Raw genomic sequence first — 63,977 nt, forward strand, 5'->3', positions numbered from 1 at the left:
TGATGGAATCAATCAAATCTCTCCTCCACGGACAGTTATGAACTGTGCCTTGTTTGTCCAAAGGACAAATCAAACAAGAGCTGGGGCTTTGCAAGTGCTTCTGAGCTTTTCCATGCTCATGAAAAAGTCATCATGTTTATCTCTGCAGAAGAAAAAAAAAATCTCTCCTTAGGGGGGAAAAAAATTAAAAAAGAAGGAGGCTTGAAGGCAAGAGCCACGTGGCACACCAGAGGAGAGGGGGGAAAAGCACGAAGAGCACAAAGCCATCCCCAGCAGAACCTTAGCCAGAAACAGCCTCTGGAAATCCTTTCCCTTTATTACAGAGTGTTAAAAGGCAATGAAAACCAACAAGAAGCAGGGATGGTTTTATCAAGCCTCCACAAAAGTTGAACTGTTCCTGGGAGCCTCTTTTTTCCCCCCGCCCCATTCTGAGGAATTCAGCAGCGACAGAAAAATGATTTCTCCTGTGTACACCACCCATAATTCCACTGTTGGATTTGATGTTTCAAAAGAAAACTTCAATCCCCATGAGCAAAAGCAAGTGTTTGAAAGAGATTATTCACCTGCCGTGTCACCTAGACAGGAGGGAGCTGCAGGCTTACAGCAGGTCTGTGATAGGACAGACTTTACCCCTCCAAGTCTAGATCCAAGCAGAGACATCAGCAACGAATTTTCCTCAAGTGCTGATAGGAGAGAAGTTATCTGCAGCTCTTCCTTCTCTTTGTGCCCTCCTCACATCTGGAGCATTAACCACAGCCTGGTCTCTCCCTTTCTCCCCGGGCTGATACCGTTTTGCTTTTTCTGAAAGACCAAAAAAGATCTGACTTAAGAGGGAGCCTTCTTTTTACTTGTTCCAAAGGCAAAGCTCCATCTCATGGTTATTGGGCTCTCCTCCCACTTGTATCTGAGGCTGTTTGTTGCCTGCTCTGAGCTCCCCTCACGTTCTCCCTGCTGCTTGACTTTCCCCCAAATTACCTGTGCTACAGACCTTGGGAAGAGACAGCCAGTGATAACCTTGGAGATAACTCTAGGTTTTCCATCTGCTGGGAGGAGAGAAAATAGCTTCAAATAAAAATGTAAATTTAGAGTAGAAGGAGGACAAGAGGTGATAACAATAGCCAGGTCCTGCTGTCAAATAGCTCACTGTGGTGTTCACCCTTCATATAAAGCCACGAAATAGTCAAGGGCTTCTGTATCTTGAAAAGAGTCAGCAACGAATCCAGTTCAGTTCCTCTATTTTGCAGGTGCTCTCAGAAACATGATGGAAACAATCAATTAAAAGCACACTCCTGCCTTCCCAGCTTCCCTCCAAGCAGCCCTAAAGTAACTCTTTCCCTCCTGCTTTCCTCCTCTCTGGCCCAGCAGGTCTCTTTTATGTTCCCAGGGCTCATAAAAGCATCATCTGTCTTAAAACATGGAAAAAAGAAAGGAAGAGAGCAATTCCATCTTCCCAGGAGACAGCAGCCACCTCCATGCTCTAAAGGATACTGAGACACCTCAGCTGCCTCTCATGAAAAACTGAGGCAAATCCCAAAGACTTTTTTTAAAAAAATTCCCTCAAGAACTATTCCTTACAACACCCATGGAAGCTGGGAAAATGAAGCTGGTCCACCTTTACACTCTTCCTCAAGGTTTTTGGGTACAGCAAGTTGGACTGGTTCTAAAACTGGCCTCCACCAGGCAGCACTTCAAGCACCTGTGTGAAAAGGAAAGACAACTCTACCTCTTATTTAACCTTCCTCGGTCCAGACAGAAAAAAAATGTCACCTGGAGTAGCACAAATTTCAGTGTAGACAATAAAAAGTGTGTTTTACCATGAGTTCAGCTTGTTTTGCTTTAGGGAAGCATTAGGGAAAAGAGAAGATAGAAGAAGCAGAAATCAGTGAGAGAAGGAGACAAAGAAAAAAAAATAATAAAGAGGAAAGAGAGAAAAAAAATCTACACTAAAAAAATATAATCAGCAGAAATTCTGCCCTGACACAAATTAGTCCTGATCTTTTAGGCACCATCCCATGGAGGGATGAAGGGTCAGGGAACCCAATTTCCTACCCTTCCTCTATGGAACTTCTCAGTGCCACAGCAGCAGAGTATTCCCATCATCCCAGCCTGTGTTTAATGCCACAATACCCATATTTGCACGGCGGAGGAAATCTGGGCCAATCTTACGTAGAATTTGTTGTTCTGCTACCCAACAGTCCTTTAAGGGAGGAAGCAATGGATCCTTCTGGATCTGAAGTCAACATGAGCAGATGTGTGATGGTCCAGAATTCCAGCATTCCAGACCTGGATTTTTTCCATGAGAGTAATCTGTTTTGTTTTTTGTTTTCACTGGCAATTTGTGGGACAAATGACTTCACAGCAGGAATTCTGTCCTATTCCAGCCTCACTGTGGATGTGAACACCTTTCCACTCACAGGGAAATGTTTGTAACCTCTCATGAGGACTGATATTATACTGCAGAAATTTTTCAGCGATTCCCACCTCTGCCTGAATAGGTGAGACTCCAGAAGAAGCAGAGACCAGATCATCAGTAACCCCCAGAACCAGTTTGTTCCTTGTGCACAGAACGATTCCCAAAAAGAGCACAAATCCCAGGCTTTTCTTGAGGTCACCTGGCTCGGAAGTTTTATTCAGATCCCCAATAGGTCATCCCATATCACCTATTTTCCTATGGCATTCTAATTGCTTTTTTCTGGCTGGGAGAAGGATATAGGTTCTGCTTTTCCTTGGTATGACTGAAAAAAATAATAATTTGAAAATAATGAAAACTTGCAATTTTTCATCCAGAGGTGACTCATTCCCTGCAAACGTCCCTCATTCTTACAGCAGAAAAGACAACTGATCTCTATCTAATATCCATGGAAATTCCTCCCCGCAAAAAGAACCCACCAAAACCCAACAACAAAAATTGAACAATGCTAAAACTGGATTTCTCAGCAGAAAAGGGAAACAGAGGAATAATGTCTGTTAGGAGACTTGTCTCAGTTTCCAGATGATTTTTAATCCATTCAGACTTTATATCTTGCATTCACGTTCAGTGTTTTTTACCAAACACTTAACCACTCCATAACAACTCCTTTACCAAAACCTCCTATCCAGCAGCAAAAACTGAGATCTTCCACGCTCTCCCAGGATTTGACTTCATGGATAGATCAGATCCATCTGAGCTTGTCCAAACCACTTCCAAATTTCAGCAGCGAAGCCTGGACCCAGATCCCCTCTCTCCTCGCAGCCCCGGGTTGTGCACATCCATTATGCACATTTTCATTAGGAGCATTTTGCAAGTGATCTGTCGGTTCATTGTATTAGAATTGCAAACAAACGGCGTCGTTTTCCCCAGCACGAGCATCCTGGAGAATTCAGCTCTGATTTCCAGGCATTGTCGGGCTACTTGACTGACACTTCTGCTTGATTTGAACCCTTTGAGATTTCTCTCCCTGCAGCCACTTCTGCTCATCAGTTCTTCTGGAAGAGCTCAAGAGCTTGCAGGAGCTCAGGCACCTGTGTTGGTTGACACAGGCTCCACATTTCCCTATTCTGCAATGATTTATAACTGCCTTGCCTTGGAATCAGAATGTGACAGTGAAAAGTGGGGATTGACGGGGGAAAATTCCACATTTCATGTAATTCCACTGATTTCAATATTTGCTGTGTGCCAGATGGGCATGTGCATTTTTATCCCACCCAGACCTCCAATGCTCTAGGCAGTCAATGCACTATTTAATCTATCAAGTGCTGGGATTCTTTTCCTTTTTGTTATGTGGGGTTTTTTTTTTTCTTTTTTTAACAGACAAATGGCTGCTGTTAGATCTGAAACCACAGGAAAATATCTTCGAATTCACATTCTTTGCTTGCATAGAGAAACATAATAATGGGTCTCACACACCTTCACAAACATTCCTGGATCCTGGTGTGACAGACTTACATAGAGAGGTTTGGGATCTTGCAGAGGAAAATAGAGGGACAGCAGCAGGGAATTATTTGATCCCAGTTTTGCAAAGCTGGGTCTTTCTGGAAGATCGATGCCAACAGAACAACCCATGTAAAGGTGGCACTTTGAAAAGTCTTCTTTTCTCATCAGAGAAAAAACAAAATGCAAAAATTCCTTTTGGGATCTGTGCAGCTCCCAGGAAAATCAGCAGGAATTTTTGCACTGCTATCACTGGGAGCTGCATCCCGATGAAAGATTTTTAGGGTATTTCTGCATATTCTGCCTCAAAACAATGAGATTTGGGCACCTTCAGTAATTAAGTGTCTTCACACCCCCATGAATCACAGAATCCCAGAATGGTTTGGGTTGGAAGGGATCTTAAACATCACCCAGTTCAAACTCTATTTCCATGAGCAGAGACACCTTCCACTATCCCAGGCTGCTCCAAGCCCCAGCCAACCTGGCCTTGAACACTTCCAGGGTTCCAGGGACAGCCCCAGCTCTGGGCATCCTGTGCCAGGGCCTCCTCACCCTCACAGGGAAGAATTTCCTCCTAACAACTGATCTCAACCTCTCCTCTTAGTTTAAAACTCTTCCCCCTCACTCTCTGCCTGTGGATAAAGTAATTTTCTCCCTTTTTTCTAACCCATCTAAGAGCTGCGAGGCCACAATAAACCCAGACTGCAATGTCAGAGATCAGCTCTCCCTGCAAATGACCAATTAGGGATGCCAAGATCCAATCCATCTACTAATTTATGACTTTAAAACAAAGCACCAGGGCATCAAAGCCACCTGCATTCATTAGCAGTGCAGAATCCCCAGATCATGAGGCAAAGGGCCCTTTGGATGCCCAGGGTTCAGGATGTTAAGCACGAAGGACAGGGAAAGATCTTTGACTGCAGGAAACAATCGATTCAAGACAAGTGAAATTATTCGAGACCTTTAAAACCGAATTGTGCAGAGCCCTGGATAACACACTGGGTTGATGTTAACTACGAGGAGATAATTGACAAACCCTTCCAAACTTTGCTGACTGGATAACTGAGCCCTCATCCAGCTGGATTCAAAGTGATCCCGTGCAGAGACCTGAGGGCATCTCAGCGCAGGAATGAGCTCCTCTCTGCTCCTCTGCCTCCTGCACGGCTCGTGGAAAGCCTGGCCCAGTGCCATCAATAATGATATCTCCTGGGTGTGTTTCCCTTCCGACTGGCTGACTGATTTTATTACCGTGGCAGAGAATTGCAAAATATGAAGTGCTCAGCGTAGCAAAATGACATTTGTGTAAGTTATATTGTAAATAGTTACTGACACGCTGACGTTGTTGGTAATGTAAGGATGGTAAGAGGCTATTAATTACATTAGTGCTTAATCAGCACTGAGCACTGCTGCTCTCCTCTCCAGTCCAGCTGCTTGGCTGCTGAGGTGTCCTCCAGAGGGGAGACTGGGGATGCAGGAGAGTGCTGCTGATGCCAAAATGATGGTGCACGGCAGGGCAAGGCTCCTCTCAGCATCTGTGCACATCTGGAGCCAAGAGGGAATGGCTGCCGTTGTGAGCCCTAAATGGATGGGGTGTCTGGAAGATTTCAGTGGTGTCCCAGCCCTGAACTGAATCTATGAGGAGAAAGGGTCTTCAGCCTTTTCCAGGTTCCTGGTGTGAGCATAAAAAATCATTTTTCTTGCATTGTTTTTTTCCCAGCCTTCTCTTCCCTGTTTCTTCACATCCTTAGAAAACCCTGCTGCAAATCTGAGAAACAGTTTCAGTGTTGGAATAACTCAGGCTTCCCAAAAGCCCCCAAAAATAATGTATATCCAGGACAGAAAAGACCATTTCACTCCTTCATGGATACAATTCTCATGTTTATGAGAATGTCTAAATCCTGGGATTTATGAACTCCGATATCTTCATTGCTTTCTTGAGGAAATGGCCTCAAGTTGCACCAGGCAAAGTTGAGGTTGGATAGTTGAAAAAAAAATTCATGGAAAGAGTTGTCAAGCCTGGGAACAGGCTGGCCAGGGCAGGGGTGGAGGGATTTAATCCCTGGAGGGATTTAAAAGCTGTGTGGAGGTGGCACTTGAGGACACTGTGTAGTGGTAGCAGTGCTGAGGGAATGATTGGACTTGATGATCTTAGAGGGTTTTTTGCAACCTAAATGATTCCACGATCCTGTTTTATAAAATCTACTCTTTTGCTCCTTCTGCCAGAGTTCATTGCAGGTCAGATCCAGAATCTTTGAGACTCTAAGAAGCCAGAGCACGAGGGCAGAAAAAGACCTGTAAAGTCATCGAGTCTGACCCTCTCTTAGTGCAAGAAGAGGCTCCCTTGGGGAGACCAGGGCAAAAGGACACAGACAGACAGCTCTTGTACTGGGAGAACTATCAGCCAAACGAGTTGAAAAAGTGACAGACTGATAAGGAGTAGCCTGAGCATGAGGGATAACTTCCTGACAGCAAGAACCACCAGACTGCAGGGGAGAGGCCGGGGGAAATGTCAGGAAGAGCAGCATTCGAGCCACTTAGAACAAAATATATTTGGGAAGAAACCTGCAGTGACCAGGAGACTAAACTAAGCCCTGTATCTTGGCAATAAGTCTTTTCCATAGCTAATAATTCACGAGGAGATATCTGGAGACACAAACAATGTCCAGAGAGGAATGCAGTTGACTTATTCGACTTCGCTGAGCGAGCGAACAACTACTACAGTTCATGTGTCCCCTGGGAGCTGGTGCAGCTGATCTTGGCTGAGCAGAGAGATCTGCAAAAAGGCCAGAATGCAAATCCCTCCCCAGCACTGGCCAGGCAGCAGGAGCAATGCAAGATTCACCACTGCACGTGTCCTTACAGCAATGTGGCAGCACTTCAGGGCTTCCAGTCTCCAGGTGATCCCAGGGAAGGCTTTGAGCATCATCCAGCGGGGATTTGAAATCAAGGACAAGTCTTTTATCAGTAGAAAGGCATGCAGGAAAGCTTCTGCCGGATCGCTTCCCACAGCTTCTACCTTGGATATTGAGGGACAGCACAGAATAAGAATCACAGAATGGCTTGGGTTGGAAAGAACCTTAAAGATCATCCAGTTCCAATCCCTGCCATGAATAGAGACACCTCCCACTATCCCACATTTCTCCAAGCCCCATCCAACCTGGCCTTGACCACTTCCAGGGATGGGTACATCCACAGCTTCTCTGAGAAACCTGTCCCAGGGCCTCATTGCCCTCTGAGTAAAGAACTTCTTCCACCTAATCCAAAGCTGCCCTCTGCCACTATGAAACCACTCCCCTCTGCTCTATCACCATGTTCTATCTCTGTTCCATCATGTTCCCAGTCTGTTTTATCACCCTTCCATCTGCACATGGGGGGAAAAATCTCCTCTTTTTTCTGAGTCCCCTTTAAGTACTGAGAGGCCACTGGAGAAGATTTTCATCACCACAATGATCCCCAGGGAGTTCACCCACCAAGGACAACGTGCTCATCAACAGCTCCATGAAGCTCATGCTGATTCCAAAGAAAAATCAAAAAAATGGGAGGGATTATCCACTTCCAGGGTTGAAACATCCAGTTCCAGGGTTGAAATCCTGCTAACTGAGGTAGAAGATGCTGGGACATCAGATTTGGAAAGATTGAGTGCATCCAGCATTGGAGATCTGAGTGAGGGTTACTTGAGAACTTGCCACAGCCCCTGAATCAAAACTCGCCTTCATTCCCTGCCTCTGACTCACAGTCTGACCTTGAGAAAGTAATTTAATCTCTCTGTGCCTCAGGATCTGCATAAAAATAATTATTATGGCTGATGTTTTATGGGAAAACACTACTACTATATAAAACACCTTTCCAAAACGCCCTTTTCAAATCCTGCATCAGAAAAAAAATCTACAGGGGGTCAGAATTGTAGAATCTTATTAAGCCTTTCCCAGCACCTCAGTGTTTGACTTACTCTCAATACACACCATGCTACATTTAAATCAGAATTTGAGACTGTGAATTGTTCATAAAACCTTCCATCTTCCACCCGTGGCAGCTTTAAGTTCTGGTTATGAATTGTATCTAATTAGTTATTTTGTCATTTGCAAAGATAGCTGGATAATAAATCACTATTTCGAGCTAGAAAACTTAGACTTAGCATCTCCCCTCCTTCTTAATCAACTTTTGAGCCATTCATTAGGTTTTCATCCAGAAATCCTTTCTCAAACCATTGTCAAGACACCAACATTTTTCAGGTTAAAATGAAGCTGGAGATTGGGCAGCTATTTTCTTATTTTAGGGGGGAAAAAAATATCCCTGATTGCTGTCAGCCAAAACACCATAATACATTCAGCTTAAAGCTTATCTTCCGTAAAATAAACATTACTACCATTTTTCACCTCGTTCTCAGCTCTCCAGCCAGAGAGCCAAGGCAGGGGTTTGCTGACAGCAGTGTGGGCCAAAACAGCTTTTTATCATCTTCCCCAGGGAAGACAGTTGAAAAAGGGGGAAGTTTCTGAACCTTCTTCATGCCAGCATCATTCCTCAGCTGGAATGGTCCTTCCAAGAGGAGCAGTCCTCATCATCCCGAAGCAGAGAGCAGAAGAAGATGAATGAAGGGATTGATCCGTTCACAGGGCTCAGTTCTTTCCCTCCCACATCATTTCTCCTTCTCTCATGGCACAAATCAAGGAAGCAGATCTTTTATCTGCCACTCATCCCAAGTGCAGAGACAAAAGTGTTCTGAGTGGAGCCACCACAGCTCAATCAGTGTCACAATTACTCTTGTCACTCACAGATTGCATGATTCCTTCAGATTAAAGACCTCCTTGGAGCTGAGACTCTAAAACACCTTGGCATCACCTGCTTCTCACACAGCAGAAACAAAGGAAAGAAAGGTCTCTGTTCATTCAGGAGCTTTGGAAGCTGCAGTGGTGGTTGTTGCTGCTGTTTCATGGACAAAAGAGCGTCTGCAGGGCCCAGAAAAAAGATGTTTGGGTTTATTTTCTGGCATGAGTTATACCTCCAGTTATTTCAAGTCAAAATACTGATGTAACAGCTTCTCTGATCACAGCTTGGATTTTCTTCACGGGGTTTCCAGCCAGCAGGATCTTCCTTGCTGCAGCACTGGAGGGTTTCTAGAGCTCTTTCCTCACCTCCAAGCAAGGACCTGTGAGGGACAGCCAAGACCCAGGCATGGGGGACGGACCCTCCCTGTGCCCTAGGCTGCAGGGAAGGTCAGGATGAGCAGCCTGGTTAGAAACTCAGTGCCAGGAGCAGGACTGGGGGAAGTCTGGATGCACTCTCGCAGTGAACTGACCCTCACAGTGAACTCCATCAGCCCACGGCAGGAGGATGTTCCACCTTCAACTCAGCATCTGCCTAAAAAGGCCACAGGGAGTGTCAGAGGGAGCACAAAGTCCAGAGAGTGCTGATGAATCCTGACAGCCTGATAGGGAGGGGAAGTCATGGCCAGGACCATCCTCAGTGATTACAGGGGGTCCCAGGGCAGCCAGCCAGGAGGGAAATCCCACATGGAGGGCAGCAGCTTTGATGGACCATTGTGCTCTGCATGCTCAGCTGTGTCCCTGTGCTGATCCTGAGCTTTACCATGATAAAATCACAGAACCATTGAATCATTTAGGTCAGAAAAGATGTTTAAGATCAAGTCCAACCATTAAGATCACAGAATGGTTTGGTTCGGAAGAGACTTTAAGGATCATTTAAAATCCATGGGCAGAGACACCTTCCACTATCCCAGGCTGCTCCAAGCTCTGTCCAGCCTGGCCTTGGACACTTCCAGGGGTCCAGGGGCAAACACACCTTCTCTGGGAAACCTCTGCCAGGGCCTCACCACCCTTTCAACACTGATTTTTCCCCCATAATATCTAATCTAAACCTTCTCTCTCCCAGCTGCAAGCCATTCTCCCTTGTTCTGTCACTCCATGGCAGCAGGCAGAGGCAGCAAGATCACAGCAAGCCCTACCCTGTTTTCCCAAGCTCAAAAACGAGCCCTGGATTCATTCACATGTGCTTAAATCCTGGCATCTTTCACACGCCTGAAGGTTTTACCATCTTCTGAGATTTCCACTTGAATTACAGCAGCAGTGGGAAAAGACTGAATGAGTCACAACCTGGAAGTGTGCCCTCCTGCCATCCCCTGGAATCACACAGGCAGAGAACCCGAGGAGAGGCCGTGCCTCAGGAGCGCGAGGTGGCCACGGCCTGAAAAGCTCCCCATGCCCAGTGCCAACAGCTCAGCCCTCAGAGCTCTAGGAGGAGAGGTCATGCCCAGCTCAGGCACAAACCCAGCCCTGCTTCCTGCTCTCTTGGCTTCAGAGGACATGCCAAGCTTGCAGGACAAGGTGAGGGAGCTGCCCAATGGGTCCTCGACATGAAGGGCAGGGTTATGGGGTGGTGAAAGAACACGAGGAGTTTGGGATGGTCCTGAATCCCACTGACATCCCACTGATCCATGGGCTACCTCACACTCCTTCCACAGACACTATTACTCATCCTTCACAGCCCTTGGGGCATCAGCTGTTGAAAGGAAAAGTTCTGATACCAAGCTGGAGGCTTGCAAGGAACACAGGGATTTATCATGGAATCACAGAGTGGTTTGGGTTGGAAAGGACTTTCAAGTTCATCCAGTTCCACTCTCTGCCATGAGCAGGGACACCTTCCACTATCCCAGCGTGCTCAGGGCACCATCCAACCTGGCCTGGGACACTCCAGGGATGGGGCAGCCACAGCTTCAAGGCTTCGGCTTCAAACTTCACATTTCAATGCATTAGCAATCCTATAGGTCCACCCCTATAAAGGCAGGCAGGTGAAGGGGAAATATTCTTCGAATATCTTATTCAACCCTAAAGTCATTAAAGATGGGAAAGATTTCTAAGATCATCCAGTCCAACCATCAACAAACACCACTACACTCCTTCCTGAACAGTTTTCCTGCTCCTTGGCCTGAAACCAAGGGCAGAAACCCCCCAGAGGAGCTGGGCTTCACATCCACTCTGATTCTCCCTTTGGTCAGTGGCACTTTCCGCCCTGTGAAGCGCTCAGGTGTCATCTTTGTAATGGGAATTTTGGTCAGGGAGACGGGGAGTGGAGAGAAAGAAAGAAGCTGACACTTCTACATGCACCACATTCTAATTGGGGTCAAGGGATGCAACAGTTGGAGAGCAGCAAGTTATTTTCTGCATCACTGGCCTGTCAAAATTATGGTTTTGCTCAGAAATAAGGAAGGAAAAGGACAGAGTCTGGGAACAGCTCCCTATCAAGTCACTTCTAGGAAATGTGGGGTGCCAGCAGCTGCCACCCTGAGCTAGGCACAGCAAGGTGTTCCATCCTCATTATCCTGGAGATGGCTTGGAGCTGTGATGGTGATTGGAGAAACTCAAACCAGCCACAATAAAAAGAGGAAAAACAATTTGAGGCAAAAGTCACCCAGAAATCATTTTCACATGTAGCTTTGCCCACGAGGTGACAGAGTCCTGTTGATATTTGGTGGACTTTGACTTACCAGGAGTGTTTACCCAGTTCCCAAGGGCAGCAGGGGTGGAGTAATCACCTTTTTTACAACACCTTTGCACTGTCAGGCAAATTTTCCAAATCTCAAAAAATCCAGTCAAAAAATCACCTGTGTGCAAAAGATGAGCAATTTCCTCCCTTCCCAGCTCACTCCAAGAGGAGGATTGTGAGCCAGAATCTAGAAAGCTGAAGGCCCATGTTCCAGCTGATCAATGGTGTGAGCCCAAATCCTCAACTGGAAAAGTGTCTCCCTGATGATAGAACAGCCACAGACTCGATGTGGAAGGAAGAGAGAGGAGCTCTTGTCGTGATCGTCACCAGCTTTGCCTGGAGAGGACAAAGGGTCTGAGGGGCAGGATGCAAGTGAGGACAGGGACAGAGAGTAAAATCTGTGAGAGGCAGGATACAGTCCTGTGAGAAAACCACAAAATAAGCATTTTCATCACAGAGCTGGAGATTAAAACATACAAAATTTGGGGCTATTATGAAAGTTAGAAGGGCTGAACTGGGGATTCCAGAGGCAGATATGCCTGTGCACCCAGGAGGGATTCCTGCATTGCACTGCCCCACTGAAATGGTTCAGATTTGACCCAAAAGCTCATGAATCATGCCAAAAGCTCAGCTCAGTGTTAGATCAGGCTTTCCTGCTACAACACTACACAAGCCCCAGTCTGGTGCCCTCCGCATCCCAGAAGATGCCCAGTCCCCCACCACAGACACCACAAGAACAGCACCCAGCTAGAAACAACTCCATCACAGCACACAAAGAGATGTTCCCTCTGCACAGCCTTTTATAAGCCTCCCTGCCTCATAAATGAGTGATGAGGCCCCTTTAATTGAATTAATTGTGAATGCTGATCCCGGGATGAATTATCAATGGAAAACAGCAGCATAGGCACAGGGTGCTCACTCAGCACTGCGTGTCACTCACTCCCTGCTCTCTGCTTTTTCCAGACTGTGGGAAAGGAGGGAGGGAAGGGCCAGGAGCCAAGGGCTGTCCTAATGGGATCCTCAGGAGCTCCTGCAACACCACCTCTCACCTATCGGAGGCCCCCAGCATACCCAGGACATGTCCAGGAGGTTCTCTGGATGCAATAAAAAAAAAAAAAAAAAAAATCCCTTCAGATGGTGTGTGAAGCTATTGCTTGAAATCATAGAGGTGTGTGAGAGAAGGAGAGGCTGCTGTAGCCCAAAGAGACCTCCAGCCCCTCCAAACCCACCCCATCACACCAGCCAGGTGAGGAGATAGAAACAAAGAGCCATGGAATGGTTTGGGTGGGATAATGAAGGATCAAGCACGACTGAGAGTTTGATCACAGAGTTATGGGGGCTGGACAAGCTCAGAGCTTCCCCATCCTGGTCCAATATCTGACCTGCAGAAACATTTACCCTCAATGGACCTGAAGATGGTGTTCAAGCAGGCAGCTCAACCAGCAGCCCCTGGAACACTAAGGCTTTTCCTGCCTCAGCACAGAGGATGCTCCCTGCCTGACATCCACCTTCCACCTCGGAGAGCTGGGAGCGGGATCGCGTGGCACCAGCCGAGCAGCCGGCAAAGCTGTTCCCACGTCTGCTCCTCCCAGCAGGTAGGTGTGAGAAGCCCAGCCATGCAGGAGGAGAGCTGCAGACAGAAATGTGTCAGGCTGTGCTTTATCTCCTCCAGAGCCAGCACAGTTGGTGGAGAGGAGTTGGAAGGGGGAGGGAAAAAAAACAACACCGTGGTGGAGATAACTGAGATGTGAGCAGCGGTGCAGAAAGCAGGATGGGAGCAGGTGAGAACGATCCATTCCCCTCCTCCCACAAGCATTCTCTCCACAAAAGATGCTTCATTCCACTTCCACAGAATTCCTTACAGACATCCCCAGGGCTGTGCACTCCGACAGCGATTTCAGCGGGACCAGGATTTTACCCTTTCAGCTAAAAAAAAACCACCTCATGACTGCTTCACACAGCCTAGACACACATCCAAAATAAACTGCTCTGTGTGAAGGTACTGGCACCTCAGCAGCTCAATCCCTCACTGTGGGATGGACTCTCTGTCCTGCAAATTCAGCATATCCCACCTGTTGCCTTGGGATTACCTTCCCTCTCCAATTAATCCTTGGCACAGCCAGCAGCTCATCACCCTCCACGAGCTCTATCCCTGGCAGTGTTGATCAAAGACTGTTCCTGAATTTCCTGAACTGGTTGCCCAGATAAGCTGTGGCTGTCCCTGGATCCCTGGCAGTGTCCAAGGCCAGGTTGGACAGGGCTTGGAGCACCCTGGGACAGTGGAAGGTGTCCCTGCCATGGCAGAAGGTGGAATTTGATGATTTTAACGTCCCTTCCAACCCAAACCATTCTGGGATTCTCTGATAATTTCCTTACACCAAGCAGCCATTCAGCCCCAGCACTCTGTGGCCCATCAAATTTTCTTCAACCAGGAGCCCAAACAAATAACACCAAAGCAACTCTCTCAGTCACAAGTTTCAGGGTAAGATTTTGATGGTACTGAGTCTCTCCAGAGCTTCTCTCCTGTCTCCAAAAGCAGTCAGAGATGACATTTTATGACACAGGGAGCAGATTGATTTTTCCTCCAGTGCAGGAAATAAGCTCAGCAGACACATAACACTCAAACACAACAGCGAGGAGGATGGGGATAGGTGATGAAGCTTTACAAACCCAAGCTGAAGGCACTGGTGGAGGTGTAACCAGTGAATAACTTTGGGTCAGGTCTTGTAAAAAGGGTCCTATAGCTACACACCACTTACTAAAGAGTTTAACCCCACATCAAGGACACTTCAATCAATTACCACAGTTTGATCTTTCATTACACAACTGCCATTAATACAGCCAGAAGATGAGTGGCAAGGCTGTTTTCCCAGTCCTGTTTTTCCACCCTCACTGTGCTCAGTACCACGGCTGCTGGGGAGTGGATTTATTTACTACAACCAGTTTACGATGTGTTTATTCTCATCCGCGCCGTGACCTTTGTGGTTGGGAAATTAGCAGTTATTATGAGCAGCTAAAATAATACAAGATAAAATAAAATAGCCCCAGCAATCATTAGGCTGTAATTATTATTGAAATGCGACCTGGAAAGAGATTCCATCTGCGTAAAAACGCTCTCTTCTTTAGATGCATAGATATAGATAATATTTAAAAATAAACAGGGACAGATCTCTCTCTTCCTCTGGAGGTGTAATTATACAGAGACATCATCTATACACAGCCACCCTGGGTGTAAATTCCACCATGCAGATACAGTAGGCGGTGTGTGCATGAGAAGAAAGTTATAAACTATATTTAAAACACGATCATTACTCAGAGTATTTGACACCTCGAGCATCAAGAGCTACATTTGCAACAAAATCATGTTCTGTTTGCTAATCACTCAAACACCAGTTTTCCTATGAGCTTCCCCTCTCCTCCAAGCAATGGACTCAGCTATCTGAGAAGACCAAGAGATATTTCCTGCTTGTCTATTAAAGGCAAAGCAGAACTGGCTGTACTCAAAATAACAAACCAAACCAGTGCAAATTCCTCTGAGCAGGGGCTGGGTGCTCTGTGCTGACTCAGCTCCACCAGGACACAGAGCAGAATGAAAAGCAGTCATCAGAGGAGCACTTAAAACCCAAAATGAAACAAAAAAGGCAAAACTAACCCTGTCCTGCACCATGCAATCAGAGGAGGCAGCACCCGGAGCACATTTCATATTGTCTCCTAATAAATCCCTTCATCAAATTTGCTTGCTTCTGTGTCTATCTCTATCAAATATTCCTGGTGGAAGCATTTACAGAAAATACATGCTTGATGCACAGTTTTTGCTTCACTTTACAAAAAAAAAAAAAAAAAACACAGGAAAGGCAATTTTTAAGCATCACTCTAAAGCTGGAGTCACTTCCCACCACAGCAAACAGGGCAGGCTCAGGTTGAACATCAGGAGGAATGTCTTCATGGAAAGGGTTGTCAAACACCAGAATTGGCTGCACAAGGAGGTGGTGGAGTCCCCATCCCTAGAGGTGTTCAAGAAATGACTGGAGGAGGCTCTCAGTGCTCTGCTGGAGTTTAAAAGGTGGTCACAGGTTGGACTTGATGGCCTTGGAGCTCTTTTCTAACCCAAACAACTCTGGGACAATAATTTTCTGTGACACCTGTGGCTGGGGTGGGATTAAAGGAGCAGCTGTGTCCCACACACACCTTGCACACAGCAGCATTTGGGGATCCTGATCTCACCAACCTTGTGCAAACAGATGAAAACCCTCTCATTGTTTGCGGTGATCTGCTCTCCCCACACTGAGTAAAAAAGTGCCTTTGGCCCAGCCCTAAGATGTCACCTCTGGGCTCCAGCAGGGACAACATCTGGTGGAGGAGGCACCTTCCTGGGTCTCTGTTTCAGTCCAGTTCCTGGGTCTCAGTTTGGGTCCAGCTCATGCCCCCTGTCCCACACACCAGCTCCATCCCTGTGGCTCCCCCAGCACTGAGGAACCCTTGGGCTGGGCAAGCAGAAGAAGCAGATGAAGGCGAGGATGGAGCCTGCAAGGTTTGCACTAAGAACCACACAAGGGGATGACATGGCAGGGACAGAGATTTGACCCAAAATGCCATTTCCAGTCCCACATCTCCATACAACAGGGCAGAGCTCTGCTCCCTGACCCTTCAACAAGTCCTGATGTAGCAGTGTGGGTCAGAAAAGTCCTCCTAATATGGAGCAGGTCACATTTTGGAGAGGACATTGATCTACCTCCTTCCTTGACCTGCTGTGGTTTGAAATGAAGCCAAGGAAGAAATCAGGAACTAATCCAGCAGCTCTGGGAACGAAGCAGATCAAGAGTTTTGTTTTTCATTACAAAGTCCCAACTGTGCAGAAATAACTGCAGAGAGGTGACTGGCAATGACCCTCCGGGGACAGCATGAATGAAATCATGGTGACAAGGGGCTCAAAGACAGAGGGAGAATGGGATAAACTGCAAAAGAGATGGAAAATATCTGGCTGATGCATCAGAGGCTGAGAGCAGAAGAAAGTGGGGCTGTCCTTGCTGGCATAGAGACACCTCTGAGAATGAAAACTCTTGGCCTTCAGAAATCAAAAAAGCATCAGCAGCTTTTTGTAGAGTAGAAGGGGAGCTGAGATGTTCTCAGGAAGAGAAAGGTGCTCCTCATTAGGCCAGTTCTTCTGCAAAGATGGTCTTAGAAAGAGCAAAGAGGGAAATTTCACCTCAAGCTCACAGATTTTGCATGTCCTGGGAAAAACACTTAAGAAATAAAAATAACTGCAGGGCCACATGCATTTGGTGGCAGTGAGTGACCACGCTGTCTCCTCTACCTTTTTCAACATTCTTCTCTTGCAGTGGGAAAACCAGAGCCTTCAGGAGGAGCCTTGGACAATGAGATGCTGTGATGGCAGAGGCTCGAGGAGACACAAAACTCTGCCATGAACTCTGTGCCTTGAGGACATTTTGTTTGGAGCAAGAAATGTCTCAGAAACATCAGGAGAGGGCACCAGAATTTGCAGACCTGGTGTGAAGCCAGCCATGGCTGGGGAAACACAAGACCAGCGAAGACTCGTGAAGAGATCTGGGATTAACGAGGGTATGAACGTGAAGGGGGCATAAAATGCCACTCCAAGGCACTCTGGAGGCTGCTGGAGCACCAAGCCTGCTTTCCCTGCCTGTGCACACCCCGAGCACAGCTTCCCTCCTAACTTATTCATGATGTTCTGGCAGCCTCGCCAAGTTCACCCCAACACAGCTCATGCAAAAAACAAAAGCTCGGAGCATTACAAAGGGCATTTCCCCAGCGTGGCACAGGGAGGAGGGAGCTCACAGCGCTTTTTCCAGGGAGTGGTGCAGCTCCAGGAGCTGCAAGGGGCAGGGAGGGAAGGTTGTGAGCTTCAGGGAAGTCAGGGCCTCCCACCGGGATGCAGAGTCAGCTCCAAGGGTTTGAAGTGGAGCCACTGCGGGGAGCTGTTTCCAACTGGGACTCAAAAAAAAAAAAAACAGGGAAAGGGATCCTATAATCAAGCTGCAGCCCTTGCACCTCGGTTACCCCTCCTCACAGGCACATTCAGGCTGCAAAAATACAAATTGGCTCTCAGCAGCCTCCCTGGCGAAAAAAAAAATAAAAATAAAAAAAATAATAATAATAAAAAAAAAGTTCATCTATTTTTCCATACTATTCTGGCCACTGTCTCCTGGTTATTGGTTGGAGTTCGCATCCTCCAGAGGAGCAGGTATCCATGGAAGAGGCAGGAGGAATGTGGTGATCACCCCCTGAACACCACGGTGCTGGTGTTCAGGCTGGAAAGGAAACACCCATGGGGACTTGTGCATCCAGGCTTTGCTAATTCCCCACTTTCTTATCCTGTTGTCAACCCTGGAGATGTCCTCTGGTGTCAGCACTGCAAGGAGGAGATACAACAAATGTGATAATGCCAGATGCTGCTGATAAGGGAGTGAAAAGAGGCAGGTAGGGCTGCCTGCTCCCCCCAGGGAGAAGAAGTGAGATAAAACCACAGCTCAGAGCAGCCCAGTACCTTTCCCATGAGGATCCTGATGCCATTTAGCAGAGATTGTCTCCTCCTACCATTCAGGAATGCTCAACATTGACTCGCAGCACCCCAGAAAGATCTGCCGGACCTTCAAAAGGACAGCACCATCCCAAAGAGACCCTGCTCCTGCACAGAAATGAGCTCATTTTTAATATTATCCACAAGAAATGGGTTTGGCTCAAGGCAAACACAGAGACTGTGGAGCTATAGAACCACCGTGAAGAATATTCCCTTTAGTCCTTACCAAGAGCATCCTGCAATATATAATTCAGGCCCCTGCTGCATTTCATTCCCTGCAGGCTCTGCCCTGAGGGGAAAACGAGGATGAGGACAGAGCCCTGTGGCCAAGGGCAGCGCTGGGTCAGGGTCAGCACCTCACCCCAGGCTGAAATCCAGCCCTGCTGCACCCTGGGATGCAGGGAAGGGGAGCAGGTGATGGAAACCCAAGCCGGGCTCCAGCTGCCCCGCTGCTATAAATAACACCCTGCTGGCTCTCCGGGAAAGCCGAGGGAACAAACACAGCATTGCTCTGGAAGCAGGGCACCAGTGCACGGACACACACGTGGGGCAGGGCACGTCAAGGCCCAGGCAAATCCAGACCCTGGGAAATTCATCCCAGCTCTTAGAGAGGCTGAGGAGAACAGTAATCTTTGTGTTTTTCAGGGAATCTCTCAAAGATGGGGCCTCCGCTCAGCCCTTGTGAGACTTCAGCTGGAGAATCCCACACAGCTCTGGAGCCCTCAGCAGAAGACATGGACCTGTCAGAGAGGGTCCAAGGGCTGGAATCCTTCTGCTCTGGTGTCCAGCCTGGAGAAGAGAAGGCTCCAGGGAGACCTCAGAGCTCCTTCCAGCATGTAAAGGAAGCTTTAAGAAAAGAGAAAGAGAGGGAAGCTTTTAAAAAAGAGAAAAAGTAACTTTTAACACAGGCAGGTGGTGAGGCCCTGGCACAGGGTGACCAGAGAAGCTGTGGCTGCCCCTGGATCCCTGCAAGTGTCCAAGGCCAGGCTGGATGATGCTTGGAGCAACCTGGACAGTGGAAGGTGTCCCCGCTCATTGCAGGGATTGGAATTCGATGATCTTGAAGGTGCCTTCCAACCTAAATTATTCTGTGACTCCACAATCCTAACCTGGCTCTATAAATTATTTAACTCCTTTGCACCTCCAGCCAAGGGAATGGATTCAGTACTTCCTTCCTTTGACAAACTGCTGAGAAATCCAAGGAGGGAGATACCTTCAAACCTTGAATTGTGTTTGTTCCAGGCCACCCTCACATCCACCTGCTCACAGCAGCCACGGCAAACACTGACCAAGCTACAAATCAGGGAAGGGAGAGTGTGAATTTTGCAGCTTCCAACTTCTCATGTGCCTCCTGCCCCAACATGCCTGCAAGGTTCAGCATTGCTCCCGTGTGAAATAAAGTCTCCCCACGTAATTTAAAAATACCCCACTCTCATGCCAATGATAACTCTCTGCCACGCCACGCTGGCTCTGTATTTATAGCCATGACTTCTTCATGCCACACCCCCTTGCATTGCCCCCAACAGCACATCCAGCCCCATAAAAAGGGATTTTGTTGTCTTAACCAACAGTGGTGATCCTCATTTCTGCCCAGGAATGAGTTCCCAGCCCCACAGCCACATCATCCCTGAATTTCCCCACGCTTGCTCCTCAGCAGCAATGACAAGGCAAAGTCTCCCGAGGGTAAACACAAAGCTACAACCACTTCCATTTGAGCCATAATTGAAAATCAATAGGATTGGTAGTTGGAATGCTCATGTGCTTAAAGCAAAGGTCTGGGAGTCAGGAGGAGTCAGCAGCTGGAGTGATTTCTTCTCCCAGCCATGACCATAAGGAGAGATTTTTTTTTTTTTTTACGTTCTCTCAACTTGTAAGCCAGCACCAATAAAATGGAGATAATCCAATGTTGGGTTGGAATGCACCAGAGCTTCAAAAGTGCTGAGGCAGAGAGGTGCTGGGACACGCTCACAGAGGAGTTATTTTTAAATATATTGAAGTGAGAGGCAGTGAGGGATGCTGAGCCTCCTTCTTTTTATTTTTTTAGGACCATCAAAGGAAACTCTGCATCAGCAATCCCTGCTCCACCTGATTGATGCCAAGGAGCAGCAGTGCCAGGACACCCAAACTGAGATCAGCATCCCAGTGCTGCATTAGGTGGAATCACAGATAAAATACCGTCATCTGGAGGGGACCCACAAGGATCATCCAGTCCAGTTCCTGGCCTCAGAAAGGACCAGACAAAAAAATCCCAGCCTGTACATCCCTGAGAGCATTGCTCAAACACTCCTGGAGGTCCAGCAGTGTTGGGGCTGTGCTCATTACCTGAGGAACCTGTTCAGTGTCCAAACATCCTCTGGCTGAAGAACCTTTTGCTGATATCCAGCCCAAACCTCTCCTGTCACAGAGGCAGCCCTTCCTTGCTATCAAAATAATGGACCTTTTTACATTCCCTGACCTCTGCCACCCGGAGCCCCAGGAATGGCACTGCCTCTTTATGGATATTGCCAGCAGGCGCTGGAAAACAGGGATTCATTTCACTAACAGGGTGAAAGACCATCGTGGAGGTGAAGGGGCAGGAAGGTGTAATCACTGATTCATCCTAAGGCAGGATCTGTGACAAGAGGAGAGGACAAAGGTGCCATCAGCTACACCATCTTTAAATCTATCAGTCAATCAATAATCAATCTGTTTCCCTCTGCTCTCTCTCTCTCTTTGCCTCCTTAGCTGCAGAGAATTCCACCTCGCACTGCTCTGCATCATCCACCAAGGAAAACAGGTTTTTATCCACAAAATCCTGGTTCTTATCCACTGCTCCAGTGCCAGCAGAGCTATCCCAGATCAGGAGGATTTGCTGCAGCACGACACGTTGTCCCTGTGCCATGGGAACTGCTCTCCTGGTAAGAGCCCTTTGTTAAAACAGCAGGGAGAACATTTAATTTCTCTGTTACAGTCCAAGCAGCACAAGTCCTGTGGCACCCAGGTGTGACGGTTTTCACCCAATTACAGAAAACCACCTAAACCCAAGGAAGAAGAAGAGAAGGACTAGGATAACGCTCAAAACCATCTTGACTCACATGTTTTACTATATACTAAAACCCCCAAAATCTAAGTTTCCAGAATTCCAGCACCTAGGATTCATGCTCTGCTGCGTCATATCTGTCCCTCAGCTCCAGAGCAGCTGCCCAGCTCCTACCCAGGTTGAAACTTCTGCCAGCCTAGATCAGTAACACAAACCTTGTGCTCCCAGGCACGGGAACCCTCCTTTTCCCCAGCACAACTCGGAGGTGTCATTAAGAATCCAATCAATGTGACGTCATGGGTGTAATTGAATTATGTGTATGCTCAGCAGACCCTTTCCACTTGGTATCCCCATTGGCTAATGTTGAATTATGATGGATCATACACAGGGATATATGAAACATGCATGAATAACCCAAGCATGCATTTTTAATGATACGATCCTGATAACTTCCCCCTCCTAACAAAATCAAAATGAATTAAACACAAGTAGCTGTCAGTGGCATTAAAGAAAAATTGGGGGGGGAAAAATCTCATCATTTAAATGGCAACACGAAATGTTCTCTGAACTGCAGGGTGACTGGGACCGTATGTTGTAATGATACCAATTAACATATCTATCTATATTTAAAGTTTCCAGGGCAAGAAGAAAGCGCAGCTTGGGTGATATTCAGGGTAGGGAAAGAAAGGTGAGGATAATGGACGGCTGGGAGTGAATAGGGCTGAAATGAATAGGGTAATTCAGATGAATGGTCTGACAATGGCTGGATAATCCCGAAGAGCATGTTCCCCAGATATAGGACAGAGCTCGCAGGCTTGTGACATTCATTAAAATAAAATAAGGGTGAAACCTGCAAACCCAACAGTCAGAAATGATCCAAGTCAGGCAGAGGCCACTGGACTCCGGGGGTCTGGCTTGAGACTCTGCAGTGGCTGAATTAATGGGAACATCCCAGAGAAATGGTTTGGCTACAGTGGCTTTGCTTTGGGAATTTTTGGAGGTCACTTCCATACCTGTATACCCTGATTTAATCAGGATCGAAGAACAGGGAATCACTTGCAGGAATGCTTTGGCATCCTGGACTTGCATTCTGAATTATGACTGAGCTCCTCCAGCTCCAGTCAAGAGCCATCTGCCCATCCCTGGGTATGTCTAAGGCCAGGCTGGATGAGGCTTGCAGCACCTGGGACAGTGGGAGATGTTCCTGCCCACGGCAGAGGATTGGAACTGGAGGATTTTAACATCCCTCCCAACCAAAACCACTCTGTGATTCCATGGCAAGGAGGCAACACAGCCCGAGGTCTGTGTGTCTGCCTCTATCACAGCCATCCAGATAATTTTTACGTTCTACCACATCAATTTATCAATATCAATTACCTAACAAGCTCTCATGAGCACTCTGCCCACGGTTATAGCTCCAGCTACTTGGGCTAGCACCGTTCTGATTTCTGAATCCCTGGAAAAAAAGGGGGAGCAGCTCTGAAAAAAAACAAAAAACCAATTTTTAAAGGTAAGTCCTTGGGGCCTTCTGGACTTCTAAAGATTCTGAGTCATAAAGAAGAAAAATTTGTTCCCACTCTGCAGATCAGGCGTTTCTGTGTGTTCAGTGGAAAGCAGACATTCCTGCCTCGTTGCAGATTTCGGATAAAGCAGTGTCACAGACCTTGTTCCTAATTGCAGACTGGCTGGACACAGTGGCAGAGGATGGAGCTGCCAGAGATCCCAGGATATGTCTCATAACAAGCTCATTAGCTCCAACATCAACCCCCCTGCTCCTCAAAAACTGACCCAGGGCCTTCTCAGGATTTGTGCTGGAGCAGCAAATCTCCTGGAAACCTGTGGAAGGGAAGTCAATACACTTCATAACAGATGAGTGAAGGGCTGTCCTTTGCAATTAATAGTGAGTTAAACAAATAAATGAGAGATGTTTATCTCCTCTGAGTACGTGTCTGCTGTGCCTTACCTGCCTTTTAACAAGAATTTGGCACAGCAAAAACCAACAGCACATTCTGAAGATGTTGGGACCAAGGGTAAAACACAATTCAGGGTGGAAACAGGGTCAGGGAAAAAAAAACCTCTTCCCTGAGTGCAGCAGAATAACTTGCTAAGGACAACTCCTGTGATTAAGGGAATCATTTTGCTGTCAGCCCAGGGACCTTGAGGTTTATTCCTGTTGCGTAGCTTCGTGCAAGTCCAGAGCTTCTGCTGGGATGTCTCTCATGGAGTCACCCCTGCAGCATGTCAGGAAGGGAATTTTGTGCTTTTCCCCTTAAGGACTGGAGTTATTTATACAGAAAATAGGCAGATATCTCCAAGGGGTGGCAGAAATGATGCTTTGAACTCCGTTGACTGCACACACAAGGACATCCTGGCCAGGAGATGATGTGAACCACTCTCAAAATTAAATATCTGCCTCTTTTCCAGGCAAATCCACTTTAGCTCTGAGCCTGAATGGTTTTGCTCTCTCTGCAACTCTGAGACAGTCCCACTTCCACACCTGTCAGCAGAGCTGGGAGGATAAATACATTTATTGATTTGATCTGCTGGACAGCCAAATCCTACAGCTGGAGAATCAGAGTGGCACCTTTAACAGCATCCACAGCACCCAACAGAGACAACCACGAGGAGCACCAAGCTTCACTTCCCTTCAAAAAAACAGTAGAGATTTTTTTTTAGGGAACTGGTAGAACTGGTATTTATCAAGAGAGGAGGACTGGGAAGAGACCCTTTGATTTCTAAGAATCCACACATTCTAAAATATCAGCATTTCTGATGCAGCAAGAGCTCAGTGCCCAAAGTCACATTTGAGTTTTCCTGACTGTGGCTTTGAGTCTGTGGGAGAGTGAAAGCACCATGCCTTGAAGGGATCATTGATGACCAGAGCTGGGAACAGCTCTTCACAGACAAATGCTAAAAAAGAGCATTACTGACTTACACCAAAAAGCCTCAAAGGGTTTTTCCCCTTTCTTCTTTACACCGACTTCTCTGTTGTGTGTAAATGCTAAATCACAGCATAATTTAGAGACAAGGGGTTTTTTTCAGTCTAAAGAGAACCAGTTCATCTTTTCTGAAGGAAAATCTGAACGAAAAAATGTTTCAGCTTTGTTTAATTTCAAAATTAAAGTCACTTCATAAAATGCTGCTCAAAGATGGCACATCACTGGGAGATAAAAACCTGCTGTCTGCATTTAAGTAACTGTTCCAGGGAAACCTTCCTGTTGAGCAGAATGAGGGCCATGGGGTTAAAACACAGCCATCATAACCTTTATTGCTTCATTTTTTGTGAAGCCATTAACCACAGGAGGACCCCAGATGTGCCACAGCTCCGGCAGCTGGAGTGAAATTCAATCCCCACATCAGAACCTAATTTATGACCAACCTGTTGGGAGGGGGCAAGGAAATCAGGGATACACAGGGAGCTGGGGAAAGCCACGTGTTGACAGAGCTCAGCCCGAGCCCTTGCACAAACACACACGTGGGAGGAGCCCCCACTCCCATCAGGGAATTTTTGTACGTGGAATTTTTTTGCATCTGAAAGCGGCAGAACCCCAACACCACCCAGCTCTGAACTCTGGGTTCAGCTGCCTGGGAAGCATCAAGATGAAATCAAAGGGTGGCTGTGCTCAGGACAGGCTCATTGCAAGTGACAGCCCATTCCCTGAAGAGCTCAGGGAAGAGCAGAGCGGGGATGGGGAGAGGGGAGTGATTTGCCCGAGGTCATGCTGCAATCAAGCGACAGAGCCAGGAATAGATCAAGGCTTCCTGCTCTGCCATGATGTCACACTGGCTTTTTTCTGACCACCCCTGATGCTCTCCGCATCACCCCCAACTCAAGCTGGTCTTTCCCATCCACTCCTTCTATGGAACTTGCTCTTCTCCACACTTCTCCCTTTCAGAGTGTCCTGGTTTAAGGCAAATCTGGGAGAAAACCCCTGAATGGAGCCCCACTGGAGAACAAACCCAAATGGGGTTTTCTGCTCCCCCCAGCCAGTCCAGGAAAGATCTTCCTCGGAGAAAAGTGGAAAAAACCATTTCTTCAACAAACAAAGTGCCCACAAGCACAAAGAATGAATAATATGAAACAGTAAAACCTTTAACTGTTCTGAAATGAGAGGGTAAATTCAGACAGTCCTTGCCGTGGGTAGCTCAGCCCTCTCAGTCTCTTATCAGTCCCTCTGGAAGCCCAGGTGGGCTGCAGGTGTGAGCCCTCAGTGCACCTCTGGGGTTTTCAGTCCTGAGCAGGTTTAAACACTCCCAAGAAAGAGGAAAAAACAGTCCAGAGAGCTTTTCTATCAAGCTAGCTAAAATTAAGGGCAAAGCAGATCTCTGTGCCACAGCCTGTCCAGGTCTCAGCCGAACACACAGAGTCCTGGAGCAGGAATGCAGAGGAGTGAACACCCTTTTCAAAACAAACTCCTCACTTCTTTACCTGCTTCACTCTCAGAACCAGTCTTCAGGGTCCAGAACTCAATATCCAGCACAAACAGAACAGATGATTGGGAACACAAGCATCATAAAGTCACCCTAGGACACAGGGTCTGCCTGCTCCAGTTACTTGTGCCCTTTTGGTTGCAAGTTCCTGGGTGTCAGGGCCTCCTGCAACTGGAATCGTGCACCTGAAAGTATCTTGATTTCATCTTTGCATGCCTAAATACTTCCTCACTGCTTTAATCCACCCCCATCCTGCCAACTCATGTCTCCAAATCACATGGAAGCGTTACATTGGGCATTCCAAGATATCCTCAAGTGTGCCGTGTCACCCAAAGCATGTCGTGGTGCTGGTGCAGCAGAACTCACCTGTGAGTGTCAGATGTGTGATCCCAAGGAGATACCAGCCTCCTCAGCCACCCCTAAATTCCCTGGCAGTGCCCCTGGTCTCTGCAGATGCCACAAATTCTGCAGGCTTTCTTTCCTTTTTAAGTGAGACTAAAGGTTTTTCCCCTCAGCTTTTAGCAGTTTAGGGGGAATTTGTTACAGCATCAAAAGGAATCCACAGATTAGGGGGTGCTGATGTGCCAGGTCTGTTCCAGCCCCTTTTTGCCCCTAAACCACCTGAGCTGAAGTTGCAGCCAGTGTCCCTACTCTCAAGCCACCTCCTCTGTATTCTTTGCCAACTCCAGGTGCCTGGCCCAGGTTAGAGCCCCTGACCCTCACAGAAGAGGTTGGATTCCACCTGCAGTAGAACGAAGAAAATACAAAGGACCAAAAGAAACGGCCCCATCTGAACATGTTAATCAAATTTCCAGCAGGAAAGTCTTGCATAAAATAACCCTGCACTGAGCTTTTCTATTATCATAATGTTGGAGCACCTCACGACCACAAACTGCTGATGAGACCTTTATCAAAGCAGAGAAACACCATTACTGTCACTTACAGCCAGGGAACAGAGAAATAAGGGATGTTCACATCTGAACAAGTTGTCCTCAGCTCCCCTTAGCTCTAATGGAGAAAAAAAGAACCTTTTTGGACATAATTCACCTGCCCTGGTTTAGGGCAGTTTCATTCTCCAGCAGAATGAGATGAGTTATGTGCTAAAAGGTCTGATTCCTCTCCCTGGAGTGGGAAGGAAGTCGGCAGAACTTCCTGGGAATGGAGATTTCCCCATTAAATGAGATGAAACCCCACTCTCCAAAGGCTAGGTCCATAAAAGTCAGTAGCAATGCACGAACTGAATTCAGGGTTCTTATATTTTAGTCTGATCAAACTGTAAATGGACATCAAAGGTGAACAGAGCCAAAGGGTTGCCCCAGGAGTAACAAAATTGTGGGGGCTTGAGGGAAGCTGCTTATGGGTAAGGAACAGAGGGGATGGAGAATTGGGATATCCTAAAAAATGAGTTTAAAGGACATTCAGGCAAGGTGATTAGTGGAAGAAAGATGACAGGAGAGCAGAGATGGGGGTCACACTGCTCATCAAACAGTGCAAATGTGAGGATGATCCAGAAGGAGCACACACTGACTGTCCCAGTGAATATATATGGAAAAACCTTGTTAAGACACCATCCCTAGTCCAGATACTGGAAAGGAGGAACTCCTGCCCCAAACATCATCTTCCCACCCCCCTCTTCATTTTAATAACTGCAGGATAAATAGGGAGAGCAGACAGACAAGTCTGAGATCATCCAGGGTTCACACACAGAGGACGTAACTGGGAGCAGATCCCACCACAGCCTGAAACCCTGAGAGCGAACTTTCTGTGAGTTTGACTGCAATTCCAAATTTTGCAGCTTATTTTTATTTAAAAACTAAAAACAGAGAAGTAGGTTTGGGAACTGGGTGACAAGGCTGACCTGGAGGGAGGAACTGCAAGGTGGCCACCAGCACCTTTCCATCAGGAGAGTGAAAGCAACAAAAAAAGCAAGAGCGCAGCTCTGCAAGCAGTTAAAGAGCGGTTAATGAAATCACCTGTCACAGAGAATTGACAAAACATAGAAAATAAGTCACTTCAGAGTCTGCCAGAGCATCCCTGGCATGGACAAGGGGATATATTTAGTGCCAGTGATCTCATCTTTCCCAGCAGTGAGGAGAAGGGCAGCACTTCCATGGCAATGTCAGGGAGAGCTTGGAGAGGGAAGAGCCTGAGATTTCCTTAACAGGGAAGGAAGCAGCAGAGAGGCTACACCACAGGGCAGGAGGCAGTCAGGGGCTGCAAAATGAGCAAGGTGAAAGCCCCATGAGGGAAAAAACCCCACACAGGATATCAATATTAGTTAATAAAAAAATGGCAGAATCATTGTAATGACTTTGGGGAGGTTCAGCTCCTGTTGCCACGTCGCAGCCTGGGACTGCTCAGAACTTTTCTGAAGGGGTGAGCTCAAATCCCCCTTGCCAGGTACCCTGGTTCAAGCTAAAGATTAATCCTTTTTTAACAGAAAGACATAAAACACCTTGGTGAACAGCCCTGCACCTGCACTTAGACCCGTTGTGCTGACAATTTGTTAAAGCAGAGCATTGGAATATTAATTACAACAGATCTTCCAATTTCCTGCCCTCCATCTCTGCTTTACAGCACTGCCAGTTCCCTAAGAAGAACCAGATTCCTCTAAAAACAGAGAGGTTGGCTTAAAAATCATGAATTAACAATCAATGCTCAGCTTTAGCTTGCTATTATAGTTACTATCAGTGTCAGGATGCTTTTGAGATTGTTTTTATGTTATATTTACCTGCATCCACTTAGCCTCAGCAGCCCCCTCCCTTCAAAACAGGAATATCCCAGTCACGTGCCCCAAAGCCAAAGCCATATTTTACATCTCTAAATGAACAGATGTAATACACCAGGGCAGTCCTGCACTGCTCACCATCTTAAAATATATTCTTTTCCTGATACATTATGATAATTTATTTCACTACTGGGGCTCCCAGGTGAGTTCAATCCTCCAGCTTCCAAGCAGACAAAAATGCTAACCTGGCAGAAGAAGTTGAACAAAGAGACTAAAGGCAGCAGTCTCATAAGATCTCCCACCTCTTCACATATTGCAGACTAAGACAGACGTGCAAGGAAAACAGACATACAAATTTGGCAACATTTTCTATTTTTCTCTCTCTCCATTAATAGAAAAATTAGCTACAAATTCAGAATTTAGGTGGGATTTGGGGAATTAATTTACATCATCACAGGAGGAGAAGGTGCTTGAAAGCATCAAAAGATTTTGACTTTTCCATCTCGCGGTAGAAATATCTGCGAGAAGAGAATTAATTAAACAAAAATAAAAAAGAAAGGAGGGAATAGGGAGGGGAGGAGGTCAAATAACCGTAAGTGGTTGTTTCATAGACCGTACAGCTTTCACAGCTTGTTTGTTGTATTGAAAAAGAGAGGAGGGAGAAGCAATCAGTTTTGATTTGGCACGGGGCTGCGTTTGGGTTGGGTTTATTTATTTCTTGTAAAATTTTGCTCCAGTTAGTAAGAGAAACAACAAAATTAGTTATTCTCATTGTAAGAGACATTCCAGCCTAACAGGATGCCAGGGTCCCATCACTTCCCAGAACACAGGTGCTGCCTGAAGGGCAGGAGAAGTGTCCTTATCACTGAAGTTCTGTCCCTACCCTCAATATATTCCCTTAGACACCAAGAAGATCAATCGATGGCACACAAAAGCCGAGAGAAACCCACAGAAACTTGTGAGCAGTGGGGGGGGAAAAGATCAAAGTGCCTGTGGTGTGTGAAACCACATCCACCCCAGCAGAAATCACAAGCCCATAAACTCCCCCTGATAACCCAGCCCTGAGCAACCACATGACAAAACACAGGGAGATTTGCACAGTGCCAGTCGTGGTGTTTAATTAGATTTCATCAGGAGGGGTCCTGAAAATTTCATATGGTGAGGTCTCTGCCAGTCTCGGTGATAGCCTTTTTCCTCTGACATCACTGGAATTTATTGCCAGCTTCAGTTTCAAAAAAAAAAATTACAAGAAGTCAAAAGGATGAGTCCAGAGCTCATCCATGAGGAGCTCAGCAGGGTGGGATGCCAGCACAGCTGGCAGGAGAAGCAGAGGTTTGCACTGCCAGGATGCCACAGATGGAGTGTGCTGGGCTCCTCTGCCAATGCACCACCATCAGCTGCAAAAACAACCCTCAGAAAAGCTTCCCAAAGCCACCAGAATCCCCCAGGAGCTGCTGTTTTGTTATCCAGAGTGACCCAGCCCTGTGAATCAGCAGCAGAACACGCTCAGCACGACAGAGTGTAACCAGAGCTGAAACCCACAGAGGACTCGCTCCCAACTTTCCTCTCCAGATTTTGCTTCTCTTGGCACACCATGGGTTCCCAAACTATCTCTCTTTAGAGCCTTGGAGTGTTCCACTGGATTCCAACGTACACTTCCAGGCTTGCTGCTCCAAGGGGGATCCCAGCTTGGTGCCTACTGGATGAACAAGTCTGAGGGGTGATGTTCCATGGGATTAAGGGATATCTCCACAAACACAGTCCTGCCGTCTCTAGCCGAGCATGGACACCAACCCAGCTAGCAAACCTGGTTTTTGGGAGGGTTTTGAATTCGAATATCACTCCGACTCTTTATAACTTAATGGCTCTTTTATTTTTAGAGGATGAAAGACCATCCTTGGTGCCGTAGTGACATTGGCCAGGACAAAGAAATCCAAGCAATGGGAGTCAAACCATGAAAAAAAAAAAGTAATTGACACCAACCTAGATTTGATACCACCAGGTTACAGTCAAGTCTATAGATTCTGCTGCTGTCACAGCCAGGAAGATTCTTTTGGGTCACCCTGGGCACAGCATCCCAGGGGGACTTGGCAAATCTCATCTTTGATTAACTGCCCTGTAGCCTTCAGTCCATATTTCTACACCTCTCACCCAGCAATCAAAGCTTTTCTAATTCCAAAAAGAGCCAGGAACCTGCAGCTCTTCCATATGGTTTCATTTAGGAGAGGTAAGAGGCCACTGACAGGGTTTGGGAGGTTAAACAAGAAAAAAAAAACCCAAAGCAAAACAAAAAGACAAGTGTCAGAACAAGCAGGAACAGACCCCCGAGTCCCACAGAGCAACACACATCTTCACTCCAGCAGACACCAGATGGGCTGGGGCCCACAAAAACCAGCACAACTCCTCACACACGAGTCCAACAACCAGCAATCCATCAAAGTTTGAGCTCTCTCCAGCCAGGCTGCCACCACTAAACGGGACATGACAGAGCCAAAGAGTCACTAAACAAAAGAAGCACGAGGGGAAGGGCTCAAGTTGGGAAGGAGCAAGGGGGATTTTATTCCTTCTTTTATTTCTCAAAGCCCCACTGGCAGCACTCACAACTCCTGGATATGCTGGTAGCATTGAAGTCCCCTCACAGGGGTTCACAGCCTCTGCAGTGATCAGAGGGGCTGCCACACATCAGGACATCGGCGAGATGTGGAGAGAGATCTTCAAACCATCTCCAGCCCAACGTTGTTTATCCTAACAAAGTGAGGCACATTCCTTTTTGCCTTCTAATTAAAAGCTGGCTCATAAATCAAACCTCTGGTTCCTACACTTCGTTGTCAATTTAGGGAAAAGCTCTTTTTCCAAGGCTCCCTCCTGCAAGCTGTGGTCCCTTCTCCAGCTCCAGCAGCACAACTAATTACACTACTTTTGTTTGCTATGAACTCGCCCTGCCTTTGCCAGGCCAGCAGTTGGACTCTGATCACCACCACAAATGCTTAATTATGGGTCACAAACCAAACAAAGCCTCCTCCAGCTTAAACATCAGCGGTAAGGAGGAGAAAATTCCTGTTAAATAAGCATTCCCCTGTATCTCCTCAGGGGTGACCCACAGCTGGTCTCAAATTAGAGGGTTCCTAGAGGTGGGCTGCGGGAGCTGCTTAAGGCAAATAGTTTTCATGATGCAATAGTCAGAAAACAAAAGCTGCAAGGCATGCGTTTACTTACGAGATCTTTTTGCATTCATACACATATTTGAGCAAAATGCATTTCGAAATTATGCATCTGTGGCTACTCTGTTTTCAGCCCCTCCAGCCCTGCTCTGCTCGCTCTCTCCTCAGCAGTGATTTCCAGCACCTGGGAGATGAGCTAAAGGTGTCAGCCCAGACCCGCAGGAAACAGCCCAGCTGAGAGTCAACAGAGCCAGAGTCAACCCAAAGAGTGGGGACATGAAACTTCCGTGCAAAACATTCCCCCTGGGCACAATGGGATCCTGTAAAGAGCTACAGAGAATCACAGAATATCCTTAGTTAGAATGGACCCGCAAGGATCATCCAGTCCAGCTCCTGGCCATGCTCAAACACCCTAAAATCCCCCCCTGTGCATCCCTGAGAGCATTGTCCAAATGCTCCTGGAGCTCTGGCATCCTTGGGGTTGTGACCACTCCCTGGGAAGACCCTCTGGGGGAAGAACCTTTCCCTGATCTCCAAGCTAAACCTTCCCTGACACAGCTCCAGATGTTCCTTTGGGTCCTGTCCCTGTCACAGAGAGAAGAGCTCAGTCTCTGCCCTTCAGGAAGAAGCTGCAGGCTGCAATGAAGTTTCCCTCAGACCCCTCCTCTCCAGGCTGAACAAACTAAACGACCTCAGACACTCCTCAAATGCCTTTTCCCCATCTTCCCTGCCCTCCTTTGGACACCTTCTGATGGCTTTAGAGTGATCTTTCTTATACTGTGCCATCCAAAATTGACACAGGTCTCAGAGTGAGAGCAAGGCAGGTCAAATCCCTCCCTCAAGCACCCAGCAAAGATGTGCCTGCTGCCCTCCAGGACATCTTGGCCCAAATTCCACTTGCCACTGAGCAAGAAGAGCAGGAAACTGAACCTGGATCTCCCTGCCAGGGTTCACAGCCCCAACACTGCCCAGTTCTTTCCTCTGCCCATCCCTCTCTAAGGACAGCAGCGGTCAAACTGGGATGTCTGCATTCCCCCTATCAGCAGCTGAGGCAGAGATCAGTCACCTGCCAAAGGGAGAGGGAGGAGGTGAGAGACTGAGGAGCTGATTTTGGGCACAGATAGGGCAGCAGGGCGGTGAGGGGGACAGAGTGAGGACACTGGAAAGAAGAGATGGATGCACAGTGCCTTATCAGGGACTTGCTGTTCTTTCAACTCCTCCCTGATAACATACGGAGCTTAATCAAATATGCAAATGATGTCCTATCTAGAGACAAGGGAAATAGAGAAATAAACCCAGAGACCATGCATGAAAACAAGCCGATAAAATGAGGGAGTGGGGAGAAGGTTTCCTCTTTTTGATAAAATTATTTCAAAAGATTAAATTAAAGCAAAACTAATTAGGAGAACCGCACTTAAGCCGACTTCTCTTAAGAAGGGTCAGCAGGCAAGAGGCATTCGAATCAAAGGCAGATGCAAGAGGCACTTCAAGGGCTCCCTGAAAAGTCATTATCCCAGTCAAAAAGGAAGGGGATAGAGAGGAGGAAGGCATCACAAGAGCCTTTTTGGCTGGGCATCCATCCGGGCATCCAATGGAGTGCATGGAGAGCTAAACAGCCTCTCTTTGTCACCCTGGAGAGCAGAAGGAGCAGGGGAAGACCAAAGCTGATCACCTGCTGTTCCAGCCACATCGTTCCTCTGAGGACAACAGGACAAAGAGAAGCAAATGGACCAGGGGGACACGGGAATGAATTTTCTTTTCCTTGTACGCCACCCCTGTACCATTTCCATTGGCAGCACAGCCCTGCCAGGCTCCACAGCCTGAACACCCCACAGAGCTGCTGACACCGTGCAGAAAATCACCACAGGGCAGGTGACAACCAGCAGCACAGCCAGCTGTCCCCTGGGAGACTACAGAACCCTTGGATTCCAGCAAGGAACAGCCAGCAGGACATTGTTACCTGTCCCCTCATGGCTGGTTTTGTCACTAACATCCCCCTGCCTGCACAAGGCACATCCTCAGCCCTCTGTCGGGAAAAATCCAACTCTGCAAAGCTGTCCAAGGCAGGCTGCATTTAAAGGACGGGTTTGAAGAGACCAAGGTACAACCTGCTGCAGTGGGCTCACTGGAGCCTGCTCTTTCTCCTGGAGCTGGGAGTAAAAACACAGCACAGCACTGCTGGTGTAGAGTTTGGAGGGATTAGACAGTTATTTGCAAATCTCACTGCGTGATCACAAGATTCCATCTCTGACAAGACTCTGAGTCACCAGAATATCCAAAAAAAAGAGCAGCACTCAACACATGTAGGAAAAACACCCAGCAAAAGCACAGCTCAGCCAAACCCCGCACACCAGCACAGAGATTGCTGAGTAGCCAGAAAGCAGAGGAGGGGTACTTGAAGGAGAGACGTGGAAAATTAATTGCTCTCTGCCAAAAAAGCAGGCTCCAGTTCTCGCCAGGAACAGCAGCCTTCATGTCATGGGGAGAAAAAAAAAAAAAAAAAAAAAAAAGAGAGAGATAGTTTTCCTATTGCAGTTAAATGCTGCAACAAGCTGGAACAAGTTGTAGCTAGAAGTTCCAGAGCAATGGAAATGAGGGATGTGAGAGGCAAAGCAGCCACCTGCAGTGATGGAACCGTTAGTGGGTATTTCAAACAAGTGCTTGGCTGCACCAGTTCAGCAGCAGAGCCTGGCCAGAGCCCCTCTGATATGGGTTTATGGCAGAGGATGGATCACAGGGTAACCCAGGCTGGAAGGGACCTTGCAGGGTCTCTAACCCAAGCTCCTGTTCAAAGCAGGCCCTGCTGTGAGATCAGGCCAGGTTGTTCTGGCCTTGAAAGTCTCCAAGAATGAGAACTGCTTCTTCAAGGACCCCATGGACAAAAGGCTTTCCCTTATATCCAACTGGAATTTTTTCATGCCAATTTATGCCTGCTGTTCCACAGTCTCTCCTCATTCACCAACATGAAGAACCTGTCCCCAGCTCCTCAATAACCTCCCTGTTGGCATGGGAATGCTGTCACCTGGTTCCTCCACATTTTCTCATCTCCAGCCTAAATAAGCTCATTTCCTCTCATCCTCTCCTCTCAGGACAGGTTCTCCAGCTCCTGGCCAAACTCTTAACCCTTTCCTGAGCTTGTTCTGAGTAGCCTAAAACTGGGTGCAGTATCTGGACATGGCCTGGTAATTGAGCCCAAGGTGATCACCTTCCCTCCATCTACCAGCAGCGCCCCTATTTGCACATTCTGCATTTTTGATTTCACCCATGGGAACAGAACCCATTCATACTTAGGTGATGTTTTAGGACTTTATGATCACTAGACAATTATTGTGTAACTAGATTATTACATCACTCAGGAGAAATTATGCCACTGCCCAACATCTCCATTGATTCCCACCACCCCTTTCCCACAGCACAAGTACCAAGAGCCGAATTCACTACAGCTACCAGCACCACAACTTTGAGTGCCTCAGCCTGAAAAAATTAACTAATCTCCAGGCATCTAAGATGGCAACAACCTCTCAAAGAGGGGCTGCACACACAGGGAGGACACAGACAACTGTAAACATCAAATTCTGACAGGAACCAGCATCGCCCCATCACAAGTCAGTGAAGCACCCGGACTCCCGCTGGCTCTGGCAGCTGTGAGGAGAGGCCTGGGTGAACCAGCCCCTCTTGCAGAAACCATCTTCCCAGCAGGAGCCAGAGCCTCTCCAGCGTGTTTTCAGAGCAGTCAAGTCCACCTGCCAAAGAGCTGGGGGAAAAAAATGAAATTCAAAAGAACCTCATGTCTTTCAAGGCAGCAGAGGGAAGGAGAAGGGAGCTGAGTTTCCCTGCTGGCTTTCACACAGAGCTGACAGCTGCAGAATTCCCTCCAGGGAGTAGCAAAACTGAGCAGGGCTTCTTGGTTTGTGTGTATTCAGGAACCTCCTGGCCTGGAGAAGCAGTGGGGATCTCTGGCTGTGCTTGCAGTTACCCCCAGACTGACATTCCCAGTGCTGGAACCTCAGCTCCAGCTTCTCAGATGGAAATTCCAATCCCCTGGCTAGAACTGGAACACCAATTCCTTGGGCAGGGACACCTTCCACTCCACCAGGCTGCTTCAAGCCCCAACCTGGCCTTGAACACTTCCATTCACAACTTAGCACTTGCCCAGCACCACTGTGAGAGCAGCCAAAATGAGAGCTGCAAATCCCAGCTCTAAGATTTTAAATTCTCCCGGTGGTGCTTTGTCTCTGCATCCAAGGAAAGCAGGGTCAGTCCCAAGGGTTCAGGAATATCCAGAGGATGGATAACCCATGGAACTGGGCAATGCTGAGGATGTTCTCCTAGACAGAGTTGATACCTGGTGGGAAGTGTTGGCCAGGTTCCAGAGCTGTCTGATTGGAATGAAAGCCCTCACCCCACATGACATTCCACATCTAAAAACCCTTCAAAGACCACAAACTGATTGCATTTGATGAAAAATTAAATACAGCCCACTGAGTGAAAGTGTTGGTTTTTTAAGCTAAAGTTCTCTCTCTGCAAGGAATTCAGCATAGAAAAGGCTTTGAGTGAAATATTTGGATGGAATAAAAAGAAACCAAACAATTTCTTACAGGGAAGTTTCAAATAAATGAAAATTTCTACTGCTCCTTTATCAAATAAACATCTCAAAATAGACCAGAACTTTGTTTTGTGAGAAATGCAGTTCCTGGGGCTGCTCCCAGGCTGACATTTGTAAACTCAACTCTCCCTTTACACCTGCACCTACACACAGAATAAGTGCAGCTAAGTTGTATTTCTTTGACTGGAAATGATCTGCACAGAAGCAGTGACCCATAAATTCAATGCCTGGGGAAGGAATTCAAGGAATATGGAATACTGCTGCACTCCCTTAGTGATGCCAGGTATTAGTGCCACCAGGAAAACAATCCAAACCAAGCACATGAGTACATCCCTGCTTTTCTCCTGCCACTGGAGTGAAGAGCCGTGCATGGAATGAGAGTGTGAGCAAAGGAAAAATTGAAAGCCAGGGAATTCTGGCACCTGGCTGTTTTACAGCAAAGTAAAATATTCCCAGGAATAGCTCCTGTGCTGTTTGCAGGGAGACAAAACAGACATTTGTTAAACTCCAGTGAGCTGGGTTGTTTTTTTTTGTTTTGTTTTTTCCTGCATCTCCTGAAAGAAATCACTAAAAACTCCCAAGGTTGCCAACTGCATTTCAGCCACGGGTGTTGCCTGAAGCATCCCTCAGGGAACAGAGGGGTTCACTGCCAAGGAAGCCCATCAGGATCCCTGGATTACACTAAAACTGTGGGAACACTCCCCACCAAAGTGGTGCAGACACATGGGAACATCATGGGACAGCCAGCACAGGAGGAGATAGTAGACACTGGGTTCTAAACAAAGCACAGCAAGACTAAATATTTCTCATTAAACAATGCCACAAGTGGTCAGCAGCTGGTTTGTCATCTCACCTGATCTGTTGGGTTAAGCTGTTTGAGGTGATCACACCCCTCACAGCACTTAATGCACGAATTTTCTCCAGCAAGGAAAATACTCCCTGCCATTTGCAGGAGAGAAAATGAGACATGGGGACACACCAGAAAGTTCCTGGCACAGCAAAGGACTGAACTTCTCCATCCTCAAGAAGCCACGAATCCCCATTAAACCTTTAATCCAAGGACAGTGGTTTCTATGTGTTAGATATGGACAGGGAGAATTTTTCCTTTTCTGAAGCTCTTCATTTTTATCCTATTTACTTCTTCATTCTGCAGGGCCAGGCTGCACCACGGACAAGGCAGCAGAATTGGAGGGAGTATTTCTCCAGCACATTATTCTGTGCCATCCTGATGGACTGCACATGGAGCTTTGTGAATGAGCAAGGGTTGCAAAATGTATTTTGCCTGGGGCAGTGAAATAGCTCAGGCCAACCATGTCATTTGGTTTCACTCACACTTTCCCTACCCTATCTCTATCTTGGTTTTTTCCTTTTCTTTCTCTCTTTGTTGTCTTGGTTACATGGGTAGATTCCTGATACTCTGCTAGTATTCATTTTAATGATACGTTCCTGTAAAGCACAATATTTTCCTTCAGTTGTGTGTGCCACTGGATAAATTCCTTTGACACATGTGACATTTGTATATCAACTAACAGATATTGCTTTATGACTGAGGGTATTTTGCAGAGCATTCATGGATCACATAAATCAAAATCTGATACACAGTCTGCCACTTTCATACATAAAAAAAAAAAAAAGTGGAGAGGAAAATACTAAAACTGCAGAGAAAAAAAAGCAGCAAAGTTTCTCAAAAAACCATCTTGTACTGACTTGCAGTGACTTCCAAGCACAGAATAAATCCTGCTATCTTGGGGATAATCTCAGAACTTGTCTTTCATGCCATCCAAAATATTCCACTGCAGCTTGACCGAGGAGTTGCGCTGCACCAGGAGAAGCAGCAGAGTGTGACACGCCTGGTAGGACCCAACAGCACAAAAAAAAATTCCCAGCTCCTGGGATTTGTCCAGGAGTTTCATCTAATCCTACATGGCTTACGCCAATTTACCACTGTTTTTGAACAGAAAACAAACTTCATGCTAAAACCATGGATTATACTGGAGCTGCAATCCCAATGCAGCATTTTCCTTCCAGCACCTGATTGATGAGCCAAGGTGGAAAACAAAGCATCAAAAAGGCCAATGGCAGGGGTGAAGGAGCATCAAGGGAAAATCCTGAGTGCCAAGCCACCCAGGGGAGGTGACAGGTTGCTGTCCCAGAGTTGGACGCCCTTAGGAACACCAGAGGGGGACAATGTGAGGAGGAGAGTGTCTTGGGCTGCAATGCAAAATGTAACCAAAAGTATGTAGTCTATTACCACTTGTTGAAACCAGTTGGGGAGGTGGGTTTTTTTAATCTTCTACGACCAACTCCTTGCGACTCCAGGGAGAGGGGGTGGGTGCCTTCTGTTCATGGCCCAGCTGTTAGAACCAGCTGGGGCAGTGTTTCTTTATCTCTTCCAGGCCCCATCCTCCCTCCAGGGAATCTGCTGTTCATGGGCCATCCAGGCTCACTGCATGGCTGATACAATTCCAGCATCCCATTGGGAGAGGCTCCACCCAGGGGGAGGAGCCCAGCATTCCCACCTGGATAAAAGCTGAGATTTGGAACAGCAGCACAGCCTGTTTGCACTGGATTCCCAGAGGAAAACCAGACCCAGCTCAGCACCACTGGACCTTCAGAGGAAAACTTCCCCCTCCTGCAGGATCATTGCTCCAACAGAACCACATCTGTCACTGCAGGAGGACTGGACTGGGCTGCTCCCAGCACCCTGACCAGCAGGGGGGCAGCTCGTGTTCTGACTCTGTCAGGGTTCTTCTTTTTTGTTTGCTTTTTGTGCTACTACATTTTTATTTTTAATATTCCTAGTAAAGAACTGATATTCCTATTCTCATATTTTTGTCTGAAAGCCCCTTAATTTCAAAATTATCACAGTTCAGAGGAAGAGGGTTTATATTCTCCATTCCAAAGGAAGCTCCGGCTTTTCCCTGGCAGATACATGACTTTCCAAACTTAGACAGAGTCAGGGATTACAGAAGTCACAGCAAGGATCGGGCTGAACCTACAGGACCTAAAGGTTTCCAGGAGTCTGGATCAACTGGTCCAAAACAATCACACACAGTTAGGGAGCCTCATTTTGTTTTGTGTTCTGCCTCTTTGGGTGAAATTTATTCACCTGAGCAAATCTCAGCCCAAAGCTCCAGCCCTGCTCCAACACATCCAAAGTGGCAACTACCACAAGCAGAATATTAAGCATGTCAGGAAAAAGCTTCATTTTATTCCCTTTCTCAAATTACATGAGCCACTTCAGCCCTCCTCTCCTCATTCTTTACCCTATAAGGCTGTCCCTTCTCCCTGCCACACTCCATAAAGCACAGAAAGCTTTCTCTCCTATTCTCCCCTATTAAAAAGGAATCAGATCTTGGATTCTGCAATGCAACCTGCAAAGGCAAAGACAGAGCTGTGGCTGAGTTTTCTTCTCCTGAAGCCAAAAGAAAAACCCAACCAAAAGCTTGTGAGAGCAGGGAGAGCAGTCATTAAGTATTTTTGATATTTACCATTCAGATCTCAGCTACCCCATTTCCCTCCCTCCAAGAGAATGACTGGAGAATTGAACAGTTTATTATGATATCACACATGACAGGGAAGCAAAACCTAATTAGCCAGCAGAGGAGATTATTTTTGTTATGACCATTTAAAAAATCAATTTGGCTCCTTTTCCACATGCCTGAATAAAAAAAAAAAAAAAAAAAAAAAAAAACAACAACAACAACACACCCTACCACATTTTCTTTTCAAAAGCATGAGCAGCCTTTCCTCTGTTTTGAACAAAGCCAGAGACATTTGCCAGTGGGCAGGATCCATTCCTCCCTCAGCATGGGGGAAATGCCATCTGAATTTACAACCCCAGACTCGCTTTTCAAGTGAAGAAACAGGTAAAAGAACAAAATCAGAGATTCCAGACTATCCCGAAGCATCCGTGAGCAAACAACTCCCTTCACTCCCCACAAGCCACAGCGGGCCACCTTTCCACAGCACTTCATTTGCCCCAACTTGGAAGTCTTTACTTGAAAAAGGTGTTTAAAGAGGAAATAACATCCTAAAACATCTGAGAGCTCTGCCCAACCTCCCTTCCCGGCTTCTCCGCATCTCCATTACCATGGCAAAGCAACATTCCCTCGCACAGGAAATGTTTTACCACACTCCTGGGCTGAACGTTCAGACCAACATTGTCAGACTGGCACAGAGGGGCTGAAACGGAGGCAGTGCCCATCATTAACTCATTTCCAGCAACTCTCCTTCCCTTGGGAAGGCCACAGGTAGAGGATTCCACCTCCCCAGCCCCTCTGTGTGCTTCACAAGGCAAACCCCAGCCATGCAATGGGCACATTTCCGGTGAGAATGCCCAGAGAGGAACACAAACACACTCTTCATTCTGTCTGTGTGGCATCAACCATAAACATAAAGCTCTTTATGGCTCAGGACACAGCTTTGCTTTGATGCAAACCCCCTTCCTTCAGCACAAACCCCCAGCCTGACATCAATTAGCAGCCGCTAATCCCGTGCTGGGCTCGTGGTGAAGTCACAGCCCAGTCACACTGCTCTGAAGAGAGATGTCCAGAGCACGAATCCTGTTTCCCAAACTTCAGCCCCAGTCAGTTTTTCTCCAGCGTGCACAGACACCCTGTGATCAACGACTCAATTAGAGATGGTCTGAAGAGAAAATTCTGTTGGATGCAAATTACATCACGTCCATCTGCAACTGGGGCTGTGGTTTGACTTCTGAAGCATTAATTTCCTGATGAATAACGATTTGGAAGAAGATTTTATCCTTTCTCAGATCATCTCTATCCCTTGAGGGCAAAACACGGGGGTTTTTTGCCAACCAAACCATTTTTTATCCTCAAAATAGGAGCACCTTAGGACAAGGGCTGTGCTCACGCTCGACGCAACACTTAAATCACCATAAAAAAAAAGAGAATCTGAGTCAGAGGACCACGCAGGTCTTACCTTCTTGAGCTTCCCACTCTTGGTGCCCACAAAAGCCAGGGAGTGGTTCTTGTAGACATAAGCGATCACCGAGGTCATCCTGTCCCCATCCTCAGTGAAAATGGGGAGCCCTCTCACCATGGACGATACTCCCAAGGGGGCGTTCATATCCAGGCCACAGAAATTGTCATCAATTGTTAACAGCTGCAAAGAAAGAAAGAAGAAGGGGGTAAACAGCTGAAGTCACCAGTTTTTCAGCCATTTGGGAAGTATCCACCCATTGTGTAATGTGCCTGTAATTTGTGCAGGCTGACAAAAATCAGGGAGGACTGGAGAAAGAGGTGGGAAAAAAAAAACAAACACAAAACCAAACACAACACAACTCTCCGAAGTTGCACAATGAGTTACAGCCAGAAGGAGAACTGGAAAGTTGGTTCTCTTGAATGACAGCCCAGCAGGATACATTATATTAAGCCTTTTTCCTACTGCTTTACCAGTCAGTTTTCCCAGTCAAGACTCACCAATCAAGCGAAAGTCTGCTGAAAATGTCTTAAACATACCTAAGTTCTGGGGAAAAAAAAAAAAAAAAAAGCAGCACACACCATTCCCAGAGATCCAGAGTAAGAACCACTGAGCTAAATCTGCACTGGCAAATAAAATAGACAAGACTGTGGCTTTAAGGCCCATTTCAAACACATTAACAGCCATTCTTCTTAAAGACTCCTCACCCATCGAGTTCAGGGCGGCCCCCACTCTAACAGGTGTCCTCACACAGGAGGTACCATTAAATGTTCCTTTTTATCTTCTTCTCTGCCAGTCAGGATTAAATGCTGGAGATGGTATTTAGTGATCGGATTCAGATGTTTATTAATTGTTATATATGTTACAGTCCCACAAGCTGTGAGTTCTAGGTAACAAATTAAAAACTGGCTCCTATCTCTTTCTCTACAAGGCCTTTTAAGAACAAACTGTCCAATTAAGAAATGACACATAAATAATTTTTACTTTTAACCCAGTAACCAACCACCCCAGCCCACAATGCCGATTTTTCTACCCAATTACAAAACACCACCCAGAACCACTAAGAAGGTGGTGAGAAAGAATCCTTTCCTATGCTCTAAATCCCAGCCTATGCCCTAAAACCTCAGTCTTGTTTTATATATATTACTATATTCTAGAACCTTAAACTCTAAGTTTTCCACCCTGTGATGTCACACACTTCTATTCAAGCTCCACACCCACAATCCCACTGCTGTCACTCAATTTTGGGAGCCTTTTCCAAGGCCTCAGGTCAATGCAGGGTTTGTTTGGGGGTCAGTGTCTGTCAGCACAGAAAGTTTGAAATTCTCAGTGCCCAGGGTTCCATAATATTTGTAAGGACATCAGCACCCATCTTTGTTTTCTTTAAGGTGCCTGCCAACCCAAACCATTCTGTAATGTTCCATCTTACTGGGATGCTGTAATTCTCTGAAGTTCTTTGAAGAGATAGGAAGCTTCCACAGCAACCATGGGGCTTTCCAGCTTTTGCTGGAGATAGCCATGAACTTCCAACAACCAGACAAAAACCACTATTCATGAATACTGCTGCCTGAGCTCCAACACCCACTGCATTTGAACTCAACAGCATTTTCACCAGATAGATGCTCCACTGAGATACTATCACTGAAATGAATGCCACGTCTAGTTATGCCTACGGGTGTTTCTTTGGGCTTCAGGGAGTTCCAAAAACACAGCACAGACAGCTCTTCTATCTTCAGGCACCATCAAGGCAGGTGAAGCTAATACAGGTCACAGATCTCCACAGAACAAATCAAATAAAACTCCAAATATCCCAGCGCACAACTGCCAGAGCAGTTGGACTTTAACTTCTCTGGGGCCTCTCACAGATTTCAAGTTAAGCACCCACTTATAATGTTTTGCTGGACTAAGGCCTGAAAAAGCAATAATTAACTGTACAGGAAGGTTGCCTAGCTTTGATATATCAGTACTAAAGGACCATGATAATTTTCTTTGACTCACCGCTCATCTTCCTGGAAACACGGCTAAAAAAAGTGAACTCAAGCTCCCTGCTTGAGTTCACCAGCAGTAAAAGCCTGGGAGTTGATTCATTTTATCCTCACCCAGCAATTACGGGCAATAATTACAGATGGCTTTGCTGAATAGAAGAATAATGTGTCCTAAATGTGTTTATAAATACATAAAACCTACGAGGAATTCAAAGAGCCATTAGGAGGGATCAGCTAGCCTGAGCTCTGGCCTGCAGGAGTCATTAGTGTTTGTGGACTGCCCTTTTTAGCAGAGCTAAAACACCGGCTCAAAGAGCAATTAGGGAGCCGATCAGCAGCCTCCAGCAGCAGCAGGCAGGATGCTGCTAGGCCAAAACGTCAGCAAAAAGGCCAAGATAAATCTCCAACCCAGCTCTGGTACAAGGAAATTCATAATCAGCAGGGATTTGAGGTGTGCCAGAGAAGGAACCACCCAACCAAACTGGAAATGCAGCTTCCAACAGAGCCAGGTGACCACGAAACTGCTCCAGGTGATCCCCTCAACCTAAACACAATCCCCTCATCCCAACTGTGTGGCTCCTTGCTGTCCTTCCAACCTGAAGTAGCCTGTGGATGTAAAATCCAAGAATCCCGATCTTCAAGTCAGGTCCAATTTGACCAGAAACCCTCAAGCTCTGAGATGAGCACAATTTGTGTTTCAAGGGTATAATCAAACTGCCTAAGTGCTCACTCTAATTGCCTGACAAGCTGAAAAAAATCACTTCACGCTGAAAGCAGGAAACTCCCAAAACGGCAGAAAGAGGAGAAAAGGGAGGAAAGTTTCCAAGGAAAACAAGACAACTTTGACCACCACCACGGCGATGAAAAGCTTCACAGTGCCAGCAGACATCTTACCTGAGGTGCAGGATACAAAGTTCTGCCCCAAACCAGAGAAAATTCCTCTGACGAGCAGTGAAATGAGACGAATCCAGCAGAGCTGGCACAGTCGGAGGCATCCTCCTTGGAGGAGCACAGCCAAAAACCAACCACTCCAGCTGAAGCACTTGAGACCAGAAAGGATCCACACAACCATCTGGCTGCCTTCCTACACGATCCAGACTCTCCGGTCCCCGGCAGGAGCCTGGGAGAACACAGCCCCCAAAACCACAGCATTAAGCACAAACACCTGTGGCTGATTTGCAGCCCGTCTCCAACCTGTTGAGATTTCATTAATCTAATTGGCAGTGGGTAGTTCCTCCTCCACCTGATTGGGCTCCACCTGAACTCAGACCTACCCTTAATGCTGCTGATAATCCCACACAGACACAAAATTCAATCCAAGCCTGTTTATGTCATCTTCTTTCCCCTCTGACATTATTTACAGAAGAACACATTCTTGTAAGAAGGACTTACACAGAAACAGGGGGGCAGTTTTTTTAAAGATGGTAGAGTCACAATACAGTTAAAGAAGAAATTGTTTATGATGAGGGTGGGGAGGCCCTGGCACAGGGTGCCCAGAGAAGCTCTGGCTGTCCCTGGATCCCTGGAAGTGTCCAAGGTGAGGTTTAGAGCAACCTGGGATAGTGGAAGTTGTCCCTGCCCATAACAGGGAGTAGAATTTGATGGTGTTTAGGTGACTAGCAACCCAAACCATTCTATAAGTCTGTGTCCACTCACGTGCTGCTGGTTGGGTGCCAGAGAAGCAATCACAGCGTTGTGGTTTGCCATGTGGACAGCCCTCCCCCAGGAACAGGAGCAAGGCCAGCAAGCCACACGCCACACGAAAACTATTTCCATTTAACATATTTGGGTTATTTCCTCTGGGGGATCATCTGCCAAAAAAACCGCCAGCAAGCAAAACCCTACAAATAAACACCACCCGGCTCCTGCACAGCTGTGGCTCTCAGCTGCACACAGGCCTTTGTAGAGACAGAAATACAGTCATCTTCTGCAGCAGAGAGAGACACGTAAGGAAGTTTGGATTTATGATGAAAGGGTCAGGAGTTGCAAGCACAGGTTTATTTTCAATTCCAGACACTCCTAGCAGCAATATAAAGTAGCCACGTTAAACTCTCTGGAGCTTCTCTGCCTGGCAATTTCATGTTAACGACTTTCCAGAATGAAGGAGGAGGTGAGGGTATGAATTCACTTCCAAAGCTGCTGCTGGGATAGCAGGGAGAGGCAAAGGGAAGGTCCAAAGAGGTGGGAATAATATCAGCAATTCTCACACCCTGAGCAGTTAAAATCCAACCCGGAAAGTCACAGCCCAGCAGGTAACTTGGGAGGACATGGGGCCCTGCAGTTGGAATGCTGGACTGGAATCGATCCCTTCACCATCCCACACTGAGTTCCCACTCGCAAAGGAGGAAATATTCCTCACCACCACCCTGCCCCAGGGAAAGAGAAGCACAGGTTCATAAGGTTCATAAAATATCTTCATCTGAGATGGATTGGCAGCTCCCAGGGTGCAAATGCCCTACCCAGTCCCACCAGCTGCCTCTCTGCCTGGGTGTCTTCTGCTCCTGCCACCTCTCCCTGTGTCACCAACCAGGGCTTCATCTGCAGCCTTGACACCATGGCCAAATGTCACAGTCACCGCCGAAATAAGAAAGGATGTGCAAAAAATGGCCCTGATTTACAGGATTCTGGCAGGCGCTTGCCTCCTCCAGGATTAAGACTTTCAAATAAATAATTAACACATCCAAGTCCTCTTGAAGAGGATGGGTTTAAAGTCCGATGCTGGCTCGGTCCCAGAGGGATTTGCTGAACCCCCAAAACCCCGAAATTCAGCAGAAGGGTTAGAGATCTGATTACATCACCTCCTTGCCTGTCCCCATCTCATTCCCAGCAGGAATGAGCACGCTGGCATCCCACGAGTGGCAGAAGCACCAAATATCAGGAGACATGGGCAAACAGTGCTCATAATACATCAATTGTCCCTTAAACATCTGCTTTCACTGTTTGCCTCTGAAACAGCCCCTGATAACCAAACACAGCTTAATCCACATTTGGGGAAGAGCCTCGATAAAGGATTAGCCACCCCTCACTCCTCCTTGCTTTCACTCCAGCATGATCTTCCTCCTCAATCAAAGCACCAGAGCCTTTTTTTTCCCCCCAGATATCTCAGCAGGCTCCAAAGCAATTCCACAGACTCACCAGGGATAAAGGCTATCCCAGTGGCCAAGTCCTGCCTTTGATTTACAGCTAATACCTAACAGCCCTGTCTTCATGTGGTGGCAGGTACTTGGCTCCTCTCTCCTGTTATCTCAGGCTTGGCTGATGCAGAGGATGGAGGGAACACACGTTAATGGATGTCTGCGCTGCCAGCAGGGCCAGGGAGCCAACAGAAGTAAGAAATCAACAGTTACAGGCATCTGAGTCTTTGCAAGGAGATATCCAAGGTCTTTTCCATCACCTGACTGCAAGATCTCCTTTCCTGCCTGACTGCAAGGGCTGAGTGAGGGTGGAGGTGGGCGCATGTCCACTCAACAGGATATTTAAAAACCTAGAGAGATGTGAGACACAGAAAAACCTCTCAGCAGTAACTCCACGGTTCTCTGGAGAGACACAAGCTAAGTTTAGGGTCTAGGTAACCTGCAGCAAGGGAGAACTATAAATCCCCAAAGAGTGGAGCTGGAAATAATGGAAACCATCTCCCTGCAAACCACAGGACTTTAAATTCCAACAGCAGCAGGATGGTACCCAGGGTTTGTGCTTCTCCTGTTTGCCTGTGCACATTCTCTTGGTAGTTTGAGCATGGTTTGAGTGCAAGGTGAAGTCCTAGCTAGACTCTGCTTTGCCCGGCCTATGGCATTAGTACTTGGCATTCCTGAAGCTGGATTGACTCTCCCTCTGACTTCCTGCAGTATCTGCTTCTGGCAATGCTGTGTCCTGTGAAATCAAAGGATTTTGGTTCTCCTGCCCTTTCTCCCCACAGAACTTCAGCAGAACCATCACATTTCTTCCTGCTGTTGTGCTGAGCTGTGAAATCCCAGTGCAGCCCCTCTGGCTTTCCCCTCCTGCCACATCATTCCCAGAATTTAATGCCTGTCGCTGCCCTCCCCACCCCAGCATTCCTGACACTGGGTCACGGAAAGGCTGCAGGTTTGCCCAGTTGTAGATCTTTGTCATCTGCACTCCCAAATTTTGTGGACAAAGAGATGGGCAGTGACCAAAGATAGCACAGATCACCAACCAACCCCTCTCCAGCGGTCGGTCTGCAGCCTAATGACATCCAAAAATACCCAGCCCCATTTCCCCAGGGTGCTCTGTGATATAATAGAAGCTGGATAAAGAGCCAGCATTTGGAAATACATTATAATTGCATGCTGCTTTTCACTTGTGCACCCACAGCAGTGGTTACTGTGCAATTACATGTCACCATATACAAATGACAGTGCAGTTACAGTAACTTTACCAATTACAGGGAAATTGCACCCACTATGCTGAGAGGTTTTCATTCAGACACAATTCAGGAGCGCAAGAACAAGAGGGAAAGTTACTCAAATTGACTAGAACTGGTACAGGCATTTGGTTTTTAGGTCTGTAGTTTAAGCACCAGTTCAAGGACTGGTGTCAAGTTTCCAGAGTGCTGCAGAATCTTAATGGAGTACAGACTTTTTATGCCTGCATTTATGTTCCTGCTCTGCTGTGAGTGTAAGGCTTCCCAACAGTCTACACCATGTTCCTCCACGTCGTAAAATTTGCAATTTCCTGAAGAGGAGCCTGCCTTTCTCGGAGAGAGCAACAGGTTCCTTCAGTCTTCAGGCTCAGCAGACCTGTGTGGTTATCAGTAATTGTGGATAAATGGAGTTGTGCTGTAAATTTGTGCTATAAATTTAGCATCCTCCGAGTCCTGCCTTTCTGGGTGATTACAGTGCCCAAAGATGTGCACAAGCTAAATCCATTAGTGAGCCCCTACAAATTTTCTGGAGCCCAATATTACAGAATTTAAACAATTCTGGTGCTAAGTTTGCTCTCCTTACTTTTTGTGTCACACCTCGGAGATGCAGAGCCCTACTTTCAGCATCTGCTGACCCTGTCACAGCCACAGCAACACAAATGCAAAGTTGTTTTGTTTTTTTGTTGTTTTTTGTTTGGTTTTGTTTGTTTGTTTGTTTGGTTGGTTTTTTGTTTTTGTTTTTTTTTAACTTGTTCTCCACCTCTGGTTTCCACTTTGGCTGGGGCTGCTGTGGAAGCAGCACAGGGATGTTGTGGGCAGCCTGAGCAGCCTGCTCTAGTGGGAGGTGTCCCTGTCCATGGCAAGAGGGTTGAACTGGATGAGTTTTAAGGTCCTTTCCAGCCTGTGATTAGAGGGAAATTGTTCATGTCCCCATGAAGGAGAGTCATATTGTGATTTAAGTGGTATTTCCAGTGCCTTGGTTAGACTCCAGAAGTCTGATGTAGGCTGTCCAGAGAAGGGACAATCCCTCCAGCAGCAATGCAGACTGAGAGATAATAAAACATTCCATTCACAGAGATCTTCCCATTCCAAATCCCAAACATCAGTGTGGCAGCCAAATCTCCCTTTTGCATATTGCATTTCCATCTCTTCAGAAGATTTTTGGCATCACAATTCCAGATCTCAGCATCAGCACCCCAAGCCTTGCAGGCAGGGTGAAAATCACACCCCAAGTCACTGAGGTTCATTCACACAAGCCTGAAGGATGGATGTGACCTGAAGAGCAGCAAGTGTGACTGTAAAAGGTGTAAAAGGAAGCTGAGCTTTCCTGTGGTCCCATAAACTTCCCCTTGCTCGCTCAGAGGATCATATGGATGAGGCACTGAAGAATAAACAGAGGCACATAATCTCTGTGGCTCTCAGATCAGTGCTTTGAAAAATTCACTTAAAATTTTTCACACCCCAAAAAAAAGAGATTATTGACTGTGGATGCTCTGCCTTTGAAACTGCCATGGACTGTTGGGTAAATAAGCATTTAGGGATTTTTCAAAAGGGAAGTATTGATCAAATAAGCTGCTAGAGCTCTTCTGTAAGAACTTATTGCAGCAGCAAAGCTCTGTTACACACCTGAAACACAGCAGCACTGATATTCTCTGGTGCTGCTGTAGCTGAGACAGGGAGAACAAGCACCAGAGTGAAATCTTAGGTGAAAAGGGGATTTTGTGAAAGCAGAAAGACACCTTCTAAAGAAGGCGCTGCATTTTGTCCTAAAGGATGTCACATTTCCCTGATCAGCCCTCTCATTCCTATTGAATGCACACCAGCACCTGGTCAGATAAAGTCTGGCTGCCTCCCTTTGATGGCACCACCAGCAATTCACTGCATCACAATTGCTATAATTATTATTTTGTCACACAGGGGGGAAAAAAAAATCATCATTTGGGCTGCAAAGTGCCACTCGTGCCAACAGCGCTGCAGAAATGAAACAACAAGGCTGCTTTGCATGCAGGCAACACCTTCACCCCGAGAGCCCTGAGCGTCTTAAAAGCATTAATTAAGCCTCACCACGGCCCTGCAAAGGTGATTTAAGTGCTGTAATGAGTGAGATGTATGTGCTGCTGCTCTTCAGCACCAGGAAATGGTGAGAGCTTGGCTTGCTCAACAAATAATGGGGAGTCGACATCCAGGGCTGGCATCTGTATCAGGGAGAATCGAGATGTGTCTGGTCCCGTCATCTCGCAGCAGATGAATTTAAAGAAGCCTGGTTATCAGTTTAAACAACAAACTAAAGCACTCGAGCCCTGAAAGGGAAAATCTCCCTCTTGCAGCTGCTTTATCTGTGCAGATCACGGCGCTTGAGGAATTCAGAGTGTTTGTACCAGGCAGTGGAAATCCACTGAAGCTCCAACTGCTCCTGAATCTGAAAGCAAGACTGAGCAATTGGGAGGCTGCAGCCAGCTCTGGGTGCAGGGGCACCATCACAAGCACAGCCCTGTGTTTCTTGGCGTGGGGTCCCGACCAACAGCCCCAACCCGAGAGCACCGGGTCATTCCCTCGTTAGGAGGAGTGAATTTGTATTATTCCCTGCTGCACGTTCCCTCACTCTGCCTCTCCCACTCTCTCTCCTTGTCTAAATACGTGCCTGGCCAGTACTGCTTGTTTACAGGATAAATCAGCTGTACAAATCCTATTATATTTTGGATCACTGACAACGGCGGGGCAATGACATTGAAACGGGGAAACGCAATGTTGTTCCTACTGATCTGATGTCACCCACATGTTCCATCAGCCACACCAGCTCCCAGCGCTGCATGGAGGAAACAGAGGAAACTCTGTCTTTACCATTTGGTTCCAGTCCTATCTGGGTGTCTTACCTTGCCTAGTGTTGAATATTTCTTTAAATGTAGAATCACAGGATGGTTTGGGTTGAAAGGGGCCTTAAAGACCAGTCAGTCCCACCCCATGCCATGAGCAGGGACACTTTTCACTGGATCAGGTTGTTCAAAGCCTCATCCAAACTGGCCTTGAATACTTCCAGAGATGGAACTCCAGCTCCATCCTGAACCTGGATACAGCTACACAACCAGGTCTGTGCTGGCTCTGCAAACACAAAAAATTGTCCTAAAGTTGTTGCCAGGTTACCCAAAGATTGTCCCATTCCTAAGAAAATGTTTCTCAAACAAACTTAGAGCAAAAACGATATCCTAAACCAGCGAAGTCCTGCAGGTGCCAGGCTGGGACAGAAATATGGTCAGATGTGATTCAGGCATCTCTCTGTGAGTAAAACACCTTTTTTCATCTCCATCTTCACAGTATCCATTCTTCCAATATCTGTATTATCCTACCAGCTACAATGGGAACCCACCCATGCAATTTGGATGAATAGAGAAATTTCAGGGTGGGAAAAATAAGTAAGTCTTGCGTTATATTCGTGGAATATAAATAGATGTACACGTGCTTCAGATCGCTCCCAGAGGCTGAATATCTTCACTGAGCCTCCAAGTTCTGAGACAGACCCTGCACTGTCTTCTACCCAAACAGCTCCACTGGCATCAGGAGAGGGAGGAAGGATCCGTGCAGGATTTATCCCAGAGAGCAAAGCTGAATCCAGCACTCCCCTCAGCCCCCTCCTCAACAGCATGGGCATTGTACTACCTCCCCTGCTCCAGCTGCTTTAAATAGCATCAGCTTCACCAAGGGAGCTGGAGTCATTTTGCTTCTGGCTCTTCCAGGACATCTGAGGTTTGCTTTCTGCCTTTTTTTTTTTTTTTTTTTTTTTTTTTTTTTTTTTTTTTTAATTTAAAAAAAACCACCCTCTTGCACAAGCGTTCCCCTTGGCCTGCCAGGAGACCTCCTGGCGAGGCGAGGCGAGGTCAGGTTTGCGACGTCGCCGATCCCCTGGCGCGGAAGAGAATGCGAGGAGATCATGTGGAGGCCTCCAAAAATGCAGAGCTGAGCCACGGGTGACCACAGGGCTCGACCGCAGAAGAAAACAGCCTGGGTTGCTGGCAGGGGAAGCAGCAAAGAGCAGTTCCCAGAAATAAATCTAATTGTCCGCGTGGCGAGGAGAGGGCGCGGGCAAGATGGAGGTTCTGGCACTCTGCTCAACACCTCACACGGGGGGACCAGCAGGACCGGGGGGGATGCTAAGCTGCTCAGGCACAGCCAAACGGTGCAGAAATGGGATGGATGGATGGATGGATGGTGGGGGAGGGAGCTGTGCCTGGAATATCTCAGACACAACAGCGACTCTGCAGCCTTGGGTCCTGCTCTGCCCTCAATGAACATTTTGTGTGAGCGGGGTCACCCAGACGTGAGAGAACAGCTCTGTGAGAGGGTTTGGCTCCCAGCCACTTAAAGGCAGAGGGTTTCCTCCTGTTTTATGCTTTGCACGGAGATTAATGTTTTTGAGAAGGTTGTTTCTAATGCATGTCTGGGGTTTTTTTTCCCCCAGGACAATGAGGATTTGGGAAGGAGAGGTTTCAGGGTGGGGGTGTTTCAGGGTGAAGGTAATTAATTACTGCCAGAATTATTTCTGCATTCACTGGTCAGGCAATATCCTTTCAAGGACAGGTGTTTAATACTGAGAAACCTACTTAATACCTCAAATGCAATCATCCTCTCCACACAATTAGGCCCTGGTTTAGAGCCCTTAAGTGCAAGCTTCTGTTGATGTAGGGGATTAAGAGTTTTTGTTTTGCTCTCCCTCAGAGCATAAAAAAGTGGATACTTTTTTTTCTCTGCCTGGAGCACAGAGCACTTTGCAGAGGCAGGGACCTGTCCTTATCCCTGCTGGCTGAAAGCAGAGAGGTGGCACCTGGGAGAGAGAACCATCACCCAAGGAAAAGAGATAATGAATCCACATGCTGCCTGAGCTCACCTCACAGAGAAAGCAGTGGCCAGGATTTTCCCAATCCCAGCTCAGAGGGGCCAGGACCTTACTGGGAGCACTGGAGACATGAACTCAGTTGCTCTCCATTAGCCCAAGGAGCACAGCCCCAAACATCTCTGGCCACTTCCACCACTAACCACGACCATGAGAAATTCCAGCTGTGTCCTTGGAGAGAGCTGCCTCATGTGGGGAGATAACATGGAATTTCTCTCTGTGGAAGTGTTTCTCACCCTGGAGCAGGGCCAGTTTTCAGGGGAGGTGATGCTCAGGCCTGCTGGAGGCGGAAGGTGCAGGGTGAGAACTGCAAATCACAGAGCTCAGCTGCAGAGACCCTGAGCCCTTCCCAGAGTCCCTCTGTCCTGCCCAGCTCAGATCCCTCCCTCTACAGCCCCCAGTGTCAGCAGGAGGACGCTTGTCACCTCTTATCACAGCTGCTGGGCCCAGCGAGTCCCTGGGCCAGCACACGCCATCCAACACAAACTGATGTGACCAAGTGCACAAACACAGATCTGGCAGCCACCAGCCTGTTTGCTCCGGCTCCCAGTCCCCCGTGAGCATTCCCAGAGAGGCATTACAGCATTTCTGAGGGTACTGCCCTTTCCAGAAACTGAACTTGATCATTTTTGCAGGGGTTTCCTGCTCTTATTTGCATTTTCAGAGGAATAAAGAGAAAGTGCTGTTAAAAGTTGACCAAGAACTGACCTCAGCTGTCCATAAACCCTTTGAATCAGAAGCACCGGCCTGTAAAATTCGGAGTAAAGTGTTCACAAAACTTGTGCATGGCCTGTCCAGCTGGGATGAGCAAAAAGTGATGTTGTGCAAGCATCGGTGGCAGTGACACACACAGGGATTTACTTAGGATAGCCCAACTGGCAAACAGGGAGAATTATGAGGTAAAATGACACTGATAACTCATCCCTGTGATTGATCCATTCCCCTGGGAAAGAGTCAGGCTCACATACCCACCGATCCAGCCAGGGCAGGGCTGGGTGTGCAAAGTGCCAAAGCGCCTGGATTGCACGGACCTCCTTCCACACATTCCTCTTCCCAAGGACTAAGCAAAAGTTAGCACTCCCTTTTCCCCAACCTTTGGCTTTTAAGGTAAAATGGGAGAAATGATGGATAAGGATGACAATTCCTGCTTTTTCTGCTTGTAAAGTGATTTTTTCCCTCAGAACACCCCTTCTTTCCAGCAGCTCCAGCTGGTCCTTCTTTCTGAATGACCCTGTTCTTCTGCCCACCCTGCCAGAGAGGAATGGGAGAGCAAGGAAGATATTCCCTCCTCCTGCAGCAGATGGGCACAGCACTGAGATCCAGGAGTCCCTGGGCTACAAATTGTGGTTTTGTGCCTTATCCAACCCCCCTGTAAAACAACCTCCTGCTGCTCCCCATCCTGGTGCCTCAGAGGTGCTCTGTGTCCTGTTAACACCGGGAATGACGAACACAAGCCTGGAAGGAAGAGGAATATGAAACAGGCTGAAAAATCTTGGCCAACGCTGTTAACACCAGTGATTACAAACAGAAGCCCTGGAAGGAGGAGGAACATGAAATAGGCTGAAAAATCTTGGCCACCTCTCCCCAAGAGTCAAGCTGACTGTCCCATACCATACATGAAGCCTTTCCACCACCTGAGCTGGAAACGGCCCTTCCTAACCTGCTGGAATGGAGCAAGAGGGAGCCCAAGGGTCATCCCCAAGGATCAGGCTATGTTCATCCCTGTGCTGCCCAAGGAAAATGTCTGTGCACCCAGCTGGCCTCCAAACATGCCCAGCATGGAAGGACTAATCCACAGACTTCTGAATCCAGCTAGACCCCCTGACAACAGCAGTGCTGCTTGGTGGGCATCAGGGACGGGCAGGGGATGCAGGGAAAGCAGGAGACAGCAGGAGAGCAGAGCCCAGTTGAGGAACAGAGGCATGGAGATGGTGCAGGACTCTCAGAGATTTCACCAGCAGCATCTGCAAAGAGGTTTGCAGGAGTTACCAACAGCCACCAGAAGCACAGGAAGACTTTACAGCCAAGTCTCTCGTCAGACAATGGCTTGGGACCCAAACATCCACTTCTGGTAGCAAAGTGTTGGGAAAACATTGCCCAGCTCTTCACACAAGGCCTTTTGTTGGCCAGTCAGCTTTGAAAACATTTCTGCTCTCCCCCAAGTGACAGCACTGCCATGAAAAACAGGAAGAGACTGAATACAGCGATTTAAACAGTCAAACCCCATTTCCTGCCAAAAGGGAAAGAAAATACCAGCAGCAAAAGGCAGAAGCCAGGCAGGAGTTGTGGAGTGACACTTTGATTATCTTGGACAGATATTGGTGCTGCATATCTGGTAGAAGCTGCAGTGATGGAGGTGACACCTTTTCAGGGCAGGGACTGGAGTCTCTCAGGCTGGGAGGCAGATCAGGCTGAGGAGGAGGCCAGGATCTCCCAGGCGAGCAGCCCTGGGATGTCAGCAGTCCTGACCTGACAGCCAGGGTCACATGCCAGCATCACCCTGGCTTTGGGACTTCATTGCCAGCCAAAGTTCCAGCAGGATCCCTGCTCCCCTCCATCTCCCCACAGCCCTGACACCCTCAGGCTGCTTTGGGGTCAGTCTCCAGTACCCTCCTCTTCTTCATCCACGCTTTTTGTCTCACAGCACTTCACCTGCCTGGTCCCCAAGGTAGAGGGGAGGCTCTCCTGCTCCTTTGTTGAGCATCCCTGTTGCCCCAAGTTTTCTTGCCTTGTGAGCGTTTGCAATTTTGTAGTGGAGATTCTCATGCAGCTTCATGTATACTATGTATATATTTAGAATTATCTACTTTGTTTACATATTTCTCCTCTGGGAGGAGAAATATGATTGACGGTGATGTTCACCCACGAGGTCGAAGAGGTGGCTACCTGTGCAGCCAACCTTTTGCCTTCTGTAAAAACTGTATATAAATGGAGTCACAAATATTAAAATAGAACTTTCCTGCCTGACTTTCTGCCACCTGCCTCGTCCTTTGTGTGTCCGACACTGCAACACATCCCAGGAGTGGAACTCTCACCAGGTTTCAAAATGCACCCATTAATCTTATTTCATCATATTGACAATCAACAAATCCCTCAATGATCAGTTCCTCTACAGAAATGGTGCATTTACATCTCCATCCTCCTCTCAAACTGCTGGGTTTTCCCCTTTTTTGGTTTTTTTTGGTTGTTTTCTTTGGGGTATTTTTTTTTTTTTTTTTGGTGGGGGGGGCGGGTGGGGCGTGGAGGGGGAGGTTAAAGAAATATAGCATTTCCCAACAGTGTCATAGAACCACAGAATGTTTGGAAGGGACTTGAAAAGTTCATCTAGTCCAGCCTCCTGCCATGAGCAGGGAAAACTTCAGCTAGATCAGGCTTCTCAATTACGAAGTTTAAGAAGGACATTGAAACCACAGGCTCCTTTAGCCAAACATGAAGCTGGTTTTCTGTGTTAAAAAGCCTGTTTTTTCCCCTCCAGAACAGCCCTGCCTTTGCCAACACCCTGCATGTCCACGGAGCCAAAGGGTTTGAAGGTGCCCTCTGACTGTGTAAGTAGGAATGGCTTCAGTATCCAGAGAGGAGATTTAGATTCGACATGAGGGAAAGCTTCCTAACAGCATGGACAGATTTTAGGGGGAGAGAGGAATCTCCATAGCCAGAGGTTAAGAACAGGTGAGACAAACATCTGTCAGAAGCGTTATAAGTAGGGCAGAAGGGCAAATCAGATGACCTCATAAGAATCCTTTTTTTCCCAGCCTCATTTTTCTCTGATTATATGAATTTCTAAGCATTTGGGGTCAAGTGTACTGCTTAAGTATAAGCTATTATCCTGCTTTTGCAGAGAGGTATTACCTGAGACCATTCATCACCTGGGTGAACGTCACCAATTTGCAAATCAACGGCCCAGACATGAAAATCTATCTTTTTTTTTTTCCTGATTTATGCTGAAGATGAATGGGAGTACAGCTGTAACACAGGGACAGGAGAGCAAGGAACACTGAGGATTCTCCATTCATCTCGGGACTTTCACCTTTCCCACTCTGGAAATTCTGCTACCATACTGCTGGCATCAACAACAGGCACTTGGCATGGGGCAATCACAGGCTCTTCATACAGAGGGTTTTTTTGGTTTTGTCTTTCCCTTGACCTTTGCAAACCAGACTGGGATGAGTATCCAGGACATCCAACCCTGCAGGACACCTGGGGACCCAATGCCTCCTGCTGAATAGTGACCATGAGACAAATTCTGTCCAGCCAAGGTCTTTCCTGACCCCAGGACTCTCAGGTCCAGATGTAACCAAGCTTCCTGACCAGAGGAGCTACAGACTGCTGCTGAGGACCAGAGCACTGTTCCCCCACATCCCTGGAATTATTTGTGTGCACGTTGCAGGTTAGGAGAGTTGTGCTGGGAATGGCTCCCAAGAGATTTCTCTAGCCCTGAAATAGCCTTGAGCAACGATTACACCAAGGCAGGAGCAGAAGTATCTTGTCATGTAAATCCCCTTTGAGGCAGTTATTGCCCTGGTAGAAATATTAGAAAAATTAGAAGAATATTTGATAATGAAAGCCAGACCTGATAGGCAAGGACAGCAAAAGGAACCCAGCTCCTCAGTCCTACAGCTAATACTACAAAGAATCACAGAATGGCTTGGGTTGAAAAGTGTCTTAAAGACTATCCAGTCCCAACCCCTGCCATGACCGGAACACCTTCCACTGTCCAGGACACCTTCCACTGTCCCAGGCTGCTCCAAGCCCCATCCAGCTTTGCCTTGGACACTTCCAGGGATCCAGGGGCAGCCACAGCTTCTGTGGACAAACTGTTCCAATGCCTCAGTACTCTCCGTGAAGAATTCCTCCCTAGCGCTGGACCTGTTCTCATGCGGGATTTCAGCTGCCGAAGGCAGGGCAGCAAAGCTGAAATTCAGTTCCAGCCTGGACTGTAGGCAGGTTAAGCCTCTGTTTGCATCAGCAGAGAAACATCTGACATCCACACAAACCCGGGGAAAGGCCCAGTGATGGCTTTGTACTTGGTTTTAGAGCTGCCTCTAACACATGTGCTGAGTGGCAGAGCAGCAGTGCTGGGGCTTGGCTGGCAAGCAGGACATGAGCCGAGGAGACCAGGCTCTCACAGACACACATCCAGCCACCAAAATACTTCACCAACCATCAAATATTTTCCAAGCTTAGCGGCTGGACTCCGCAACCCCTTTCAGCAGCCAAGTCACTAATACCTCTTCCCTCGGGCAGCACAGCTGATCTCAGGCAGGGCTTGCCAGCAGCTCTAAGTAGGCTCATTTAAGGAGAGGACAGCCTACTTAGTCACACACTTCAGACTTCCTGCTTTTAATTCAAGCAGCTTCAGGTTCTTTTGCAGTGTCTCTGATTCACAGTGAAGGCGTACACTCATAAATATGCTCTAACACTTTTCCCCACTGTGTTCTCTCTCCAACCTCTGCAGTCCTGCCCCTACTCAGTGTGACATCAGTTTTCTTGGTTTGGGACTCACCCCATGGGACACAAGAAAGCAGTTGGCCTTTTTTGCTCCTGTCTAAAGCCACAGAAGGCAAGACTGAGAGGTTTCAAACCTCCTAATTGGAGAGGTCCAGCACTGCAAACGTCAGTGTGGAGCACAAGCAGAGCAAATATGCAAATGCATGGAGAGGCTTAAGAGCCCAGGAAAGAAACTCCAGTGGGAAGCTCCCAGCTTAAATCTAAAGGCAGCTCTTTGAATGTGCACAGGCCTTGCGGCTAAACAAAAAAATCAAAGCCAGATTTGGGCACAGCCTTTCTCCCTGTGCAATGCTCCACAGGGAGCTTTGCGGGTCTAGGCAGAAGAGATCCCAACTAAAATCAAGGACTTGTCCCTTCAGTGTGGGAGAATGAGAGCAGGGCAAGGTCAAGCAAGGACACCGAGGGGTACAAAGGGGAATTAGAGCAGAGTAAGGCAGGATCAGTGTCCTTGCAATGAGATTCCCATCCATGGTCTGTCCTTGTCCCGCCAAGGAGCATCAGAAGAATCCCCCAGCAAACAAGGCTTGGGCACAAAGGAGCAATCCCATATCCTGAGCACTGCCTGCCTGGAGATTACGGGGCAGGAAAGCACTCTGGCCTATCTCCCTATTCCCTTTGCTTAGAATGGAACTCGCCTCTCACTTGAAAGAGCTAATTAAGGATGGGAATCAAAGCCCGGGGAAGCGGCTCCTGCAGCCCCGGGTGCAGTGCCAGCTGTAATGCCCGTGTCTGTGCCTGCTATCAAAGCAGCCCTGTGCACACTCCTGCCATGGCACTCGGAATAAACCGAGGCAATTTCTTCAGACCGTTTGTAGGTCAGACAGACCAGCCTCTTCCCCAATCCTGCCCTTAAATCTTGCAGTGTTTAATCCTTGATCTGCAGCCAGGCCTTAATTTCTCAGCGCAGAGCTGGCTGGAGACCGGAAGGCGAGGGGCTTTGATGGTTAATGACCAGTGCTTCTCAGCCCTGGAAGAAATGAAGTCCTGGCTTCATAAAGTTCCCTGAATAAATCCTGCCCCAGCTCAAGCCCAGGGAAACAGAATTACCCCAGCATGCACAGAAACCAGCACTAGCCCTAACATCTCTAGGCTCTCTTTTGATTTAGGTTTGAGCTGAGAGTGCACTTGGTTCTAAGTGGTTTCATCCCTGTGATTTGCACTATGAAGTAACTACAACAGGCATATTCCTCCTCAGTATTCCAAGACCCCTTGGTTTAGCTTATCAAAAACACAGCATGTGTGCTGATCCCTTCGTCAGCTTGTCCATGGGCTTATTGGTGCATGAACTGGTTAAACTGAGTGTTGTGGTGAGCTGGAGGCAGAGCCAGGACTGGGACAAGGCAGTCTCAGCTCCTCGATCTCTGCTTTAAGGGTTGAGAAGGTTGGTTATCTGAAGACAAGACCTGTAAATAGGTGAGGGAGGGCAAGATGGGGTGCCCAGGGGCTTCACTTACCGCGCTGCTACAGGGAATGTCCTTGACCTTGAGCCAGGCCAGGTCTAACGTCCCCTCTCCCCTGTAGCAGGATTGAAGCCTGTCCTTGATGCGGTCATTGATGTTTTTCAGGACAAAGATGCAAAGAGCAGACTCATCCAAAGACTTCATCTTCCTTTTCTGCCCCTTGGAGAAGACAGTGAAGAGGATATCATCCTCAGGGCCAACGCCCAGAGACCTGGCCAGGATGGCTCCAGCCTTGGACAAGTAGGCGGCCTGGAGCAATCGATATTCCACCCCGTTCTTCTCACAGCCAATGGGCACCTCCACGTAGGAGTTAAAGGCCGTGTCCTCCTTACAAAGCCTCACCAGCTTGGAGGTATAAACCTGCTCCTTTGTGGTGGAGCCGGGCGGGGAGATCATCTCAGGCTGCAGAGTCAGGAAGTAGACAAAGTTCCCGCTGCTGAAGCCGTAGATGTAATAGATATCAAAGTCGGGGATGATGGTAAAGGTATCTGAGGGGATCTTGATCATAGAGGCCACAAACTCATCGTGAAAGACATAGGCAAACATCCCATCAGCCTCGGAGTTCTTGGTGAGCTTCCTGCTGGAGATGGTGGGGAAATACTCCGGTTTGCCGTCCACGGCCGTGGCGATGAACAGCTTGTCATCCATGTTGCTGTAAGAAACAATGACTCCAAAAACAGAGCCACTCTCGTTCACCCCAGAGAGGTAATGCTCCTTCTTGTGGAAGGGCTCTCCGAGCTTGAAGAGGTCATCCAGCCTCAGGAGCTTGCAGATGCCCTGGTACAGACTCCCACAGGCTATCAACCGATTCTCCTTGTAGTCTATGAGGAGCATTTTGTTTATGTTGTTGGTGGGCGTCAAGGGTTCGTTGCAGGTTTGGACTATCCTGGGAGGATAACACTTGGGATTGTCATCATCAGGACCAGTCTCGTGGGTCACCAGGACCTTCAGGTCACTGGAGAGTTTATAGATCCTGTTGACAGCCCCCAAGTAAATGTGCCCAGTTCTTTCATCCACCACCAAGTGGTTGAAGTTTCCCTCTGACTGCTCCCCAGTGAAGGTGATGAAGGGCCTCTTTGGATGCGGTGGCTGCTGTCTGCCAAGAGGTGACACTGTGGTGGACAGCAGGAGGTGAGAAACCAGGCAAGTCCACTTCCACATGGCTGGCGACATGATCAGAGAGGTTTGTATTCCCAAGGCAACAAGGATTAGAAGCTGTAAAACTCTTCAAAACACCAATTCCCTGGCAGATTCTGTCCTACATGCAAAGAAAAAAGAAAACAAAAGTACATTACTATGGAGTATTCCTTCCTCCTCCCTCCTTCACAACCATGCCATCATCAGAGCGTATTTAATTGCTAATCCTCCCTTTCTCCACTCTGAGCTCTCTACTTAAAACCAGCACAAAGGGAGCCCTCCTGACAGAAAAGATGCTGGGAGAAAAAGCAGGAATCACACAGCAGAGTAATAAATCAGCACCCTTTCCCTCTCCATTACACACACATGTGCTCCACAGTGCAGCATAAATACTGACTGGAAGTGCAGAAGGTAAAAACATCACCCAGCATCGCCGTTTGCACTGCCAGCGTCAGCCCAGCTGTGTATTTACTATCTGAGACGCCAGAACTGGAGAAGGATTATTATCCTGCTCTTCTGGATGAGGCACTGAAGCCTAGAGAAGGTCAGGGATCTGCCTACAGGGATGGGGCCAGATGGATGCTGAGCTCTCCCGCAGCCCCTGGAGTTTCCCGGGAAGGAGCCAATCCTGGTATGACATTAACATCCTTTCAGGGAGATCTCAGTCCAGAACAGGCCTGTTTGAGCAGGAGCTCTGTGGCGTCCACATCAAAGCTGCCTCACACCAGCCCAGCCTGGAGAACAGAGCCAGGGGTTGTGGTGTGCCAGCTGTCACTGCCACATCTGCAAAGGGCTGGGAGCAAACTGGGTGTCCTCCCTCTCCTGGCCTCTCACCACAGACCACTCTCCACCCACTTCACAGCCGAGGCAGCATCGTCTAAAAGAGATCCGGCTCTCCTGGGAATCTCAGGTGGCTGAGGAGAAAGGGTTTGCTTATCTACCAGCAACGATAAAGCCTAAAGCACCGTGAAGTGGGAAAACCAATCACCCAAGGACCAGCCTGGTCCTTTTCCAAACACAGGGAAGAGGCTTTCCTTGCACCACTCAGCCCCTTAAAATCTCCCAGGTTTTAACCATGGTGATGGGAGCAGTATGGGGTTCAAACATTTGGTGGGCACATCACCAAGCCCCATGGAAACACCTCTTCCTACTCAACGCATCCAGCTGCTCCCTTCTCCTTTACTTTTTTTGGTAGCTTCTGTACCAAGCTTTACCCCTTTATGGCCCCACAGAGCATGTGGGAGATGGAGTTCTACCAGCCCAGGCCTCACAAGCCAAGCTCCTCAATGAGTGCTGACCACACAAACCTGGTGGCCAGGCCCTTCATCTCTCTGTCATCCGCATCAGAACTTCACAAAGCTGTTGTTGATTTTCAAAAGGACACAAGCCAAACACAGCTCCACTCCTGCAGTGTCCCAACCCCTCTGTCACAGAGTGACTTCGCTGAAATCAGGGGTGTAACCAGTGATGACAGCCGGTCTCACACAAGTAGGAGGCAAGGAAAAATAATCCCTGTTTGCAAATCCCAGCAGGGAGGGAGATGTGACAGTGACACAGGTCTGGATGTGCAGCTTTTTCAGATCTGTGCAGCTCCGCTAACGCCGGTGAAACTGAAAAATTTACCTCAAAAAAATAATACAGAGAATAAATCCCGCATCCTTTTGACCCGTAAGCTGATTAGATCTGATAGTGGAAAGGGTAAGTCTGGGCTTGTAGAGCAGCCACCACTTTCATGCCACCCCAAATATTTCAAAATTCTCACACAGCAGCAAGGATTTCCGAACTGTTGCAGGATCACCTTCACCTCCCGCTGCCCTCCCTGCCGCAGCAGCCGCAGGCGTCGGATGGATGACGGACAAAGGTCAGCCCACATTTACTTTAGTCATGTTTACCCTGTTCTGCTTTGCCTCTCTGGTCAAGCAAATATTTAATAAAACCAAGCTTATAGTGCAGAGTTTGCAGGACTGCCTTCCCGAGCCCGGCGGGGATAGGCAGGCTGGTCACGTAGGCTGTTAATAACCTTTATTATGATGGATAGAGCAGTGATGGGATGAGCTCTCCCCACACAACCATTCCTCTCTCAAAAAAGCCCATCCCTGAGAGAGCAGCAGAGGAGGGAAGCTGTCCCTGTTTGAGTGCTGTGTTCAGGAACGTCACGTGGCGACCCTGAGCACCGGCTCCCGTCACTGATGAGTTATGATCCACATTTCTAACAGGCACTGGTTTGGTCGGCAGCTAGGCAGATCTAGGAAGGAATTATTCTTTTCAAGTACTAAAAAGGTATAAAGGTATCTGTTTTACCCCTATATTTTACTGTGTTTTGCTCTGCAGAGTCAGCAGAGCTGCAGGGCAGGGAAATGGGAACTGCTGTCACTCCAAGACTGAAGAGGTGCTGAGCAGCCCCTCTCTCCAACAGCAGCTCTCTGCCCAAAATTCATCACAGCACCTGCAAAAATGGGATAAAATCTGCCCATTCAAACAAACAGCCAACACAAAATGAGAAGAGACAGACTCCAGACATAAATTCCTCGAGGCCCATGAAAATGAGAATTGATTTTAGATCAGGTTATCACTCATAGAGGAAGGGAATGGTGAGGAGAACCTTGCTAGATCCCTTCCAACACAAACCATCTTGTGATCCCTCCAGGCAAAGACAGCAAGTTTGATCTGGAACCCAGAGAGACCCCAGTGAGAAACTCCAGGAGGGCTTTACAGCAGGCAAGGGCACTTTCCAAAACACTGAACCTCACAGGGGTGGAAGTTCACCTGCAGAGAAAGGAGCATCAGCAGTCTGAGAGCACCAGGAATGCAGAGGAGCAGCCTTTTGGGGCAAAGCAGGGAGAGCAGCAGGCTAGGGCTGTTTTGTCATCTTCCAGCAGCCATCTGAGTGACCCCAGGAGCAGGATTTTCTCTCTGCTTGCTGCTGGCACTCTCTCCTCTCCCATCTGCTCATGCTGTCTGCCCTGTACCATCTTCTGTCCTGGAGCCCAAATCAGTCCTGGAGTCTCTGAGGGCTATAATTTATTATTTGGCTTAATTAATAAATAACAGCAGAGGTCAGGGGCAAGGAGGCCTGGATGTTCAGCCTGCAGAATAGGGCAGGGTTTGTACAACCCCTTGGACAATGCACCAGGGAGAAAGGGGGTTGTGGATGGTTTTTTTTTTTTTTTTCCCTGTGTCTGGATGGCAGGAATCACAGCAGCTGGGAAGGCAACAATACAGTGCCATGGACATGCAGAGTCTACAAGAGAGAAATTATATTCTAAAAACAAAGCAAATAAACAAAAGGCCACGGCCAGCAAGGGCTGGACTTGGGCTCTGAGCTGGCTGTTCCCAAAATAAACCCAAACTGTCTTTTCCACTGGGGATGTGGCCAGCAGTGATGCCATGAGCCACCACAGGGTTCCTCTGTGAGTCCAGATCATCCCTCGACGTGGCTCCTGCCACAGCAGCACCTCCAGGGTCCCAGGGAAGGTCACAGAGCAAATCCAGCTGTTTCAGACAGGGTTTCATCCATGGTAGAGGAAGGTCTCAGCACCCACAGGAGGTTTCACAACACTGTTCTGCCTGTGGAATCACAACTTTATGGCCTGCACATAACACATTCCCCAGAAGATGCCTTGAATTCCCAGAGATTGGTTTAAGGACTGGTTTCCTCCTGGAGAACAGCAAGTTATGATGCTACCCCACAGTCTGATTACTTTTTGTTGTTGTTACTGAGCATTCCCAGCAAAGGTTTGAGACCACTGAGTTAAAGGTTGCAGTT

The 63,977-nt window shown here is 47.6% G+C and overlaps 1 protein-coding gene across 2 annotated transcripts; it reads right to left on the minus strand.

The window, feature by feature from the left end:
* Positions 1–17,526: 17,526 nt before the first annotated feature.
* Positions 17,527–60,343, minus strand: LOC136361153 (plexin-A4-like). 2 transcript variants are annotated; one of them, XM_066318877.1, is made up of 3 exons: positions 59,069–60,343; positions 40,856–41,038; positions 17,527–17,798 (listed from the first exon to the last, which is right to left on the minus strand). In XM_066318877.1, exons 1-3 carry the CDS (start codon positions 60,245–60,247, stop codon positions 17,793–17,795), a joined length of 1,368 nt encoding a protein of 455 aa, XP_066174974.1. In that variant the 5' UTR covers positions 60,248–60,343; the 3' UTR covers positions 17,527–17,792. The 2 variants fall into 2 exon arrangements, with proteins under 2 accessions (XP_066174974.1, XP_066174972.1); XM_066318875.1 differs by lacking the exon at positions 17,527–17,798 and adding an exon at positions 34,665–35,048.
* Positions 60,344–63,977: the final 3,634 nt, after the last annotated feature.

This window comes from Sylvia atricapilla, chromosome 5 (genome assembly GCF_009819655.1).
Source record: "Sylvia atricapilla isolate bSylAtr1 chromosome 5, bSylAtr1.pri, whole genome shotgun sequence".
Lineage (NCBI taxonomy): Eukaryota > Metazoa > Chordata > Aves > Passeriformes > Sylviidae > Sylvia > Sylvia atricapilla.

Bases quoted from the DNA above. Each gene is read 5' to 3' on its own strand.
- LOC136361153 (XM_066318875.1), bottom strand. From the start codon at position 60,247: ATGTCGCCAGCCATGTGGAAGTGGACTTGCCTGGTTTCTCACCTCCTG. The intron at 41,039-59,068 runs GTAAGTGAAGCC...CTTTCTTTGCAG, and splicing joins ACATTCCCTGTAGCAGCGCG to CTGTTAACAATTGATGACAA. The intron at 35,049-40,855 runs GTAAGACCTGCG...GCTCTTTGGCAG, and splicing joins AGAGTGGGAAGCTCAAGAAG to GTGGACTTGACTGCTCTGAA.